Here is a 68,111-nt window from a genome sequence, read left to right on the forward strand (position 1 = left end):
TTAATTTCCTCCATCCAACATGCTGATGTGGCCGTTAACTGCCACGTGGCACTGCCACATGGTCAGAAAAGTCATGCCACGTCATAGGGGGGTAATTGACTATATTTTTTTTTTTTGAAAAAAATCTGATTTTTTTTTTGTTTTCAAAATTAACATTTGTGTCATCCACTGACCTTGCAAATACCCCCCTGAAATTTAACATTTATGTGCAAATACCCCCCTGAAATTTAAAATTTATGTGCAATTACCCCCCTGAAATTTTCTGCACAACACAGCAACGGTACCTTAACTTTCGCAATTTAATTAAAATACCAAACAATATTCATTTTGAGCAAACAAACACTCGTTGGAAAGCTTAGGGTGTCAACAATACAGATATAATTTTTGTTTTGAGATTAAATCATCCAATTGGTTCAGTTTAACAAAAGAGTAGGTATTGGTACAGAAACAAGACTGAAACTTTCCTCAAACTTGTAGGTAGCTTTTCTCCTACTATACTTAATAGAATTTAACAATTCTTGTGCCTAAACTGTAGGGAATTTTGTCTTCTTTGTAATGGTTCAAGTCCCACTCCAAAACGAATCATGTAACAGAAGTTATGACAGTTTTTCCAGCAACATGTTCATACGAATTTTAGCTCAAGAGTAAGGTGTTTAGATCACTATTTCTTCCAATTATTACCAACATTAAATTCAACTCCATATTGTCAAATTCAAGCTTAATGGAAAACTCACCTCAAGAGTAGCTTAGCTTCCATCTCATGCCAAAGTTAAAAACTCCGTCTGTTTTAAAGCTGCTTGCCATTCACTAATCCTTAAATATTGATTCCTATTAACCCAAGTCATCCACTTCAGCACCGAACACCACATACCAAAACACAACCTAACCAAAAATATAGAAATGGAATTTGGGAAAGAAGGATAGTTTTAGTTCAGCTGAAAAAGGAAATAAAGAAGGAAAAATTGAGCTTACCTTCCTTCGATTGAAATGAATTGGCATGGGTACTCACGAATTGGCTAAAATTCGTATGGACATGTTGCTGGAAAAACTGTCATAACTTCTGTTACATGATTCGTTTTGGAGTGGGACTTGAACCATTACAAAGAAGACAAAATTCCCTACAGTTTAGACACAAAAATTGTTAAATTCTATTAAGTATAGTAGGAGAAAAGCTACCTACAAGTTTGAGGAAAGTTTCAGTCTTGTTTCTGTACCAATACCTACTCTTTTGTTAAACTGGACCAATTGGATGATTTAATCTCAAAACAAAAATTATATCTGTATTGTTGACACCCTAAGCTTTCCAACGAGTGTTTGTTTGCTCAAAATGAATATTGTTTGGTATTTTAATTAAATTGAGAAAGTTAAGGTATCGTTGCTATGTTGTGCAGAAAATTTCAGGGGGGTAATTGCACATAAATGTTAAATTTCAGGGGGGTATTTGCAAGGTCAGTGGATGACACAAATGTTAATTTTGAAAACAAAAAAAAAATCAGATTTTTTTCAAAAAAAAATAAAAAATAGTCAATTACCCCCCTATGACGTGGCATGACTTTTCTGACCATGTGGCAGTGCCACGTGGCAGTTAACGGCCACATCAGCATGTTGGATGGAGGAAATTAACGGAGGGGGATAATTGACAGACGCTAGACAATTTCAAGGGGGTAATTGATGTTTCGTTAACTACACGGGGTATTTGATGAACCTTGCAATTTCGGGGGGGTTTTCGGCTATTTACTCAATAAAAAATGAAATCATTCCTTATTTTTTGGTAAAAAAAAAACGAGTTTTGTTTTCTTTGTCAAATGGACTTGGATACATGCAGAAAGAAGGGCTTCGTGCAATATAAGGCTAAATTTATAATGATATTTTCTATATAGCACACCCATGCTAAAGCCTCTCACCTCCAAATAATGGAGATTTATTTGGAGATAAATTCCTTTGAAATCTACAAATTCCTTAAATTTTGAGTTATATGTAATACTACTTTATTTTATTTTTTGCAAACAGGTAATTCAAGTTTTACAAAATGAAAATTTTTGTCTCTCTCGTGACAGCAAAATGCTTAAAGCATTTCTTTCATAATGATATATCAGGTAATAAGTCAAAAATTAAAGGTAGTTAAAAGTGAAAAATGTTACTGCTTGAAATTTTTTGAAAAAAAGTGGAAGGTACGTAAAAGTGTATGAAAATATCATTTTCAAGAATTATCTCTCAAAATCTTTAAAACACGTAATATCGTTTAAAAGAGCAAGTATCAAACTAATGCAGCAGCTGTTCTTGGTCCTGCCTAGGGCCAGCCAATAAATTGGGCAGGGTAAGCTGACCCTCTTGATCAAACATGAATCTTTTGTCAACTCAACCTCTGGCAAACCGTATTGACCAAAAAGTAAACATGACACACCATGTGTAGCAACTTGGATGTAACTCAAAGGTTGACGATTTTGTTTCTTAAAAATTCCAAAGCATTTCTCAAAGAATTTAGTGGGAAGAATCCCATCGTAACAACTAACAAGTACTAATTATTAGCTGAATAATAGTATTTCTTCGACTCCTTAGAATTTTATTACAATGCCAGGGAAAATGAGTTTTAGTGCAGTTATTGTTTTTTTCTATTGGTTGAATGGATGGATTCATTTTAATATACTTGGGTCATCAGAATTACAACTCATTTCAATTCGATATATATCTAATTTCATTATGTTTTTCATTAAAATTTTCAAGGTTTTTATGTTTTTTGGTACTTTTAATTTTATTGAGATTGAATTTTAAGCCCCTTATTTTTAAATTCGAGATTTAATTTTCATGTTTCACGAGTTTTAGATTCTTTTTTCCACAAGTGAGTCTGCGACTTATTTTTTCTGACATGTGATATTTATTATTTATTAACGATGAGAAGTTAATTTTTTTTTTTTTTTTTACAAATAGAGAAGTTACAATTTATAATGTGTCATTGCTGAGATGAACCACAAAGGAGCGAATTTTAGAAGAATAAGCTTGCATATGACCAATAAAACTGAAAATATAATATTGTAGAGTTTTTAATCCAAATTAACAATGTCACGTCATCAAATGTGATTCTACATCATTAATGAAAATTATGTCATGAAAAACAAACACCAAAACAAGTTGTGGGTAAAAATTCTGAAACTTCTGAAATTGATGACTAAAATCCCACAATAAGAGTGCAAGCGGCGTAAGAGACTCAGAAAATTGAAAATTCAGCCACAAATAATGTGTTTGAGGCGGCCAAAACCTCTCACAAGTTTTATAACCGCCAAGGCCACCATAAATTTATGGCGGTCTAAACCCTCGCAAAGCATCCATCATATTTTTTTTTTTGAAAGAAAAGCATCCATCATATTAAAAACAAAACTTTCATTTTGTGTTGGTTCAAAATATCAAAAACTACAAATTTTCAAAAAATATATAAATAAATTGCGTCGGTTTAGACCACCACAAATTATCAATTATCTGAAAAATCAATTTAAAAACATAAAATAACATAAAAAATAATTTTTTAAATAGAAAAACCAATTTAAACTAATTTAAAAAACAAAACAAAAATGTAACCAACTTTAAAATTAAAATAGAAAAATCCATTTCAAAAATTAAATAGTAGAGAGAAGGAGGAGAGAATAATAATAGAGAGAATGTAGAGAAAAGGTTTAGAGAGAAAATAGAAGTAAGAAATAAGGAAAGATAGGAAGAATCAAGTGTAACACACACATATGGAATATGAGGAGAATTTCTGGTGATCTATGCCCTTACAAATTTTTAGAGAGAAATGAAGGTAAGAAATGAGAAATGGAAATTTTCAGGGAGATTTGTAGAGGAAAAGTTTGGAGAGAAGGTAGAAGTGAGAAATAAGAGATATAAATGAAGTGTGAAGCGTAATATGTAGCGGTCTAAGCCCTCACAAATTTATGTGGTCTAAACTCTCACAAAATTTCTTCGTAACTAAATTTGTGATGGCGTAAACCCTTACAAAACCCAACAATAATTGTGGCAGAATAATCTCCCACAAAGTTTATTAGAACTTTTTTTTTTGGTTAGAAGTTTATGAGAACTCAAATTTAAATTCTGCAATTTGTGAGGGTATTTTTTACTAGTAATTTGGCAGGGTATTTTGCCGTTCACAAATATTTTTGTAGTTTGCTACAAAAGAGTGTTTTTCTTGTAGTGGAAATAAGGTACTCAAATTCAAATTTTGTTAAAATAGAAGGATGGAAAGTGCATTTACGCCAATTTTAAATTGAGGTTTTCTATTTTAAACGCTTATTATTTCTCATTTAAAATTGTAAATTATGTAAATTATTTATATAGTGTACATTCATTTGAAGTTGTGTCGGTTCTCTCTTATCTGACTAAATAGCTTGAGGGTCAATATAATTTTAATATTGATATTGACACATTAATTAAAATTAATAAAGTCGTAATATTATTAATATATTGTCATGATAAGAGGATTTTTCTTCTCCCTATATCTGCAGATAAGCAAAGACTCCAAAAAATAGCGGGTCATACGCATGCCTCTCTCTCTTAACAAATTCTACGTTGAACCAAATTGAAGAAATGTTCTTTTATGGCTGTGTTTGGTAACACAAATAAGCTAGCTTATAGCTTGTTGGACTAGCTTATAAGCTTGTTTTGATAGAATGTGATGTGTTTGGTAAAAAGCTTTTCTCACTAGCTTATAGCGTTTTTTAAAAAGCTAATCCAAGTAGCTTTTTAGCTTTTAGCTTGTAGCTTTTTATACTTTCTTCCAATTTTAACCTTTCTTGATTTTATTTTATTTTTTTATAATAAAAATAACCACCCATGTTCTCATGGGCAACCCACGTTTACCATTTTGTCGTATTTAACTTTTTTTTTTTTGACCTTGCTCATAATTTATATAATATATAATTTTAAAAAAATTTACAATAAGTAGTGAAGAAAGTTTAGTTAGATTAAAATCATAAAAATAAAATAAAAATTGTTAAATAAAAAAAGTCGATTGAATTCATAAATACATTTATCATTTTGGAGATGAAAGTAATTTGAAATATATTTAAATATTTAAAAGTAAATGCGTTAAGTAATAAAAAATTTATATATGATAATAAAAAAATTAAACAAGTATGTCCTTTTATGTCATTTTATATTTATCAGCTACTTTAACAACTAATTTTATCAAACACTTTTAATTTTAATAAGCTAACTTTTCAGCTATAAGCTATCAGTCATCAGCCACCAGCTATAAGCTAGCTTTTCAGCTATCAGCTATCAGCTAGCTTATAGCTTATTTTTACCAAACACACTCTGTCTCTCTGATCTATTTCTCTCTCACATAAATCACCTCTACCAAACACATTGTTAAGTTACTCAAATCAATGACTATTTCTTACAATCCAATATATATATATATATATAGGGTTTTGTGACAAGCCACCCTTTGGTGGTGTCTTTTAACAAGTCACACCTTAAGGTGTGATTTTCACTTTTTAGTTATAACTTTGCTAAAAGACACCTTCATAAAAGTAAGTTGGTGTCTTTTCGCAAATGCTCATAGAGTAACTTGATAAAAGACACCTTCATAAAAGGTGTCTTCTATCATAACCCATATATATATATATATATATATATATATATATATATATATATTCTTTTGAAGAATATCCAAAAAAAAAATGTATAGTCGTCATTATTAGATCACATCATTCCCTTTAAGATGAATAAGATACTCTTATTGAAAATAAGACGTGGGATTTGGTATCATGCCCGTATAATGCTAATGTCATTCGTAGTTTGTGAATTTTCAGGCATAAGAAAAAATAATATGGTTACTTTGAAAGATAAAAAACTCGCCTAGTGATAGAGCCAAACCGCAAGCGCACGGCCTATCGAAGTAATAGTAGTAAGTAGAGTATCGTTCCGCTAGGGAGTTGGTCAATTTAATTAACTTTTAATGAATGATTAGAGGAGAGAAAGTTGATTAGAAAGGGTTTGATTGCTGAAGGTAAAAACAATAATAATAATGGGGCCTTAGGATCATTGGTTCATCTTAATAACTAATCCTTCACTAGACAAAACCTAAACATCTAATTTCATGATTTACACACTAATTTCTAAAGACCGGTTTCCCTTAGCCCCTCACCTTTCCGATGAAAGTCCGGTGAGAGTTTACTTCTAGCAACCAAGCCTATTTCACTGACATGATTACTAGAAGATGCATAGAGGATTGAAACTACTCTTTGTCTCAATAGTTGCAAAGACTATTTCACTGTTTTGCAACTATTGTCTAGATTCACTTGTTCCAACATCAAAGCTCCGCTCTCGCTTTATGAATTGATGTTTGGGATGATGGATTAACGATTATCAAACCCTCCGCTTTCGCTTCCACAGTTTGATAATTGTTAATCCACGTTAAGACGGTGAATCTAGATTAGAAATTAGGGTTACATAGAAATTAGGGTTTAGACATGTTTTGTTTAGGATTGAGTCATTAGACTCCCCAATAATCCTAAGACTAAGAAGTCTACTCACTCATGTTCATCGTAGACATGGAGGAAGAAGAGAGAAATACGGTAAAATAAATTGCAAAGAAAGTAAAAGAGAAATAAAAGACTTTTATTAAAATTGCAATTGAAATAAACAAAGTAAAGCATGATTGTTTATGGTGGAGAGCTACTCTATTTATAGCTTTACATCTGACTTAGAAACTAAGCAACTAGAAGGATAAAACGGTAAAGCTGCAACAGGGTAACTTGGGCTTGAAGAAAAGCAGCAAAAGAGTATCCTGGGGACGGGCACGGCCGTGCCACATGTTGGCACGGGCCTTGCCAAGCTTCTGAGTTTGGGGGAACTTATTTTTGTCCCGTATCTTCGTATTCTTGCGCTGTATTTGCTCCAGTCCTCTTTCTTTTGTTCCAAGGCACCTTCCACCATATATTTATTCCTAAAATAAAATAAAACATAATTTGAAGTAAAATATTCTAATATAAAATAAAATGCAATAAAACTAAATCAAATCTAAAATAAAACTAAACTAAATAAGGTAATAATTAATACTATCTATGACTCATCAAACTCCCCCACACTTGAATCTTTGCTTGTCCTCAAGCAAAAGGCAGCAAACATAGTAGCAACAAAGATTGATTTATGGCAATATTAAGAACATAAGTCTCTAGAGAAAGGCCTTGCCTCAAGTACACTAATTACAATTTCAAATACTTCTCATGAACCTATTCTACCCAACATCAAGTCTCAAGTGAGTGTGTGTGTGCAGTCCAACCCTTTTCTTGCTCCTGTATAAGACAGATATTATGAGGAATAGGTTCTATCCTTAGTGCTAAAGTAACCGAGAAAAGTTCTTTCTTCATTTCATATAAGAGCGATGGGAATTCAAGTTAAAATTAAATTAGATATAACAATTAAGCACAAGGGGCTGCAGATGCTTAGGGGCTATCTATCCTCGTAGGAAGTCTTCTCGGATGTAATTGTCCTTTCCCCCTAGATTCAAAATCACTCTAAGCAGTGCTGCAAAATTATTATTTGTTTCATCTCCGCGTAGGAAGTCTTTTTGGATGTAATTGTCCTTTCCCCCTAGCATTGATGAATTTGTTTCATTTTAGGTTCAAATTAGGGAGTCACCACCACAATTAGGAAGTTAGGGATTGTCCTTTCCCCCACATGTTGGTGCCATTCTCCCGCCCCATTATAACTTTAACAATTTAGAATATAACAATAAGGCACAATTGATTAATTTTCCCACACAAACTTATACTACTTTTACTCTTAAGACTTTAAAGGGTCTAAGTTAACACTAAAGATAGAACGTGTTCCTTAAAATACCTATTCATACATTTACTCAAGGATTGCAACCGGGTGCTTTTCTCATTGGAGAATTTCACAATAAAACAAGATGTGGGTATAGCAAGAACACAAGAAACACAAGAAACTATTTTCATGTACAAGAGGCGACCTAAAGAAGAGACAAAACAAAAATTTTCATGCCATATTTACATTAAAAACAAGCTACTTAGTCATGCCTCTTGCTATAAAAACAAAACAAAAGAATAAAGTTCAAGGGAGTTTGGACACTACGACTCTAGACACTTTATTAGGCCCCCCCCCACACTTAGGGGAAGCATTGTCCTCAATGATTCAAAAGAGAAAGAAATTAAAAAGGAGGAGAAGAAGTAAGAAGAAGATGGAGTAGAAGAGGTAGAAGAAGAGGGGGAGAAAGAGTGAAGAGAAAAGAAGAGAGGGAAGAGGAAAGCTCACATTTTATTGAGGTCCGTAAGGAGGACCTTGGAGGTTGAATTGGTGCATCATCCTTCGGAGCATTTCATTGTTTTCTTCCGACAGGCGGTTGCCCCTTTGGACATCATTTCGTAGCCCCAAAAGTTCCACACCTTGCCTTTGTTGCTCGGTGCTTATTCTCTCCACCTCAGTTTGCATCCATGCCCATCTTTCATCATTATTAAGTTCTCTGGCATTATGGTCATGGTGCTCCTCCTCATGGTGCAAGTTAGCACCTTCTCCTTCATCATGTTGCTCAGGTACCTGTTCATTATCAACATACAACAAATTCTCCTCCACCGCGGTGTTAGTCCGAGATGGGTTAGGAAGCAAAAATAGAATAGGCACATTGAGTTTAAGGGCATATTGCATGGGTGGATGATGTGTGATAAATTTCATAGAGATTAATGTCTCTATGTTAAGCTTATTGTTGCCCTGAATTTCATTTATCCCCTCCTCCTCGCTCACTCCAAACTTCCTAGCAATGAACGTAATAACACCTCCCGCCACTATGTCAGCTACAAGATTAGGCTTAGTTCCTATTGATGCGAGGTAGTCAAGTATGTAAAAACAAGTATTCACGGGATTATTAGTAAGCATAGCCCAAAGCATAAAGATTTCATCCGTCCTACATGTTCCTACTTCTTTCCTACCCCAAATGGTACAAGCCATTACCCTCTGAAGGTACCTAAGGACTGGGTTGTGGATGTTACTAGCCTTGTTGGATCGTGGAACATATTGGTTTCTACCGGTGATGCGTGTCCAAAAGCTAGCAGGGTTATAGTCTTCCGGCTTTAGAGCTTGATTCCAAGAGTCATGGATGAACCCCGCATTTGCGAAGCCCATTTCATTGCAAAAGTTTTCAAGGGACATCTCGTAATCAATATTCAAAAGCCGGAAGGAGACTCTATGATCGGGGTCATCTAAATTCAACTTATCTTTCGTGAATTGTATAGAACTTAAAAACTCATAAGTAAAATTTTCATACCCTCGCATAGGACTGAGCAGCTCACCCCATCCTAATCTATTCAGCAATTCAAAAGCATTGTCCCTAATCCCTAAAGTATTCATAGTAGGAGGATGAGGGTACCTACAAGGATGCAAAGGTTTAGAGATAAGGATTTTATACCTTTCTTTTTGGTTGTTATCCTTGAAGGTGATGCCATGATTCTTTGCCGGTGCTCTTTTCTTTGACGGTGGTCCTCCGGAAGATGTTGCCGGTTCCTTGCCGCTCCTTCGTGAAGCCATTAGAACTTTGACCTTGGTTTGACTTTGGGGTTTTGGTGAAGGTTAGGGTTTTGATGAGAATTTGCGTGGAAAGGGTTAGTTTTGGAATGGGGTTGATGTTTGTGAATGAGGAAGAAGAAAGAAAAATTTGTGGGTATATGGGGTGTAGAGGTCGGGCACGGCCGTGCCACCCTTGGCACGGGCCGTGCCAACATTCTGACTTCAATGGCCTTTTTTACTTAAAAACTTGGCACGGCCGTGCCATACCTAGCACGGGCCGTGCCACCTTTCTGGACCTGGGGGCTTCAGAATTTTTCAATTTCTTGATTTTTTTTCGAATCACACTTGGACAATTACCTACAAAACAACTTAAAACAGAGAAAAACAAAACAAAAGCAATTAAATGCGTGGGTTGCCTCCCACGAAGCGCTCTTTTAATGTCAGTAGCTTGACGGTTAGAAAGAGTCCTTAGAATGGATCAAAGATATCATGTTGTGTAGATGGCGCTATAAAACGTTCTTTCACAACATGATCGTTAAGCATGCAACAAGAGTAAAGAGCGGGACCTTTCATAACGTTTTCCAACTCAAATCCTACCATCTTATCACTCACTTGAAAGACGATCCTACCAAGTTTAACATCAATGAGAGCTCCTGCAGTTGCGAGGAACGGTCTACCTAGGATTATAGGGACGTCATCGTCCTCTTCAATGTCAACGACTACAAAATCAGTGGGGATGTATATCCCCTCTATCTTAACAGGTATGTCCTCGACAAATCCTACAAGTTTCATGGTAGAACGATCAGCTATTTTTAATTCCATCTCGGTAGGTTTCAACTCTCCTATCCCTATCCTTTTAAGAAGAGACAAAGGCAGCAAACTAACACTAGCTCCTAAGTCACATAAGGCGTTGTTTATGGATTCATTCCCGATTTCACATGGTATGGCAAAGCTACCTGGATCTCTAAGCTTAGGGGTTGCTTCTTGGACGATTGCATTAGTTTCCTTAGCCAAGGCTATTGTCTCATTATGCTCTATAGCTTTTTTCTTTGAAAAAATTTCCTTTAAAAACTTGGCATATAGAGGCATCCTAGACAAAGCTTCAGCAAAGGGAAGTTTAATGCAAATCTTCTTAAGTATGTTAACAAATTTTTCAAATTTACCCTCTAATTTAAGCTTTTCGGGATTCAAGGGGGATGGAGTTTTGTTTTCTTCAAGTGGTTTAGCTTCTTCTATCACAACTTTATCACCTAAGGGCTTGACATTCTCTTTCCCAATGTTTTTAACCTTAGCAAAAGTTTCGCCTAACTTACTACCCCTAAAAGATATGACATTAACTTGGGCTTTGGGGTTGGCTTCGGTTTGACCAGGAAAGACTCCCGGTGTTTGGGAAGATGTAGCCACTTGTTGGGCTATTTGGGCGATTTGTGTTTCAAGCATTTTAGAGTGAGTAGCAATAGAATCAACCTTGGTATTGAGCTTGGAAAGAGAATCATTCAGAAATCCAGTTTGGTTTTTGAGTTCTTGAAGTTGTTTGTTTTGGTTGGCAATAGAGTTTTCCAACAAAATTTCCAAATTGGATTTTTGAGTGAATCTTTGGTTGTTTGCATAACCGGGTGGTGCTACTTGTTGTCCATAGGGATTTTGATTTTTATAAAAATTTTGATTTTGTCTCATCCCTTGGTTGTATTGAGCATAGTTCATTTGCTCAACACCGTTAGTAGCACTACCTAGTTGGCAATCAACACTAGCATGACCAGTTATACCACATATTTCACAAGAAGGAGTAGAAGCGGAATTGATAGCACTAACATTGAATTTTTCAAGTTTTTCAGTTAGTGTATCAATTTTAGAAGCAAGGTGATCATAGTTAGAGACTTCGTGTATACCTGCCTCCTTTTTGGAGGGTGAAGAACTAGAGATGGCTCTCTCGTCGGTCCATTTGTAATGATTTTGAGCCATGTCTTCAATTAGGGCATACGCCTCCGTGTAGTTTTTGTTCATAAGCGCTCCACCTGCAGCTGCATCAACAGACATCTTAGTGGTATAAGACAAGCCATTATAAAAAGTGTGGACTATAAGCCACTTCTCTAGGCCATGGTGGGGACAAAGTCTTAGCATTTCTTTGAAACGCTCCCACGCCTCATAGAGAGATTCCCCATCTTTTTGATTGAACCGTGTGATTTGGTCTCTAAGTTTAGCGGTTTTAGATGGTGGAAAGAAACGGGCAAGGAATGCTTGCCTCATCTGATCCCATGAAGTAATGGAACCGACTTCGAGGGAATGGAACCAAGCGCTAGCTCTATCCCTTAAGGAAAAGGGAAAGAGATGAAGTCTTACGGCTTCTTGGTTCTCCTTCATGGTTCCACTAATTCGTAGGAAAACAGAGATGTGAAGATTGGGATCCTCAGTGGGGGATCCCGAGAATTGGTTTTGCTGCACCAAGTTAAGTAGGGCAGGCTTGATCTCAAAGTTGTCATCCTCAACCGTTGGGTACACAATAACAGCTTGTGGCTCAGCCGTAGACGGCGTTGCATACTCTTTGAGAGTGCGATTGGCCATGGCGGTGTTATTTTGTGCTGCTCTCCTCCTCCTATGTAAGAACCTTTCGATCTCGGGTATGAATACCGCTTGATTTCTAGTTCTTCGCATACAAGGTTGAGAACCCAAGAAGTTAACGATAACAGAAAAGTAAAAAGGTAAAAATAAAAAGAAAAAGAGAAAGAAGAAGAGAGAATTCTAATTAAATTAGTTAACTCCCCGGCAACGGCGCCAAAAACTTGATAGAGCCAAACCGCAAGCGCACGGCCTATCGAAGTAATAGTAGTAAGTAGAGTATCGTTCCGCTAGGGAGTTGGTCAATTTAATTAACTTTTAATGAATGATTAGAGGAGAGAAAGTTGATTAGAAAGGGTTTGATTGCTGAAGGTAAAAACAATAATAATAATGGGGCCTTAGGATCATTGGTTCATCTTAATAACTAATCCTTCACTAGACAAAACCTAAACATCTAATTTCATGATTTACACACTAATTTCTAAAGACCGGTTTCCCTTAGCCCCTCACCTTTCCGATGAAAGTCCGGTGAGAGTTTACTTCTAGCAACCAAGCCTATTTCACTGACATGATTACTAGAAGATGCATAGAGGATTGAAACTACTCTTTGTCTCAATAGTTGCAAAGACTATTTCACTGTTTTGCAACTATTGTCTAGATTCACTTGTTCCAACATCAAAGCTCCGCTCTCGCTTTATGAATTGATGTTTGGGATGATGGATTAACGATTATCAAACCCTCCGCTTTCGCTTCCACAGTTTGATAATTGTTAATCCACGTTAAGACGGTGAATCTAGATTAGAAATTAGGGTTACATAGAAATTAGGGTTTAGACATGTTTTGTTTAGGATTGAGTCATTAGACTCCCCAATAATCCTAAGACTAAGAAGTCTACTCACTCATGTTCATCGTAGACATGGAGGAAGAAGAGAGAAATACGGTAAAATAAATTGCAAAGAAAGTAAAAGAGAAATAAAAGACTTTTATTAAAATTGCAATTGAAATAAACAAAGTAAAGCATGATTGTTTATGGTGGAGAGCTACTCTATTTATAGCTTTACATCTGACTTAGAAACTAAGCAACTAGAAGGATAAAACGGTAAAGCTGCAACAGGGTAACTTGGGCTTGAAGAAAAGCAGCAAAAGAGTATCCTGGGGACGGGCACGGCCGTGCCACATGTTGGCACGGGCCGTGCCAAGCTTCTGAGTTTGGGGGAACTTATTTTTGTCCCGTATCTTCGTATTCTTGCGCTGTATTTGCTCCAGTCCTCTTTCTTTTGTTCCAAGGCACCTTCCACCATATATTTATTCCTAAAATAAAATAAAACATAATTTGAAGTAAAATATTCTAATATAAAATAAAATGCAATAAAACTAAATCAAATCTAAAATAAAACTAAACTAAATAAGGTAATAATTAATACTATCTATGACTCATCACCTAGTAAGGAATGGTTTGAATCAACAAATTGGTGTATATTGTGGAGAAGCTTGTAGTCCGGTGGTAAAACCAACAACTACACCAACAATCCTTAGTATTGCTATTTCAAAATCATGGTGTCTACATCAATCGGATGTCAAGAATCCATTTTTACATGACAACATTAATGAAACCGTTTATATGCATCAACCTGTCGACTTTCGTGATTCTCATCATCATGATTATGTGTGTCTACTAAAGAAGTCGTTATATGTCCTTAAATAAGCCCTTCCTGCCTGGTACCAACACTTCATTGAATTTGTATCTACATTGGGCTTCTCACACAGTGCATGTGATCATTCATTGTTCATCTATCACAATGGTAATGCATACATTCTCTTAAATGTTGATGACATCATCCTTATTGCTTCATCTGATACTCTTCATCAGAGGATCATGTCTCAATTCAGTAGTGAATTTGTTATGAAAGATTTAGGTCATATCAGTTATTTTCTAGGTATCTCAGTTACTAGACATTCAAGTGGTATCTTTCTCTCTCAACATAAATATGCTGAAGAGATTATTGACAAAGATGTCATGTCATCTTGCAAACCAGTCTCTACCGTTGTGGACACTAAAGCTAAACTTTGTGGCCTCTCAGGTAATCTGTATCATAATCCATCTGAATATTGAAGTTTTGTAGGTGCATTGCAATATTTAACTTTCACCCAACCTGATATCGCATATGTCATCCAACAATTGTGTTTGTTTATGGATGATCCACACACAACACATGACTGCATTGAAGCGAATTATTAGGTACATGAAGGGTATCATTCACCATAGTTTACATCTTTCTCCTTACCTAGTTGATACCCTCACCACATATACAGAGGCTTACTTGGAAAGGGTGCCCAAATACTAGAAGATCTACGTCCGGATATTGTGTCTACCATGAAAATAATTTGATTTCTTGGTCTGTAAAACGGCAGTCAACTTTATCCCGCTCTAGTGTTGAAGCAGAGTATCGTGGTGTTGCTGAATCTTGTTGGCTTCGAAACTTATTGTTAGAACTCCAGTGTTAGATCATCAAAGTCACTCTTGTCTACTGTGACAATGTTTAGTGTTGTTTATTTTTCAGGTAATCCTATCCAACATCAACGCACAAAACACTTTGAAATATATATATCTATTTTGTGCGTGAAAAGGTTGCTAAAGGTCAAGTACGTGTTCTACATGTCCCATCTCGCTATCAAATAGCTGACATTTTCACCGTGGGTCTTCCGCTGCAATTATTTGATGATTTCAAAGATAGTCTCAGCATTCGTCAACCTCCCATTTCGACTATGGGGAAGTATTAGAATATAAAATATTCATTGTATAAATGATTAGTATATTGTATACTAGTTTTAGATAATTGAGACCCAAGACATACTTAGTGTCCAAATACTTGGTGCTCAAAGATAACATCATTATATAAATACATATTAAATCATAAGGAATCAGTCAAGGAAAACAATTCTATCACTCATTTATTTGTTAACGTACGATAATTATTTTTTCTTTTTTATAGGAATGTGTCAAAATCATTTTAAGCTCCCATTTTTACCTTGAGGATAGTATTGAATTAAATATGGTCCAAACTCTTTATGTCAAAAACGATTGCGATGTCACGTTCATGCAACCTAATCTCCTCATGGAATGAATAAAAACAAACGTTAATTATATGTAGAGATATTTGATGTTGTTGAAACGTGTTTAAACTCATAATTTTCTACTTCTTTTAAATTTCTAACTAAAAGTGTGTGATTCTCGTTGCTCGACTATTTGGAGAAGAACAAATGAAAAAGCAAATGCTAGCAAAAGTAGCATTATATCAATCGCTATTCTACACTATCCATTATTTGTCTTTATTTGTCGGTTCACAAAAATATATTTAAGCTAGTTTAATTGAGAATTAGCCCCTCACCTAATACACCTTCACAACTAGCACCTAATCTCCACCATCATCATATGTTCATCCCTAAAAACTGCATCCATTCCCTTTAATTTTCAATTACGATCGTTATTATCCGGCGACAGCGAGGATAAGGTGAAATGGTTATACTTGCTTCTTTTTTAAATATGCTTGACAAACATATCGTGTTAGTTTTGTCATCTCTAATGCGTCATCGTTCTCTAGTTTGCGGGTTAACCACGGTCAAACTGTGGCAAAACAACCGTCGTCACAAATATGAAAAATTTTATGTAAGTTTTCCAGTGTGTGGTATATTTCGGAAAATTTGGTGTCGGGGTTCGAACCCCGGCCAAAAAAAAAAAGACAATCGAAGTAAAATAATAACAAGATCATATGCAATTATGATAAAAAGTCACAAGTAAATGATTGTTCTTTTAATAGTATTTTACTTTTACTCGCATTTGTAAGTGTCACCTTCATCAAATGACTCCAACCGTTAGGACTGAGCAAGAACTGCTGACCCGCCCGAAACCCGTAAAACCCGACAGTGAATAAATAGAAACGGGCGGGTCGAAATGGTTCACGGGTTAATAATTTACATTTTTCAGTTTCACATGGGTGTCAACGGGCGGGTGCGGTTCCGGAATGTTTGATCCGCGGGAACCCATACCCGACCGAATGGTTACAAGTTGTCCAATCACTACTTTGAAAATAGCAAACATAGTTGCCTAGACCACAGCTGCAGCCTGCATGTCCCTCGAAACAAGTAAAAGCACACACATTAAACCTATAAAATTAAAAGCAATCACATTCAAATTTTGCAGAAGCTAGTTAACTTGTACACACATATAGGCTACACGTTCAACTTGAATGAAAAAGAAAAGGACACATCAACTCTTAGTATTATCATATTACTATAATAATAATTACGTACAATTAAAAATATTTTTTTTTTTTATAAAAAAAGCAAGTTGTTCAAAAATAATATAAAAATAAAAGCAAATCTTTTATATTTATGTAGATAAAAAAACAAGTCATTGGCCTTTATCTTCTTCTTCTTCAAAAGTCATGCAGAGAGTCGCTTTCATAGTCTCCACAAATGCTCTTCCCGTCACCATTGCCAATATAAATTTTATTACTCACCAACATTATTTCATCTCTTGTAATCTCAAATCTTACTCTTCTTTGTTTCGTCCTCATTTTTGCTCAATATTCACAACATTGAAATAGTGATCAACCATTTTCTTTTGTTCATAGATCTTTTTCAATTTCAAGCACCAACATATCATCTCTTAACCGATCAAACCGGCCCGATATGTCTGCCAACCGATTTATCCGCCACCCGACCAAACCGTGCAAGGAACCGGTCGGAGATGGGTGGCCTTTTTCCGTCCTCGGTTTTTTTCGGTTTTACTGTTTACGCCCCGAACCCGGCCGAACCCGACCGGTGCTCAGCCCTACCAACCGTGGAATAACATGCAACATAATCAAAGATAAACAATTACTAACAAGAAAAAATAATTAATTAATATCATTTTCTAGTATAAAACTATTTCAATAATCATTTCTCTCATTTAAAAAAAAATCATTTTTTGACTTGTGTGCCAAAACCTAAACACAGCCGATGTTTTGAGATTGAGGTTGTAATTTGATAATTTCACAATCATCACTTCTCTCATTTCTCTTTTTCCTTTTTAGTTTTTCATAAGTTCTTTCTACTTGAAATAATTGTATTTGAGACCGTCAATTAACATTAATATGTTATATGGATACCTTTTTCAGTTAAAATTCAAACCTTGGTGAAGTGTGCAAAGGATAAATTCAAACAGCCAAACCTAGAGTTTTAGGTTTCAAAATAGAGTTAAAAAAGGCATAGTTTTTTTCAATTTAGTATAGATATAAAATATTATTTCTACATATTCCCTCAGCTCAATTGATCAAGATGAAGGTATCATATTTGTCAACAAAAAAATAAAGATGAAGGTATCATATCTTCCTTGATCCAAGCACGAACTATAGACTCAACAAAACTTCGTTTTTTAATTTTATTTTACTATAAGACTTGTTCTAATTTTTTGTTATTTTAAAATGCATCACTATAAAATTTACTTTAGACTCATAAGCAGTATTGAGTTGGTCCTGTGTGGAAGTCTGACCCTCTCTTTTTTTTTTTTTTTTTTTGAGAGAATTTGTAAGTCTGACCCTCTCTGTTGGCCATAGGTTCTCTCATCTATCTGTAATTATAACTTTCAGGGTTGAAAAGTTCTCATTAACTTATATGAGCATAATAAAATTCTACATTCTATTGTAAGACATGCAGGCACATGCATGTGCTAGTTGGTTGATTAAACCCTACTATTTTTTTGCTCAAAGCACTTTATTATATAACCAATAATAAATATTGAATAAATATGTATTCATATATTTAAGATTCTCGATCATATATAAGTTTTGTACTCTACATACATTGTCGTTTATGTAACATTCATTTCATAGTACAAGTATCCATATGAGTCATGGACCTCACTAGTTCCTAGTCAATGTTACTTCTCTCTAACTTCATGGCCCCCCTACAACATGGTTACATGCACATGGTATGTTGAATTTACATTACTTGTTTTGGTCAAAAGGTTCCCAACACCTTTTTCCACTGCCTCACCTCATGGAATAATTGTGAAGAACGTAATACTCAAACAAATGAAGATTCACAAATATTATTTTATTTCTTCTTTCTAAAAAAAAAAAAAAAGGAGATTATTTTATTCATTCATTTCACTCAAGATAAAGCATATATAACCGTACGCAAAAAAAACAAAGCATATATATAAGAATCTCCCAACCAACAACAACTAGCCTGAGAAGATTATTTTGTCCATTTTGTGAAACAAATTAGTCATTTATACAAACGCAATAAATACTAACAATTTTGTTTTCATAACGTTTAATAAATTTATAAAATAAGAAGAATATTCTCCTATTATCACAGCAAAGTCAGGTCATCATCATTGGAGACAAAATCATTGGGGCACACAAATATTTTACCACAAATTTTAATTTATATAGTTAATTGTTTTATGAATTTTTATTTTTAGTACAAAGATTGTAAATAGTCTACTGTATAAATAGTATTTAAAAAATAACATAAATATTATTTATTACTAAAAAACATTTAAATAAAATTTAAAATATTTTTTTGAGAGAATAAAGTTTAAAATATTAAAATTTCTAAATATCTATCTTAAAACAATTTTTAATAAACTTAATTTTTTAAATATAAAATAAAAGAGAAACTAAAAAACTGAAGGACATAAACTTAACTCAATATCGAATGAAATATTTGTATAAAAAAGACTTAAATGCGCTATTAATCTCTCTATTTAAAAAATCTAAAATATAATCCCTCAATTTTTCAGATTTCATAAATTTTTGTGCCACTTAAATATTTTTTAAAAATTTAATTTTGTTTATGTATCAATTAAGTTGAATAATGAATTGACAAATCAGATGGTGGTGCGACAATGCATTATTGATTAATTCTTACAATTTCATTTCCAGTATCATTAAAATATTGTTTAAAAAAATAAAGCTTAATCTAAAAAAAAATTAAAACCCTAAAACATCATGTTATTCCAAAACACACACATTACCACATCATCTAATGATTTGTTAGTTCGTTATCCAATATGACGATGAATAGAGAATAAGTCGAAAATTTAATGATGTTAACATTTTATTTCTAAAATGTTAACATTTGTGAATTGTATTTTTGGATTTAAAAATAGAAAATTAAGATGTTTTTAAGTTTAGATCAGTTGATAAAAATATTGTATAATATATATAAAGTCGGGATCGAAGATAAACACTTTAATTATTCCCTTTAAAAAATAAATTTTTAACAAATACATTACTTGGTTAAATAAATTAAAAGATCAAGATCGTAAGTTGACAAAAATTGATGGACATAATGCGAATTTAAGTAAAATAAAATCAACCGAAATTCCATTTTTTTTTTTTGCGGGATCCAATAATTATCTTGAGACTTTCTTTCTCGTGTGATAAAGGAGCATGAAGTTGAAACTCGAAACTTGAAAGTATTTAGATTTCTTTTTTGCGAGTGGTGAAAAGGCACCGCCGGCACGTGTTTGCCCCCACCTTAAGGTATGTAGAGTGTGGACTATGCAGTGTATGCCTAAAAGTATATTGCTTTATATGATTCAAAGTTTTATTTTTTTTTCCTTCTTATGGGTAGTCTTTTTAATATCTTTTTAATGATGTTCCCTAATCTGAATTACGGTCCTACTTGATCATTCATTAGCAAAAAAAGAGGTGGAATTCTACAATATCTTAAAAGCAAATTTATGCATGACATAAGAGTGAGACACTTGCAAGTTGTAGAATGTGTTCTACAATATCTCAAAGCCATTTTAAGGAGAATACTCTTGTTCAAATGAGGTGGAATTCTAACTATATAGACTTACATTGATGTTGATTATGTAGGTTCTATAAGTGATATAAGATCTACTTTAGGCTATTGTACCTTCTTGTATGGTAACCTTGTTGCTTGGAGGATTAACAAATAAAGTGTAGTTGCTCAATCAAGCGCTGAAGCAGATTTAGAGCTATGACACTAGGAATTTGTGAGCTATTGTGAATGAAACAAGTGTTAAAAGACTCAAAGATACAATGTGAAGGCCTTATCAAGTTGTTGTGCAACAATAAATCAACCATTGATATTACCCATAATCATGTTTAACATGACATGACAAATCATATTGAGAACTATTGACATTTCATAAAAGAAAAGTTGGATAATAGATTAATAGCTCTAACCTACATTCCTTCTGATTATCGGCTGATAGGTATGTTAACGAAAGGGTTACCAACACAATGATTCAACCAACTTACTTAAAATGATTGATATTCGGTAACCAGTATGAGGTAGAGCATTGTAAATACTAAAATTAGAATATAAGTATTTGTTAGTATTCATAAAAAATAAAAAAAAATAAAAAAAACCTTTGTAAAAAAAATATACAAAATCTTTATTACATTGATGATAGAGTTCTCTTTATTTAAGCAAACTCTATCATCAATGTAATTATCACTTTTCACACATGACAGAAATCTTTCTCTATAGTATTTAAATTTGTTAGAGACTAATTTATCCTTTAATTTTTTACAATGCCACATTATCATATAATTAGCACAATGAGTGTCGCATAATTAACTTTAACAGTCCATGTAATTATTTAAGTGACTTTTCAATCATAAAAAATTAAGAAGGAGATGCAATAACCTCTACACTCAATTTCAAAAGCATAGTCGCAGCAATACAAACATGGTGGCATTTAGCCTGGGAATGGACAGTTATTTCCCACCATGGGAAAGTTGTCATTTCCCATGACAGGTGGCGGTGATAAACCTGTTAAGAGAAAAATAAGAAAAATAATGAAATTAGTTGTTTAATGCTTTTTTTGTCTTTTTAGTGTACCTTCTTTGTTTCATCCTTTCATCACTTCAATTATTTCCAGAACACAGGTCAAGAATAAACGCCACTGAATCTTCATCCTTTTCTTCTCTCGAGTTACCTTCTATCCTCTCCTCTTTCCATCATCATTATATTAGCACAATTTTTTTTATGATGGACTTCCAACCAAAATCAAAACAGGAAGGAAAAAAAAAGGGTCTTCATCTTTGAAAAACAGGAAAACCTTGTTGGTTTTATTAAAGAGGGAAAAAAATGAGAAATTGTTTCTAGCTTCTCAAGAATCGATTTACAGGAAACGTGAAAGCTAGAAAATCCTGCTTAACCCAATCAATTTTAGGATTCATAATTGATTTTACAGCTGAGATCCAAACATGTTCAATCTATGTTAATTCAGATGGATTCATGAAAGAAATGGATTGAAAAAACATGTTCAATCTTTGTTAAACCACATAAAAAAGGAAAGAGGTCGAAGGAGAAAGGAGAAGATGGATTGAAAAAATGGGAAGAGATGGAAGAAGAAAGGGTCCGATGCTTGATGTTAATGTTTTTTTTAAAAATAATTGTTAATTAATAAAAAATAAAAGCTGAAAAATTGACATGTTAATAAATAATGATAAATTGTTATTTAATCATTGGTGGGGTCGGTTTTTTTGATCCACAATGTGTCCATCAAAAAGTTACAACAATTACCAAGTGATAGATCTAAGCCATCCAAATAAAAAAATAATAAATCAATGGTTGTGGTTAAACTTTCCCATCATGGGAAAAAACTTTCCTTTCCCATACTAAACTCCACCTACAAACATATCTACAGATAGAATCTCTCTTTTGACAGTGAAAGAAAAAGAGAGAAAATGCAATTTCTGCATTCACCTTTTACTTTTAGGCTCTCATGTTTTTTCTTCCTCAGTGATCTTCTTTTCCATTTGACAGCGCATTTGCATGAGCTGTAAATAGTATTTTATATTTTCATTTTAATGCAATACTTATTTTTTCTTCATTTGTGTTGATTCTGTTGACTTTGAAATTTGAACTTCCACTTTGTGTTCTTCACCCCATACCACATAATAATAACAATAAAAAAAAAATGAAACCAAAAAATAAAAATATTAATAACAACAATATAATGGAGGACAAAAACTCGCATAATATCAACGCTAGTCAAGTTGACGGATAACAAGATATGTAATCATGTGGTCATGAGTTCGATCTTTAACCAATGCATATGAAAAAAAGAGACATCAATCATTTAAATAGATCTTTATATTTCAAAAGATTAATCTCTGACTTTCGGCTCCGAAATACCTCCCAGAAAAAAAGAAAAAAAAAACCTCTGAATTATTCATAGTTTGTCTATTATAGCTGTTTAATAAGGACGTGTTTGCCATAAAGACTATAACCAAACGAGGAGTTTTATTTGTCTATGCTGAAAAATGTGAGATTCACTTGCATTTGAGTTTGTCTATGTGATACCATTTTTTTCTGTCAGAGTAATAATTTCATTAGAATCTAGGTTTATTCTGACAAATTTCCAGTTTCTGAAAACCTATTTGTTTTTATTCATTTCATAATCTACATTTGTACTTTTTTCTACTCTTTGGATTATACTGTACATGCTAAATTTAGAACTACTGCAAAAAAAATTACACAACCAAAATAGAGCACAAGATTTTTAGTGAGATAATCTCATCCATTAATATATTTTTCCTCCTTCTTCCATTTTCAGAAACATCTCTATCTCTCTGAATTTATCTGCACACAAAGTTGGATAAAGAATAAAGAATTTTCTTTGATAAAAAATAAATAAATAAATCAACCTTCCAAGTTTTTAACCTTTGGTAAATTTTCCTCACATAAAATTCTAAACTTTTTTCTACATTCCATGTGATGTTGTATTTGACAATCTGTTCATTAGGATGGGGACCATTTCACAAAACTCCAGAAACCAACTCATTTTGGTCACATAAATAATTATAAGATCTTATAGATAGATATTAGTTAATTCATATTTATTTCCTCCCTCTCATGCATCTCTATAATATAATATAAAGTATATATAAACATAAACATGTCTACAAAATATTTATCTTAGTATTCTTCTGAATCAAGAGTTTATTTAACCTTTGATTAATTTGTCTCTGCAGATAATGATTGGGGGTTGAAGCCTTGAGTGGTCCTTGTGTTTCATACCATCCCAACAACTCAAAACAACCTTCATCAAACAATTCAAAAAGCATTCTTAAATTAGCTTAAAAGGCAAAGTGATTTTTCTTTGGTATGCTATGAATTCAATGACATGTGATAATATTCATTCTCATCATTGAGGAGGAATTGAGTGAGAAGAAAATGGGTTCTGTTGGAGGTGAAGAGGCTACAAAAAATCATGAAGAGAGAATTCAAGTTTCGGTTCGAATTCGTCCTCTAAATGATAAGGAAATTGCAAGAAATGATGTATCTGATTGGGAATGTATCAATGACACTACCATCATTTACAGGAATAACATTTCAGCTTCTGAAAGATCTCTCTATCCAACAGCATATTCATTTGGTATGTTCACACTACATATTTGACTATGTTTTCTTTTTTACCATAAGGTTGGAATTTAATAAATGTGTTTACTATAATTTTGTTGAGATATCATTTCATTATTCTGCTTTGGAGAAAATATTTATGTTGCATGTTACAAATCTGGTGAAATAACCAAGTGATTGAGTTCAAGTGATTAATGAACTCCGGTTAAGGATGAATTAATAGGAGAACTCAAGTTCGAATCCGGACTGAAGCAATCTTTGATTAGGCTTCACTTACTTTCCGCTTGAATTCCAAATTACTAGGGCCCACTTCCCTTTTGAACCGGATGGTTAAGATAAAAAAAAATATTCAGTGATATGAATATATGAAGTTGAAGATTGTTTAATGTGGTGTGATAAAATTTGATACCTTTTTTCTGATTTGGTTATAGACAGAGTATTTAGATCAGATTGCTCCACAAGGCAGGTGTATGAAGAAGCAGCTAAGGAAGTTGCTCTTTCTGTTGTTAGTGGAATCAATTGTGAGTTTATTTTCTTTGATTTTCTTTCCTCTTTTATCAGAATTAGTTTCCCTGGAAATTCCATGTTAATATTTTTCTTTGATTCTCCAATCAATCAGCAAGCATTTTTGCATACGGACAAACAAGCAGCGGAAAAACTTACACTATGAGTGGTATAACTGATTGTACTGTAGCAGACATTTTTAACTACATGGAAAAGGTAAATTAAAAACACACATGCGTGCACGCGCAACACTGCATTGCGGATTTGAATCCACTCCCACATTGCAGCGATACAGCAAAAAAAATTATAAATATGATAAAAATTTGCTACGTTGTTCTACTGTACGAGAGGATCCGAGTCCTTGCGTTACTTGGACTTTCCAAAACCATATTTTTCATTTGGGATTTACTTGTTTTATAGCACATGGAGCGAGAATTCATTTTGAAGTTTTCAGCAATTGAGATTTACAACGAATCTGTTAGGGATCTGCTTAGTGCAGATTATACTCCTCTTAGACTTCTTGATGATCCTGAGGTAAATAAATAACTTCTTCAACATTTTCCGAAGGGCTAGTAAATGTGCATGTACTTTTACTCATGGTTTGTGTTAATTTTGACAGCGAGGGACAGTTGTTGAGAAACTTACTGAGGAAACTATTAGAGATTGGGACCACTTTACAGAACTCATTTCTTTCTGTGAAAGTAATAAGTGTTTGAATTATTCTTGCTTCATATACTTGGATTGAACTTATTTCCTTTTGTTTTCTTTTTTGCTAATAAAATAGTTGTATTTGGATTCAAAATTTCACAGCTCAAAGGCAGATAGGAGAGACATCACTGAATGAAGCAAGCTCTAGATCTCATCAGATTCTTAGACTGGTATGATATGTTGTTATTTTTGTTAATGAACTTGGTGAATTTTTCTGGTACATCTTGTCTCACATTTGCTTAACAATGTGATCCTTCAGACAGTTGAAAGTTCAGCGCGCGAATTTCTTGGAAATGACAAGTGTAGCTCTCTTTCTGCTTCGGTGGTATGACTAATTCGCTCAATTTATGATGATATATTTGAAGTATCAAGTTTATGTTAATGAACATCTATAGGTAATAAGATGGTGATTATTTTTTTGTGGTACAGAATTTTGTTGATCTAGCTGGAAGTGAAAGGGCATCCCAAACCAATTCAGCCGGGGTAAGGTTGAAAGAAGGTTGCCATATAAATCGTAGTTTACTAACTCTAGGAACTGTTATCCGCAAACTCAGGTTAGCTTATGAACATTATGTTTCAATATTTGTGATATGCTTAAATTCAATACATAAGTATATGCCTAAAATCAAGCTATGGAAGATTTGGAGTAAGAGGTGAATATTTCTTGCACTTTTATCTAAAAGTAATGAATTTGGTTGCAGCAAGGGAAGAAATGGACATATTCCTTTCAGAGATTCAAAGCTAACGCGCATATTGCAATCATCATTAGGAGGCAATGCTAGAACTGCAATCATCTGCACCATGAGCCCTGCGCGGAGCCATGTTGAACAAACCCGAAACACTCTCTTCTTTGCAAGTTGTGCTAAAGAAGTTGAAACTAATGCACAAGTCAATGTAGTGGTATCTGATAAAGCACTAGTCAAGCAATTACAAAAGGAGGTAGCTAAACTGGAAAGTGAATTGAGAAATTCAGGACCAGCACGCCCTAAGAGTTCTGATTCTACAGCATTATTGAGAGAGAAAGACCAAGAAATTGAGATGGTAATAATAAAGCTTTTGACGCAAAAACTCTTAATTTGTGTTTTTTTGTTGGTTGTAAATACAAAATCTTTATATGCAGTTAAAGAAAGAGGTGAAGGAGCTAACCTTGCAGCGCGACCTTGCGCAAGTTCAAATCAAGGACATGCTCCAAGAGGCTGGAAATAACATGTCTAGTTTAATAGGAGTGGTGAGTTATATTTGCATGCTATATAGCATTAAAATAGTAATCATGCATTTTTTTATTTGATCTAATCTATTTTTCCTTCTAAATCTCCAGGAGAGTTTAGGTCCTCGGTATCCCAAATTACGCGTGACAAATAATTGGAACTTCGAAACTCGAAGAGAGGAACCAAATGTATTAAGTATTGACTGTGAAGAAAGTGTTAGGTCCTTTGATGCATCTCAATATTCAGATGGACATAGTATTAGTTCTGATGATAATTTGTTCCAACTCCCTGACCTTGAAAAGGATCTCATGGTTAGAAATTCTTCACCAAGGCTTACAATTACAAGCATTGATGCTGCACAGAATGATTTGGATCAGAAGAACATTGAAGATCAAGATGAACAGGAGTATTGTAAAGAAGTAAGGTGCATTGAGTTAGAAGACCCTATCACAAACCAACATACACAGTCAAACTCAGAATATTTAAGATCAAATACATATAGTGATTCTAGTGCATCATCTCCTCGCGCAAAGACAGATTTGCCAGGACTGATTGTAGTTGATGACGTGAACAAAAACGATACGGATTTTGGTTCATCCGGTTTAAAGGAAGACAAAAGAATGAACCATTTGCGTGAATATTTTGCTCTTCCGACTCCCGAAAGTAGTACTCCTTGGCTGACAGAATTTAATAGAATTAGTTCTAGTTCTAGTTCTAGACCGTCGAGGTTGAGCTTGAGCCGAAGTAGAAGTTGTAAAGCTAGTCTCATGAAGAATTTACCTTCTGATTGGTTTGAAGATGATGAAGAAATTCAGAATACACCTCCAGTAGGGAATGAAAAAGACTTTGCTGGAAGACCTGAGGGATTTCTGAAGAAGGTTCATACACTAAATTATAATGCAAATGCTGAGAGGAATTCTATGGAAAGTTCTGCTGCTGATGAAAGTAGGATCAATGGTCTTTTAACTCCAAAAACAAAGGAAACAGAAAATCTTAAGAGATTGAATTTACTGGCTGACCATGAGGTAAGCTTCTGTTTTAAGTCTTCGTCGTTGTTTTGTTTTGTTTCCACTTTTTATTGGTTCATTTGAATAACTATTCTGTTAAGATTTCAATGTAGGGGTGTGTTAACTGTTAAAGAGGCACTTGGGAACCTTACAAGCCGGTTTTGTAGGGTTGAGTTAGACTCAACCCCAACCCAAATTCTAAGATGGTCTTAGAGTCTATTGAAGATATGTTGGGCCACCTGCTATTGGGCCCCTCCAGATGTCTAGTCTTGGGCATAAGACAAATTTTAAGTTAGGCATCCCTTACCCTACAAGCCGCTTATCTAGGGTTAAGTTAGGCTAAATGTAAATTTTAAGATGATATCAAAGCTTATCAAAGATCTGATGGGCCACTCGATATTGGACCGGTCAGGACACGCTCCAGAAGTCTAATCCTGAGCATGAGACAAATTTTAACTTAGGCCTCCCCCACCTTACAAGCCAATTTTGCAGGGTTGAGTTAGGCTCCACTCAATTTTTAACAACTTCATAACCATCCTTGTTATTGAGATCAGTAGCACAAAAACATACCAAAAAAACTAGTTGTATTGAAAATTCAGTCATTGATTTCTTGAGTTTGTTTTGCATGACAGGTTCCTGGGATAGGATTGGATGCCATTATGTCCACAAAGAATGTAAAAGACATTGGTTTGGACCCAATGCAAGCTGATGGAGAAAGTCATTCAGAGTGGCCTTTGAAATTTAAGAGGCTTCAAAAGGAGATTATTGAACTATGGGATGCTTGTAATGTTTCATTGGTTCATAGGACTTACTTTTTCCTTCTCTTCAAAGGGGATCCATTAGATTCTATTTATTTAGAGGTAGAGCGCAGAAGGCTATCATATCTTAAGCAAACTTTTTCACAAGGCAATAAAACTCTACAAGATGGAAGAACCCTTACCCCTGAAACAAGGTAACATTTCAAATATAAAGGTTTTGTTAAATTACACTAAGGGTTTGAACTATATTAATTAATATTACGAGGTCAAACTCTTACCCTTAACTAATTTCTCGTAAACATACATTTTTGTGGTTAATTAATAGACAAAACCTATGTAATAAGTTCAGTTTATGTTGCTCAGCAATTATGACATGTCAGTAGATTGTATACCACTAAATATACAATCTATGTATTGAATTTAACTAAAAAAAAAATGTAAATATAGCACACAAAGAAGCACCTAGCTAGGTTTGTACTAAATTATGTTTTGTCATCAAATATTTTTTTTGTTGTATAATAATGAAACTTATAAAGTACAATGTCTTTGACTCGAAAACAGCATGAGATATCTTAGAAGAGAGAGGCAGATGTTGTGCAAGCAAATGCAGAAAAAGCTATCAAAATATGATAGAGAGGACTTATACATGAAATGGAGCATTCACTTGAATTCAAAACATAGGAGGTTGCAGTTAGCACATCATCTATGGACTGACACAAACAACATTGATCACATTAGAGAGAGTGCAGCAGTTGTTGCCAAACTGGTTGGTCCAGTAGAGCCAGAACAAGCTCTTAAGGAAATGTTTGGGCTCAATTTTGCTCCAAGGTCCACAAGTAGGAAATCTTTTAGTTGGTCTTTCACAAACAGTATGAGGCAGATTTTGTGAGTTTGGAGTTTGAATTACTTTTAGGTAGTTTGTTATGACCATGTTATAATTCTTATATATTGTGATTTTTTTGTGTATGTTTCTAACTTTGATTTGTATTTATTGTAAATGTGTTATTGTAAGGTTATAAGTTTGTTCATATACTTCAGACTCTCCAAGTATGGTTACATTATATAAAAGCTATATATGATTATTTTAGTAAAGTATGTGTTATTGACTTCTTTTGTCATTCATTCTTTAGTGGTTAATATTAGGATTGGTATGAATAGAATCACCCTTTAATAAAGGTAAACGACACAAAAACAGTACCAAATAAAGAAAATTCGATCAAAATATGGCATTGGCATAGGCCAGAATATGTGGAATGCGTACTTTATCAGGCAGAGGGAATGTGTTTCCAAAAGATAAAGGTTGGGAAGAGAAGAGCATAATAGATTGCACTAGGTTCTAATCTCTTATAAAATTTGCGAATGTTGGGTACATGTTCTTCCAAATATTAAGGAAATATTATTTTAGATTATTAAGGAAATATTGAGCAATTTGTATTTATATTCTTATTTGTTATTCCCTCCATTCTTACATATCATAGTTTGATCGTGTATATTATTCACCCTAACATACTAGAAATATATCTCAATCCATATGATTACTTCACACTTTTCTTATAAATTGTGCATAACTTTAAACAACACTTTGAGTCAAAACAAGTATACTACAAGTTGAATGTGAGTATGTTTGTTTCATTGTACTCTTTCTGCTTTAAATTATAAGTCATTTTAAAAAATAAAATAAAAAGTATTTTATGATATCAATGAAACATTATGTTATAAACAACTTTTTAACTGTTCATTAATGGAGGAAATAATATTCTAAAAGAGTCGCATTAAAACTATTCTAACAAACTAATTCCATAACAAACTAAACAATGACTTATCACAAATGATCTCTCTAGATCCTTCTAAAAAGCATGACTCATCACTTAAATATCAATGAAACATTATGTTATTTTTATCAAATAATAAATACATCATTTTTTTTATATGAAAACTTATTTGTTTTAGTTGCTTAACAACTACACACAGGACACTCTTTAGCATTTTTCATGGGTCTTGATAACCAGTGTCTCAGAGATATTTGTTAAAGAATCCATAAATATAAATTTTGTCTTGAAAATATAAATTGTTATTTTTTATCAAGTAATAATTACATCATTTTTTTAATAGAAACATATTTGTTTTAGTTGTTTAACAAATGCACATGGGGTACTCTAGCATTCTCCATTAGATTTTGAGCAAACAAACAATTAACATGAATGTCAGATCTTAACTCGAAACTAGGTATATATGAGCCCTCTAACTTTAATTGTATATAAGACTTTTTAACTCATACTTGAAACACTAACAATCTGCCCATGTGTTAGATATTCATTCATATGAGTATGTCACACTCATTTTCATCTAGATACACATGCACCTTCAAAGATACTCCATCAATATAATTGCTGTCTGCACGTACCATTGTGCAAAAGACTTTTGATAGAACAAATTGATCGAGCTATCGATTATGATACTTTTGTTTGATCATGAGGAGAGCTCAACGATCATCACATCGAACTTTTTAAAAACACAAAATGAGTTCGACAACACTTTTTTTCTTTTGAACAAGTTCGACAACACATCTTAAATTTAAACCTTAAAATATTAAATATATGAACAATCTCACTTATATATCCATCAATGTTCATTTTTATATTCCAATATACTTAACTCACTTTTAAAAAAATATAAAAAAGATCTTCGAAAATTGGATAGTTCATCTGCTCTCGTAAAATATATATGATTACTGATTTGTGTGACAAGCGTGCAACCAATATACTTGAACATTATTCCCCCACCCAGTCAAAAGAAATTGGGACACAATCCAATGGAGTACTGTACATGAGGGCCTCATGAAAGAAGTTTCTCAGAAGTAAATTTTAAAAAATGAATAAAACATTTCATGATGTAACTCAAAAGATATTTCATTGTAACTTTATTTCAATTAAAAAATTACGTAGATCAAATAATTATAGAGGACGTATCTATTGTTCTTAAAATTATTAAAAATAATAATAATGATAATTTAGTCTCTCAAATATTTTGAAATAACAATTCAGTCACCCCCCTCCAAAAAAAAACAAAACAATTTATTCATTGAATTAGAAAAATTCACTCATTTTAGTACTTCGAACAAAATATCCCTTTAGAATCACGTAAATTGCCTAGTGACTTCGCGTTCTATAAAACAGAAAAAGTTTATCCTAGATATATGAGAGAATAGGTATATTAAAATGTAATTTATGTTGATGGTTGAAAAGAAATTTTTTAGAAACTACAATTCATGTAACAAGTTTGTTCAAACAATTCCTAAAAAAAAAAAAGTTTGTACAAATAAATCATACAACAAGCTGGTCTTGTCTTGTTTATTAGCTCCTATCTTGTTCATGGTGAGAGCTCTTTCCACCTACTCAGTGTAATGTTTGAGCCACATATTTCAAATATGGACTTTGGAAGCCATCTAATGGTCTAGATGGATGGTCACGATTTTACGGTAGTTTTTAAATTTTCTTTTTTAAATAATTTTTTGTGTTAATTAACCTTCCAATTCTTAGGGGAGGAGGTCCTAATAATCTAGTGTTCTGACGCAGTACGGAAAGCAAGCGTTAAACCTAAAAGACAAACAGACAAGTTACAAGCGACAAAACTATCGAATAAGGGTTTTCGGAATCTACCAAAATTGAGAGAAAAGTCTCGAATATTTTATTAAATAAAAAAAGTTGTCTATTTGGCTACAACTCTTAAGCTTAAATAGGAAAATAACAAAACCCTAATGGGTCGAAAATCCAAAATAAAAAAAACAAACAAATAATAAAATTGGACTGAAATAATAAAATACTAAGGAAATTATAAAAATACTGTGGAAACTCTCCTACATCATGTTCGGTCAGAGATAAGTTAAGTCTAATAAAAAAAATATTTCATCCAAAAATTAAATTCGAGTTTTTTTCAAATAACGATTTTAAAATTAAGACTATGTTCGATGTTAATCAGACAAGCAAAATATCAGGGCCGACCCTACAGATTAAGAGGCCTAAAGCAAATTTTTAATGTGGCCTTTAAATGTATATATATATTTTTAACATAATATGTGTATAAAATCAATTTTGTGGAGACCAAAATTTGAATTCATGGCCAAGAGTAATTGAGGTCTTTTTAGTAATCAGTTGTGTTATGCAAATGTCTTAATTTATCTATTATATAATATACTTATAACAAAATTAATTTTTTTAGAGGGCTTTTCTTTCAACCAAAATTTTGAGGCCTAAAGGTCTTGCTTGGGTTGCTTGGCCCTTAAGCCGACCCAGCAAAATACGTGTGACTACACACAACTCAAGTCCATCAAATATACTCCCTCCGATCACTATTATAAGCAAAACTTCACTTTTTACATACATTGAATAATTAATGTATCTAGTCTATAATAAAGACTAGATACATTAATTATTCAATGTATCTAAAAAGTGAAATTTTGCTTATAATAGTGATCGGAGGGAGTACATTTTTGGTTAACTCCATCAGATAACTTAGATCGGGTTAAGATCCTCTCCATTTATAAATTTTTTCATTTGTTGCAATTTGGAGAGAGATAGACACATAAAAAATAATGATGGTGGGATCCACTTAGTGATAGGACCCACCACTTTTTTTTTGTCCATCTCTCTCCAAATTGCAACAAATGGAAAAAGTTATAAATGGAGAGGATCTTTACCCACTTAGATCGAAGTAAATAAAAGAGACTGTTCAATCTTATTAAATGGTGACAAACTAGCAATTAGTGAATGTTATAAATGAAATGTATGAGTAGAGAGTATGGGTGAGACAACGTCTTTATTAGTTACCTGATCTAGACCCTGTGCCTTCACTAATCAAATGAACTAAAACTGCTACCTATTTCCCATTCAATTGAATCACAAAGATAGACATATATATTAGGTAAAATTGAATGCCCTATACTCGCTAAACACAATACTTTCATAATGCATCTTCAAAGCTTTAAATTTAGGTATGTCCAAATTTCCATTTCTCACCCACTTCACACACACCATAGGGTCACTGCTACTCGACCCAATTAAGCAAGCAGGCTTGTGAGCAATTACTGGCATTGCTAAACCACTTATTGCTAGATGGACCATTGTTCAATTACTGCATAATTATGAAACGCAGAATCATGTGTTTTATATTGAATGGAACGAAGAATCATGTTGTTAAAGTGAAACCCTTTTTAGTTGCCATACTAGCTGCTCTCTGCACTACATTGATGGAACATGCAAATAATGACCAATATTATAAAAATTAAATTGGATGGTTAGACCTTTTTTTTTTTTTTTTGACAGAGGATGGTTAGACCTATTGAAATCTGAGTCTGTACTTTGTACAAATTAATTTATTTGAGCAATTTAATTGAAATTCTATCCAATTCCAACGGTTTAAAAATAATTAATCACCTTGAGTATAACTTAGTTGATATCGACAATGTATTATAGTATTATGTAAGAGGCAGAGTTTGAACCCTATACACACCCACTTATTCACCTTACAAGTGAATTGTCCTCGTTAAACTACTTGACTCAAAAAGGTTAGAGGTCTCCCTACTTTCCACAAATATTGATAGTATAATCAATATCAATGTGTATTTTGATTTATGTATAAATATTGATAATTTATCATTCATGTATTGTACCCAAAAAAAAATTATCGTTCACCTATATGCGTTTAATTTTGACTTCTTTATGCTATAAGACAAATTATAATTTTAATAAAATATAGTTGAAAATATATATATATATATATATATATATATATATATATATATATATATATATATATGGGTAATGCTAATGCACACCCACTTGAATTTTAGAAGGTGTGCATTAGCATCATACACCTTTTCACTTTGGACAGAAAATACCCTTTCTCTTTCTTCAATTGTCATTAAAAGCATATGCCTCTTAAAGTAATTTTGCCATTCTTGCTCATCATCTTCTCTTTCATGCTCCTAAACAATCACGTTGTAGCACAGGGAAAGAAGAAAACCTTCTTTTACACCTAAAAAAAAAAAAATTAAACCCTTCTTCTATTTTTATTTTGATTGTTTTGATTAACCAACACCAAAATTTTTATTTCCATTGTCTATGAATCACATCTGCTGTTGGCAAAAAACAAAACACCACCGTCCATGATTTTTGATAGATACCTTTGTTTCCTCTTTATTCATCAGCACAGGGTTAACAATTTGTATCAAAACTAAAGCTATTTAAATTCTAATACCAAAAGGATAAATTAATATATTCTTTTGGTAGAAGACAAACTTAACATATATAATGAAGAAATGTGATCGGAGTAGCTTGGATTCCGGCAATGAAGATGGGCGGTCATGTTTTGGAGTTATTTTTTTGGAGAGAGAACATGATGGTAAGTTCAAAGCCTCTTTACGGAAAAAATAAGAAAAAATGGGGAAATTAATTGTATGTTTTCAATAAACAAATAAAATTACTATCTTACCCTTTAATCTAAGTTGTTTAAAAAGGAAAAAATGGTTTTTAAGTCCAAAGCAAAAAGGTGTATGATGCTAATGCACACCTTCTAAAATTCAAGTGGGTGTGCATTAGCATTACCCATATATATATATATATATATATATATATATATATATATATATATGCATCTCTAAACTTAAACTTTTATTGAACAAGCCAAAGTGAGATATAACACTAACAAAGGTGTTTCATCTCGCACAAGGCGTGCAAAGAGAAACACCCAAAATACTTACAAAGTCAAGTCACCGGTGCCAATAAATGGAACACCTCAAAGAAGAAAACAGTAATAATAACAACATTACATCAAAACACTCATGCATGGTAAAGGATGTCGCCACCAGTCATGAACGCTGAAAACAAAAGATTGCATATTAGGTTTTAGGCAAAGGTAAGATTGTCTTTTAACCTTGTATGCAATACTTTGTGAATCCAAGAATTTCGATTAAAAACTCTGTTGTTCCGCTCCTTCCAGATAACCCAAACTCTAAGGAAAGAATGAGATGAACGCGGTAACCTTGCAAGATGGCCGAACTGAAGAAGATGATTCTGACCCTCATATGGAACGACGCAAGAGATACCGAGCCACTGGAACACCAAAACCCAGATGCTGCAAAATGTGTCGCAGCCAAAGAACAAGTGATTTGCAGTCTCCAGAGACTCGCAACCCCCTACGCAAACATTGTCATCAGGCTGAAGGACTCGTCGCCTCACCAAATTATCTTTTGTGAGGAGTCGATCAACAAGAAGTCTCCAAGCAAACAGAAAGACCTTGAGCGGTACCTGCCTATGCCACACATCGTCAAACAGACCTCGATCCGGAGGATCTTCCACACTCGTGAGGAAATGGTAAGTTCCTTTAACAGAGTAGCCAGCAATAGGGTCAAGAAGTCATCGCCACCTGTCATGAACATGATCCTGCAAAACAATATTATGCAACATAAACACACACTCTGTAACACTCTCCTCCTCCCAGGCAAGAAGGCGCGTCCTCCACATCTAGGCACCACCTCCTTCCCCCAGCCTCTACTAGCCATATCTGCCACCGTGATCCACCTATCTTCGGCCAAAGAGAACAACCTAGGAAAACGGACTTGAAGCAGAACTCCTCCTATCCAATTATCAATCCAAAAAAGGTAGCACTACCTCCACCGACTACCCTACGGAGATTGTCCTCAAACCAACTCCCACTCTCCATCCCAACACCTCCGCGAACATCTGAGATCGTCCACCACCACGAAGAACTATTCCTTCCCCCATCCTTCAACCTACCCCCTCCTCCCCGTATCTAGCCTTTAAGACTTGATACCACAACCCCTCCTTATCATCCAGCATCCTCCAACACTACTTTTCTAATAATGATAAATTAAATTCCCTCAACTTTCGCACACCTAACCCTTCATCCTCCTTTGGTGTACAAACAGAGTGCCACCCTACCCATGAAATTTTCTTGCAATCCTCACCACCCCCAAAAAACTTAAACTTATGTTTATTTTATAAGTCTTGCTAACTGGTGTCCCATGACATTGATTAAGAAATCCGTAAATAGAAATTTTGTTTTGAAAGCATAAGTCATTATTTGATCAATTAATGATTAAACAATTTTTTTATGAAAACTTACTTATTTGAGTTGTTTGACTAATAACTCTCGAGACACTCTTTAGTATTCTTCATTTTATTTTTGTCAAAAAGCTTATGTTTATATTTAGAGGTAAGGTCTTTTTTTTTTTATTTGAAAAGAAATTTATAAAATACTAAAGAAGGAGAGAGTAAAACATTGATAGTGACTCTTTTCTTTTCCTCTCTTTGTTTTTTTTTTAATAACTCTACGAAAAAATAAAGTTTTTTTTTTACAAAGAAAACAATAAATAGTTGTACACCATAGTCCAAATGACAGGGCATTAATTTGAAATTAATCGTCATAAAATTGGTTGTCCTCACATTGTTAAAAGGATCAACTAAAGTATCAGTGTGACTATCAGATTTGTGGTCCACCAAATTGATTGACATTAATCCAATTTGCTCCTTATGGATTTAGCTTTTGCTCATTAGCTGTACTTTCCCACAAAAACTTTGTGGCTAAATATATTCAAAAGCCTAACCAATAGTTAAATCTTGGCCCCTTTTGCTTTCAACTTCAATTGATATATTGACAATTCTATTGAAAGGGGACAAACAATGCATAAACATAGACTTTTAATGAAAAAAACACCTAACATTGAGCCAAAATCATGGGGGGTAAACATAAAGTGCCAAAACAGATATATAAAAATATGTGATGTGTCCCAGCCGTCCAAGTATGAAAAACCCAGTTTCCCCCATGTACACAATCATATCCCCCATAGGATTGATTTGGCTCACCACTTGTCAATTGCCAATTCAATAGCTCCAAGAGAAATGAAAAAATGGCTGAGGTGGACCTCACAGAAATCTCAATCCTAAAACATAAAGCAAACAAGATTACTTTCTCCGTGCCATTTTAAGGAGCAGCACTTGGGTGCCATTAATGGCACCTTGCCATTAAATCCTGGCAATTAATGGCACCCACACACACATATCACACACACATTTGGGCAATGTGTGGCCCAGATCTAATGGTATGGTGCCATTAATGGCACCAAAATATTTCCCCATTTTAAGTGAGTTTTTTTTTTTTCATTTCACATATATTAAGGAAAAATGTATTATAAGTAAGGGAAATGTTAACCGGTGCCCCCGGGGCCCTGGTTAAAGATATAAAAAAGGAAATTATATACTCCCTCCGGTCCTAAATATAAGCAAATTTCACTTTTTAGGTTCATTCAATTAATGATGTATGTGATTCATATTATGGACCACATACATCATTAATTGAATGAATGTAAAAAGTCAAATTTGCTTATATTTAGGACCGGAGGGAGTAGTAGTTAATGTATTGAAATTGTGTAATTAATTTATAATAAATTCAAAAACAGTTTCCTTTTATGGTAATAATTCCCTTTTTATGGTATGTTTAACCAGTGCCCCGGGGGCATCGGTTAGCAAGACATAGAAACATGATTTTGAGTGTTTTGTCAAGTATTGGTGCATTCCTCCTTATCATAAATGCAAAGTAGATTATCTTGAATTGCGAGTGATGAAAGTAGTATTAATTAGAGTTATAATTGGAAAAAAGTACTCCCTCCATCCCATATTAACCGAGTCATTTGCTCATTTCATACACCCTCCGGTCACTAATATAAGCAAAAAACCACTTTCTAGGTTCATTCAATAAATGATGTATGTAGCCTATAATAAAGACTACATACATCATTAATTGAATGAACCTAGAAATTGAATTTTTGCTTATATTAGTGACCGGATGGTGTACATATTAAGAAAAAGGGTCATGTTAACCAGTGCCCTCGGAGCACTGGTTAAGGAAGCCAAAAGTGAAAATTTTAAGTCAAAAAGAACACTTTTTAAGTTTTTAATGCAATGACAACACAACTTTCAATGCAATATACTACTACTATATTTAACTCCTTAATCAGTGCCCCGGGGCACTGGTTAACATTTCCCTAAGAAAAATGAATAAATAAAGGAGATAGAAAAATGGTTTTAAATATTTTTGTTATGTATTGGTGCATTCTCCACTATCATAAATGCAACGTGGGATATATTGAATTGAGAGTGATGAAAATAGTATTAATTAGAGTTATAATTAGAGAAAAAAAAAGTAATTAATACTGTATTGTATTGAAAAGTGAAATGAGTCGGTTATTTTAAGACAATATTTTTTTACAAAAGACTCAATTATTATAGGACGGATGAAGTAATTAATATTCTATTAAAAAGCGAAATGGGTCAAATTTTGTGGGACAATATTTTTTTTGCAAATGACTCGCTTATTATGGAACAGAAAGAGTACTATAAATAACAAATTTATTTATTTATTTTAATTAAACCTAAAGCTATAACTAACTATTTGATATAAAAAGAATATAATTAGCTATACAAAAAATGCTGTAAAAAAATAAATAAAAATAAGGAAATGTTGTAAAAAAAAACCGCTGAGGGGATAAAGAATGACATCATAAGGGAGAAAAGAAAGTCTAAAAGTCCAACCAAAATAAAGAAAGGGGTTGAACTTGAACCATAACAACAACAAATAGAGAAAAATTGAAAGAAGTTTATTTTAACCATATATGATTGTCATATGAGTCTATATAGATTTGAAAGGAAGATTCTCCACACTATGCCTAATTGAAGTTGTCTTTATGAAGTGAGTAGTAAAGTGGTTAAAAATTGGACTTCTAATAGTTGACACACCTTCAATTTTGAGTACAGAGAAATAATAGAATTCGTTCTTCTTTTAGAGGATATAATACTATGAAAAACTTTGAATTAACCTCACCCTCTTTCAACCAAGTAATTCTAGATTTCTGCCAATAGATACTAGTATTAAGTTAGTATCTATATGAATTGATATGACAATCAATATATATATTGAAGGATCGATATGACAATATTAACAAAATATATTAACGTCTTAGACTATTTTGATTAATGTAATGCACAATCAATGTGTGGTGCTGAACTGTGGGGTCCGACTCTAGCGGCTAAAGGTATGGCGGTAGCGCTTCCATCCATGATTAATCCTCCTTCATTGAACTTCCGGATCGTTTGTTGTTGTAAGGATCGTGGTGGTTGAGGTTGTTCGCGTCGGTGGTCGTGTAGATTTCGATTCTGCTTGTTTTGGTGTCAGACACCCTCCGGGTTCTTTGTGTGTCTGTCTTGTGAGGTGGTGGAGTCGGGTGCTTGTTGGGGTGGTTATTCTTGGAGGCAGCTTTTGTTACGCGGGTCCATGATTGTCGTCATTAGCTCTCTTTTTTGTTTTGTTGTGGGTGGTTTAGGTGTCTAGGGTGTTTGGAGGGTGCGTGTCCCATTTTGTTGAGCATTTTTTCCATTGATTTGTTTGTTGTTTTAAACTTCGCATGCCATGTCTCTCGTCTTACATATTGTATGCTGGTTTTCGGTGGGCCGGTTCATTTGGCTTCGAGATCGGGAGTCGGGGTCTAGCTGCAATCTTTGCTTGACTTGGTTTGGTTTTTCTCTGGTGTACCAGGGGCTTAGGGTGCCCTGCCAATTTAGTTCTATAGTCTGGTGGGCCGATCACTTTTGATTCGAGATCGGGAGTCAGTTCTGTCTTTGTTGGTTTTTGGGCTTTGTGTTGTGCTCTTTCGGTGGATCGGAGGTCGCGAGGTTTGAGATAGCTGCATGATCTTCGGTTAGGTGCTCTTCAATTTGTGGCTCGGCTTGGGAGTTGGGATCTGGTAGTTTTATGTTGAGGGTGATCTTTGTGGGTGAGTAGTGACGATGAGCGGTGGTGGATCCTGCGTTTACAATGGTTGTTGTTTTTTGGAGTTTGTTTTAGGTGGTGAGGTGTTTTGGTGAGTTTATCTCCAGGGGTGTTTTAAGGTGGTTATGGTGTTCCGTCTATATGCGGCACCATTTGTATCTTGATTTCGTTCACTCCTTGCGTCTTGCGGGGATGACGTTTAATAATATTTGCCGTTTCAAAAAAAAATGACTATTTTAAAATTTTGATACATTAAGAAACTAGTATGGCTATTCGTTACACATTTACGGTGAAAATGACTATTTGTCATATTCTCTCAAAAAAATGACTATTTGTCATATAAAATTCACATGGAACAAATTTAAAATTAAACTGAAAATATATTTTTTTACTAAAAAACAAACGATATTTATTCATTCAAATTGATAAAGTACATAGATACAATACAAATTCGCTAAAAACTAAAAGGATGAATTTGCAAACAAACTCACAACATCTATGTTAATAGCTTAAAATAGCAAAGTACATATGTCTAGTCGTCTACAAATATGACTATATTCAAGTATTTGGGATTCCCGTGACTCTAAATCTGCAATGTTGATGACGTCAAAGTCATTGATTAGACCTGCACTTGATCGAAGTTGATTTTACAATCGGAACCAATCAAACACCTGAACAAGATGGAAAAGACAAATAAGGCTACACAAAGACGACAAACAAATTGTTTTAAGACGGTATAATCACCAAAGAACAAACTAAATATATGTGAAAATCATTTATTTAAATAAAAGGGAAGAAAAAAACGATCAAGAGGGTAGTTTTGATGGATGAAGGAGAATAAATTAAGGTTTCAGGTGACGACTCACAAGAGAGAGAAAATAGTTTATTATCGCTCCCTTTAGATCCTCCTAATTTAGAGAAAAGCATAATGCACGTTTGATTCTCTCTCCCTCACAAGACTCCTATATTTATTTAATGACAAATGTTAACTTGTGTCCTCTAGGGCACATGTTAAGGAGCCCTTTATAGAAATATACGCCTCAAAAGTCGTGTAGTCAACTTTTAAAAAGTTAAAATATCATGTTTTCAATGTAAAGTTGCTTTTTTTGGGTTCCTTAACCTATGCCCTTAAGGCACAAGTTAACATGACCCATATTTAATCACTATCGGGCACTTGTTAAGGATTCAAAAAATGAAAAAAATTGATAACTTTTATGTGAAAAAGTTGCCTTTTTATATTTCAATGTGTTGAATATACAAATTTTAAGATAAAACTTCTATTTTAGATCAATCCATGTACACCGGTTACTATTCTATCGTTTTTTTTACATACAATTCTATCATGACAAATGTTAACTTATGCCCTCAAGGGCACATGTTAAGGAATTCATTATAGAAATATACGCATCAAAAGTCGTGCAGTTAACTTTTAAAAAAGTTAAAATATCATGTTTTCCAATACAAAGTTGCTTTTGTTGGGTTCCTTAACATATACTCTTAGGGCACAAGTTAACATGACCCTTCTATTATTTATAAATGAACAATTACAAAAAAAAATTAACTCTCTTTTCATTGTTCAACTAAATAGATCCTAATTCAATATAACTAATTCTTTTTTTTTAGAAGACCAACATAACTTTTTTCAAGTCAAAGTTCAATATATTGTTTTTAAGGAAAGAGTTCAATATAATCGTAATAATCCAAGATTAATTTTTTCAATAACTATATTTTCTAACAAGAGTTTCTTTCTGAGTCAAACTTTTTTTTTCTTTTCTTTTTTACTAAAAATAAAGTGTTTCCTTCTTAGTAAATGTTTATGTAATTTTTTTTTTATGAACATTGCATTATTATGTATGTAGATTGAGGTTCGAACCTTAAACTTCTCACTTATTCATCATAAAAACAAACTTATAGTATTTGATCAAAAAAACCTCTAAAAAAACTAATACTAAAAACTCGATTTAAATAGACTAGTTTAGTTTTTATTTATTTTAAAGGGTTGATTAAGTTTTTAGTCCTTATAAATATTCACAGTTTAGTTTTTAGTCCCTACAAAATAAAATCACACTTTTTATTCCATGTGACATTTTCCTTAAGTATTTTAGGGACAAAAAATGTTGATGGATTTTTTTTATAGGGACTAAAAATGTTGACGGAAAAATTTTACAGGGACTAAAAATGCTGATGGAAAATTTTATAGGGACTAAAAAGTGTGATTTTATTTTATAAGGACTAAAAACAAAATTCTGAATATTTACAGGGACCATTTACTTAATTAACCCTTTTTTAAATGATACTAAAGAATTTTTATATATATAGAAGGGTTAAATATGTTTTTAGTCCCTATAAATATACCAACTTTTCGTTTTAGTCACTCTAAAATTTTCCTTCAACTTTTATTCTCTAAAAAACTTTCCATCTTCACTTTTGGTCTCTCTTTTAAAGTAAACTCATATATAGAATTCATATTTTTGAATAAAATTTTGCAGAAAAATTTTTACTATTAAAAGAATCTCTTCCAAAAAAAAATTAGAATATTTTAACAAAACTTGAATTTAAGATGAATTTTTATATTTTTGACGGTTGAAAATTCATATTTAATTTATGTTTAATTAAAAAAAATCTAATTTTTTTGGGAACTTTTTTTACAATATTCTACACGTTTATGCACAATTTCATTAAAAAATACAAAAATTAACTTAAAAATAGGGACCAAAAGTAGTGATTGAAAATTTTATAGGGACTAAAAGTTGAAGGAAAATTTTAGAGGGATTAAAATAAAAAGTTGGTATATTTATAGGGACCAAAAACAAATTAAACTCTATATAAAAATAGCGGAAAATTGTACCAAAAATAAAAATAGCAGAAAAGGGAGAGTGGAGCATAGCTAATGATTCAAGTCATATCACATCATATGAGGTTAAAAAGTTTGTAGAGCTAAAGGGTCCCAGCAGAACTTCACACAGCAGTACCCCCATTTTCAAAAAAGTGTTCGTTCAAAGGGTTCCTAGTCCTACACTCCTACTTCTAGGAAATAGGGAGACACAAATAAAATAATAATACTACTCCAATAATAATAAAATAGTAAAAAGAAACAGTCACAAATGCAATTCCAAAATAGACACAGAGATAGCAGAGCCAGAGGAAGACGCTGTACAATCCATAAACAGCGTTTTCATTTTTCATGCACACACACAGAAATCATCATAAATTAGAATTCTCCATTTTCCACCTTAGTGAAAATATAAACAGAGTTTCTTCCTCTTATATTCTCTCCCTTTATTATACTACACACTATGCTAATATACGCTGCTAACCATAACATTAACACACTATCATAACAAACAAACCTTCCTCATTACTCTTCTCTCTTCACACTCTTCACAAAAACCATGCATACTCATACACTTTTCTTCATTCTCTTACTCTGCGCACCATTCTTATCCTACGCCGTAACCGTCACTGGCACCGAGATCCAAATCCTAACGTCGTTTAAGCTCAACCTCCATGATCCTCTCGGAGCACTCGACGGTTGGGATCCATCTTCACCGGAAGCACCATGCGACTGGCGCGGCGTTTCTTGCAACAACCACCGTGTCACTGAGCTTCGTCTCCCTCGTCTTCAACTCGCTGGTAGACTCAGTGAACATCTTGGCGAGTTACGCATGTTGAGGAAGTTAAGCCTCCGTTCCAATTTCTTCAATGGAACCATTCCGAGAACGCTTTCGAAATGCAAGCTCTTGAGGTTTTTGTTTTTGCAAGATAATCAATTTTCCGGTGATATTCCGCCGGAGATCGGAAACCTCACCGGTCTTATGATTCTTAACGTTGCTCAAAATCAACTCACCGGAACTGTTCCGAGTTCGCTTCCGGTTGGTCTTAAGTATCTAGACGTATCGTCGAATGCGTTCTCCGGTGAGATTCCGGTCACCGTTGGTAATTTATCTCTTCTACAACTTGTCAACCTTTCGTATAATCAATTCTCCGGTGAGATTCCGGCGAGGTTTGGTGAGCTTCAGAAACTGCAATATCTATGGCTTGATCATAACTTTCTCGGAGGAACACTACCCTCTGCACTTGCAAATTGTTCTTCTTTGGTGCATTTGAGTGCTGAAGGAAATTCACTTTCCGGCGTGATTCCATCGGCGATTTCGGCGATTCCGATGCTTCAGGTGATGTCACTTTCTCACAATAATCTTACTGGATCAATTCCTGCTTCGGTTTTTTGCAATGTTTCGGTCCACGCCCTGTCTTTGAGGATAGTTCAGCTTGGATTCAATGGTTTCACGGATTTCGTTGGAGTTGAAACCAACACGTGTTTCAGTGTTCTTCAGGTTTTGGATATTCAACACAATAGCATAACAGGCACGTTTCCCTTGTGGTTAACCAATGTAACTACTTTGTCAGTGCTTGATCTTTCGAGTAATGCACTTTCCGGCGAGATTCCGCGGCAAATAGGAAATCTCGCCTGGTTGACGGAGTTGAAGGTGGCTAATAATTCATTCACTGGTGTTATTCCATCGGAAATAATGAAATGTAGGTCCCTTAGTGTTGTTGATTTTGAAGGAAACAATTTTGCTGGTGAAGTTCCTACATTTTTCGGCAATGTGAAGGGGCTCAAGGTTTTATCACTTGGTGGAAATCAATTCATTGGTTCAGTTCCGGCGAGTTTTGGTAACCTTTCTTTACTTGAAACATTGAGTTTGAGAAGTAATAGATTAAATGGAACTATGCCTGAGATGATAATGAGTTTGAGCAATTTGACAACTTTGGATCTTAGTGATAACAAGTTTAGTGGTGAAATTTATGATAGTATTGGGAATTTGAATAGATTAATGGTTCTCAATTTGAGTGGTAATGACTTCTCTGGGAAAATTCCTTCTAGTTTGGGAAATCTTTTCAGGCTAACTACACTTGATTTGAGCAAACAGAATCTCTCTGGAGAGTTGCCATTTGAGCTCTCTGGGTTACCGAATCTGCAAGTTATTGCTCTGCAGGAGAACAAGTTATCTGGTGTAGTGCCTGAAGGGTTCAGCAGTTTGATGAGTTTGCAATATGTGAATCTCAGTTCTAATACTTTTTCTGGGCATATTCCTGAGAACTATGGTTTTCTTCGATCGTTGGTTGTTCTTTCGTTGTCTCATAATCACATTACAGGAACCGTTCCTTCAGAAATCGGAAACAGCTCTGGTATTGAAGTTCTTGAGCTTGGGTTGAATTCATTGTCAGGTCAGATTCCTACCGATCTCTCTCGCCTTGCCCGTTTGAAAGTGCTTGATTTGGGTGGTAACAAGTTAACTGGGGATGTGCCCAAGGATATCTCCAAATGTTTGTCATTGACCACATTGCTAGTAGATCACAACCAGCTTGGAGGTGTCATACCAGGGTCATTGTCAAATTTATCAAACCTAGCAATGCTAGATCTCTCTGCTAACAATTTGAGTGGTGAAATTCCTAGTAATTTTTCTATGATGCCTGATTTGGTGTATTTCAATGTGTCGGGGAACAATTTGGAAGGTGAGATACCACAAACTTTGGGATCACGGTTCAACAACCCTTCTGTATTTGCTGATAATCATGGTTTATGTGGGAAGCCATTGGAATCAAAGTGCGAAAGTACAAACAATAGGGACAAAAAGAGGTTGATTGTGTTGATTATCATCATTGCAGTAGGAGCTTTCATATTAGTTCTGTTTTGCTGTTTTTACATCATCGGCTTATGGAGATGGCGCAAGAAGCTCAAAGAAAAGGTTTCTGGGGAGAAGAAAAAGAGTCCTGCAAGAGCAAGTTCAGGTGCAAGTGGAGGCCGTGGCAGCAGTGAAAACGGTGGGCCAAAACTCGTAATGTTCAACACCAAAATCACACTTGCTGAAACAATTGAAGCCACGAGACAATTCGACGAAGAGAATGTACTCAGCAGGACAAGGTATGGATTAGTATTCAAGGCTTGCTACAATGATGGAATGGTCCTTTCCATTCGGAGGCTCCCTGATGGATCATTAGATGAGAACATGTTCAGAAAAGAAGCTGAATCACTAGGCAAAATAAAGCACAGAAATTTAACCGTTCTCAGAGGTTACTATGCAGGACCACCAGATATGAGACTCCTGGCCTACGATTACATGCCCAATGGAAACCTGGCAACACTCCTCCAAGAAGCTTCTCACCAAGATGGCCATGTTCTAAACTGGCCAATGAGACACCTCATTGCACTAGGAATCGCCCGTGGATTAGCTTTCATACATCAATCCACAATGGTCCACGGTGATGTGAAACCTCAAAACGTTCTATTCGACGCAGATTTCGAAGCACATTTATCAGATTTCGGTTTAGAAAGACTAACAGTCCCCACATCAGGAGAGACAGCCTCCACTTCAACATCAGTTGGCACTCTGGGTTATGTTTCACCAGAAGCAATCTTAACCGGTGAAATCACAAAAGAGTCTGATGTTTACAGCTTTGGCATTGTGTTATTGGAACTTCTAACAGGAAAGAGACCAGTAATGTTCACACAAGACGAAGACATTGTGAAGTGGGTGAAGAAACAACTTCAAAGGGGTCAAATAACAGAGTTACTAGAACCTGGTTTACTTGAATTAGACCCAGAATCATCAGAATGGGAAGAGTTTTTACTAGGTGTGAAAGTTGGTTTGCTTTGCACAGCACCAGATCCTCTTGATCGACCAACCATGTCCGACATTGTTTTCATGCTCGAAGGTTGTCGTGTTGGTCCTGATATACCATCCTCAGCTGATCCCACCTCTCAACATTCTCCAGCATAACCCAAATTCCACTTTTTCCCGGTTTTATTGTCATCATTTTAGATTAATGTTTTTTGAAATTCAATTTTATTAGAATTGTAACAGTAGTAACATTAGTAGCACCTTGTTATTATTATCATTATTTTCTCAACTGGAACACAACATTGCGGCTACTTTTGTTGTTCCTCCATTTTTTGGTCTTCTCCTTCAAAATGGTGGTGACAACATGTGGGCCACATGATAAAATTTCGTGAGTTTTGATGCAGTCAACGTTTTTGACAATTGTCAAGTAAGGACAAGAGTGGGACCCTTGTTTTGGTTACAATTTCTGCCAAACAGAACGGCACCAAAATGGTACTGTTTCCGTCTGCGGGACGGAGCTGGATATCTGACATAGTCATGTGAGTTTGCGCAGGTTCCGGCAACGGAGAAAGATCGACGATGTAGCCGTTAAGATTGTGGGGTACGATGTATATTTGTACTATATATATGTTGTTCCCAAGGGTAGAGTAGAACATTGCATTGGTGTTTGGTGTACTTGCCATGTGATTTTTTCTGTTGTCCTAATTTGTTTGTATTTTTGTTGTTTATTTATTGTAAGATTAGAGGCATATGTGATTTAACCTTTTTTTGGCCCAGGGCTCAACAACTCTTGAACTTTTTGTGGGTCTTCCTCATTCCTATTAATCTTATCAAGCATGCATTAATTTTTTGAATTGGATTTGTCTTATTACCATTTTTTTGCTTTTGAGATTTGGTATTGGGTCACAAAATTCAAAGAGGAGAAAAACAAAACAAAATTTCACTTGTCTGAATTTCCCCATATTTTTATATTAAAATTATAATCTGTGCTAAGAAAGAAGATTCGTATTTGTCATCAGATCAGGTTATGTGGGGATGAAATCCAATTTGAAGCCATGGTCCTCTTTTTTTGACAAATGAAGCCATGGTGTGCTTTATTCTCCTCCCTTTATCTGTAATCCAATTTGAAGTATGGGACAGTAACTTTTGTTGATACTCCTTTTCTTTTTATTCAAAAAGATATTATCCTTTTCTTTAAATCACAACACTTTATGAAATGTTATTCAAAAAAAAAAAAAAAACACTTTATGAAATATGTTACAAGGTTGGCAATTCAATTGACATTATAATTGATTTGGAAGAGTTAAGAAGTGAAGTGATAATTATGAGATCAATGCTTAAGTCCTCACCCATCATAGTATTCACAATATTCATCTTTGTCCTTTAAAAAAAAACTTGACGAGTTATTCATTCATTGCGTAGGTGGGGTGGCAATGAGCAACCCACCCACCCACCCAGATTCTCCAATCTCCACCAGTGGGATAAAGAACCATGCTTTCCTAGGCACTAGTATATTAAACTACACCAACATGTTTTGGTACGTTTGAGAGATGAGATAATGAGTCTCGTAACATGGGAAATCAAATATAGTTTATTTTTTATCATCTGAAATCTAAGATGCAAGTTGACTGGTAAAGAACACAAGCGCCAAATATAGTGCAGTGACCGTTAAGGGTCCTCCTAAATTTTATAATCGCTTAAACCATATCCAAGATCGGAGCTGGTGAGGGTTTTCTAGTAAAGGGATTTTTTTTTTTTTTTGACAAAAGTTTTCTAGTAAAGAGATGGAAAGTCAAGTTAAATAAGTACAATATTTATATCGTAAAATTAAAGAGTTCACATGCTAGCGCCAAGCATTCCATTATCTCAAAAATTTACTATTCCTTAACTAATGGATTAACTAGTTTTCTCTTATTCTACGTACCATCATTGTTTGTTTTAAACACTTGGGGGAGAAAAGGAAAGAATTGGAACCTCTCACTTTCAAAGTTAAAACACAACTATTGATGCCCGATTCAAACAAGCTAAAAAATCAAGATAAACAAGCGATGATGCAAACTTAAGATCCACTTCAACATTCTATACGTTAGTTTTCCTAGTGTGTGAATTTCAACAACATACCATCAGACTCGTGACATCATGAATTCATGATCATATATATCAATAAACTTCCTCCATGCTTTATTTGTCGCAAAATCATTGATAAGTAATCATTGATAAGTATTTATAATCAATGTTCTTTGAAAGTCATTATTCTATAAATAAAAGGAAGACTATTTAATCAGTCTTATACTATCTGATTTGATAATTGTAAGACTATTACTTTTTACATTCTTTCCATTTCTTGTGCGCTTTTTTTTTTCTTACAAAAATGTACATAAGGTTTTGGATTCTATAATATGAAATATGCTTCTATATAAACAGCAATAAGAATCTTTCATTTCCAAATGAAACTTTGGCAGCAACAACTTGAGACCGACGCGCAGGTGTTTCAAAGTGCAACTCATGTACTTGAAGAATGGCGAACAACCCAAAGAATTAGATCCAGCAGCAGTACTCAATCCATAACTCCGCAGGTTCAACCTTTGAGACAAGAGGAAGATGTTTGGAAGAAACCGGCACCTGACAGGTACAAATGCAACATTGATGCATCCTTTTCCACTTCTCTTAACATGGTTGGTTTGGGCATGTGTCTTAGGGATGATGATGGTGCTTTTGTTCTTGCAAGAACAAAATGGTTTGCTCCTCTTTGTGATATAGATGTGGGGAAGGTTGTTGGACTTCAGACAGCTTTGGATTGGCTCTCTATTCATCAGTTTGATAATGTAGATTTTGTTCTTGATTGTAAAAGGGTTGTTGATTGTGTCAATTCTAGTTTAGATGATAGTAGCGAGTTTGGATGTATTATGACTGCTTGTAAACAGCTGCTAGTCGATAGATTTCAGAACTCTCATGTTGAGTTCAGCATGAGGCAAGCAAATAGGGTAGCTCACGAGTTAGCTCAGACAGCTCTATCTAATCCTAGCTCCCAAGTTATTGATGATGTACCTACATGTATTTGACATATTTTAGCTAATGAAATGCAATGATTTCCTTCCTTCAAAAAAAAAAAAAAAAGAATCTCTCATTTCCGTAATATGAAATATGCTTCTATATTGCATGCCTTGTAAGTTGATTTGTTCGAATACTTTTACTTTCAATTTTTCCAAAGGATTGATATTAATTTTTGACTTAATTTCACTTTTGCTCCTTTTTAAAATCATACCTTTTTATTTCTCTACTATTCAATTTGCTGCAATTTTGTTCACAACCTTAACTTTTAACCCAAAAAATAGCGATTTAGTGCCCCAAAAATGTGGATTTTGACCCCAAATGGGGTATATTAAGATTTCAGATTGGGACTGGACTGTAAATAACCTTTTTTAGAACCAAATTACCTTTTTCTAAGACTAAGAACATGAGTTGGGACTAAAATTGTAAAAAATGGGGACTATTTTGTGAGTTTTATTTTTAGCTATCAAATGTACAACTAAACCTTAAAAAAAAAAAATCGTTTGACTCCTTTTATTCTTTTTGTTACTATATCCGGCAAAGAAAAATTTTTATTATGTTTTTTCTTTCTAAATAACATTTATATTTAATTTTTCTAAACATTTTTTAAAAATTATGGCGGTGATAAGTTTGGAATGTTCGATAATTTTTTTAAGGTTTGATCTTATATCCCTCAAATATTTAAGGAAAATAGGCTCTTGTAATCTAAAATTCATTTGTGTGGTAATTAAAATACAATAAGTATAAATCAAATTAAAGATCAAACTTAGACACTCATGATCAATGATTTAATTTAAAGATCAAATAGTTAACGTGAGCTTAACTCAGTTAGTTTGGGCAATGCATAAAATATGCAAGGTCCGGGGTTCAAATCCCGGCCATTACAAAAAAAAATGATTTAATTTTGAATTTAATATAAAATTTAGCTTTATTAGATAAATCATACACAATTTATTTTTCTCAATTCTCATGTATCATATATGATTTTCCTTTCAAAAAAGAATGTATCATATATGATTTTAGAAGTCATGTATACCAATCAACTACATGCATCATTTCAAAAACTACATGTATGATATCACCAATTTTATTTTTAAAGAATTAATTCTCCATAGTTTTTTTATGTATTAAATATGACTCTTAAAATCATGTATGTCTTGTGATAATGAATATTATATATGTTGAAAGTAAAAATGGTGTTAAATTCTAACCGCTATCACATTCATGCATTAAATATTTATTAAAGAAAGGGTGAAACCATGAATAATATAAGGTAAATACCTCAAATAGATCCTATAATCTAGACAATGTCTGAAAATAGCCCATGTAAATGGCTAAAAATGAAGAATCCAAAATTACAGAGGTGTAATCTATTTTTTATTTTTTTACAAATTTCACCTCTGTAAAAAAACACAGATTTTACCTTGTAATTTTAAATTATTCATATTTTAACCCTCTCACTGTTGAAAAATATTTTTTACGAAATCTGAAAATAACTCATGCATCAGGCTAAAAATGCATAATCCAAAGCTACAAGAGTGGGATTTGTGTTTTTTTACAAGGATTATTTTTATACCTCACCCAAATTATAGGGTTTACTTGAGGTATTAACCCAATAATATATTATTAATTTTAAACTAAAAATATATTTTTTGTATATTAGATAAATTATACACAATTGATTTTCCTTCATATGACTTATGAAGTTAAGCATGTCAATCACTAAGAGAACCATCAACTAACTATATGCATTACACTTCTTTAAGAAAAATGCATTACACTCATGTATTAAATATGACTCCTCAAAAGAATTCATTATCCATGGTTTTTTAAGTATTAAGTATGACTTTAGAGTCATGTATATCAAGTGATAATGAATATTATATATGTTAAAAATACAAAATGATCATAATTTTTTATTCATATTACACCCATGTATTATATATTTGTTATCTATCAAATAACATTTTTTTTTTACAAATAACAGGCTTTTTACAGATAAAATATGTTCGGTAATTCAGGTGGTTGACAAAATTAAGTCCATTACTTTTATGTGGTTGAAGGCGAGGTTTATTACTCTTCCCTTTAATTTACATGGTTGGTGGCTTAGTCCGTTCACCATGTTGGACATAGGCTAATTGTTATTTCTGTTCTAGTCTCTTATCTGTTTATATTGTAAATATTGTTTGGACCTGGTTGTTCTTCCTTAGTACACCTCGTGCTAGGAAGGACACTTTTTGTTGGTAATATATTCAATTTTAGCTTCTTCAAAAAAAACAACTTTTTTTTAGAAAACAATACTCATTATATTCTTTTTATGATATCAAACACATCCTAAATTTTACGTATCCTCGTATCTATATCGCACCGTATTACGTATTTGGGTTTTATAAATGATCATACTCCCTATTTCTCCACATTGTGGATTTTTGTAAGAATATTGATAAAAAAAAAAAAAAAATAAAGATCACATCAAAGGAAGATTTTCTTATATTGCATTGCATTCATTTCATATTTATCATGTCAAGTGACAAATCAAGACCCCTGAATCCTTCTTTCATTTCTCTCCCCACCAAATCAAAGGCCCTAAGTAGATTCAATATAATGTTGATGAAAAGAAAGAGAGGGTAGGAAAACTCACCATGTTTTTAAAAGAAAGTGACTAGTCAAGAACTTACACTTTGTTTTTTCAATATCTATAAATATCTCTTAAAAAATCTATAAATATGACGATTCAAACAGCCAATAACAAATATTTTTCATTGTTCAAGAAAACACTCTTGCTTCGTTGCAAAGTCTGCATTTATATGCGTGGAAGTATGCTGAGTATTCCCAAGTAAATTTCTCCATTTCTGTAATTGAAATTAGCCAACAATTATGAAGTGTAGAAATTTATTTTACAATGCTTTGGATGACATGTTTAGTAAAATAACTTAGTTTCTTGAAATGAACAAGCTTTACTAGACATTGAAAATGGTTGTGAATGACGGGTGATTCTTCCCGTAACTCGAATACATTTCTTTCCCTTTTACAAATGGTTTTGTTGATTTTTTTTGTGGTGTTTCTAAATGAATAAGTATTTGTTCGATTTTAATCCTTTGTCTAGTACAATTAAACTTGTCTTTTCCAAAGTTAATTTGGCATCACGATGAAGAGTACGACATTTTTTCTTGGCGTCATTTCAATCTCAGATCCATCAAAAAGATGAATAGTTATTGACAAAAACTTACAATTTTTAGTTTGACGCAAAAAAGCAACTAGTGCGTGCAAAAGAAAAGCAGGACTATTTAATCAATCTTATATTTGATAATTGTAAGACTATTATTTTTTCCTCATTATATCCATTACTCGCGCGCCCTATTTTTATTTTATATTTTTTACAAAAATGTAAATAGGGTTTCAGATTCTATAATATGAATTATGCTTATATATAAGCAACAATCAGAATCTCTCTCATTTCCCTAAAAAAACAAAATAAAAATTGATAAAATCTATCAAATAAAATAAAAAAAATAGAAAAATACCATCAAAAAATTCTAAAAATCAAATAATACTAATGCAATGTTTTTGGATTTTTTTTTTGTAAATATGAAAAAAAAAATGGGTATAAACAATTGAATTTTGGATTTTGAGGGGCGGAGTCATGTATGAAGTCCTACAATACAAGGGGAGTCTTGATCTTTGATTTTTTTTCTTTTGATTTTTTGGGAAACTTTCGGAGTAATATTATCAAGTAGCGCGAAGATCGGATTTTTGAGTGGCACATGGCGGGAACAACCAATAATGACCTAAAACACAAGCATGGGGTTAGGATTATTAGTATGGTTCTTAAGGGTATAAACAATTGAATTTTGGATTTTGAGGGGCGGAATCCTGTATGAAGTCCTACAATACAAGGGGAGTCTTGATCTTTGATTTTTTTTCTTTTGATTTTTTGGGAAACTTTCGGAGTAATATTATCAAGTAGCGCGAAGATCGGATTTTCGAGTGGGACATGGCGGGAACAACCAATAATGACCTAAAACACAAGCATGGGGTTAGGATTATTAGCATGGTTCTTAAACATGACTATCCATAATACTAATAAGCTCAATCTTTGTGTCCGAATTTTATAATTCGAAAAAAACGCCTTGGGAAACTTTCGGAGTAATATTATCAAGTAGCGCGAAGATCGGATTTTCGAGTGGGACATGGCGGGAACAACCAATAATGACCTAAAACACAAGCATGGGGTTAGGATTATTAGTATGGTTCTTAAACATGACTATCCATAATACTAATAAGCTCAATCTTTGTGTCCGGATTTTATAATTCGAAAAAAACGCCTTACTTAGTGTGTTTGTATAAACCGAATTGGTGTAAAACTATTTTTTCCACCCCAAAAATAGGGGGAAAACTCATTTTGAATTATAAAATCCGAAAAGCACATGGACATTTTTGTAAAAAAAATATATAGAGCACGTGAGAAATCGATAGGGTGAAAAAAGTAATAGTCTGAGTGTAATGGTGCGTGCCTAGAAAGCTTGACCCAATCATTTTATGGGTTGTCCAAACCGAAAGCCTATTCATTTTTTTTTTGACAAAAAATATTATTTTCAACATATAATTTATAATTAATGTCTACTTTAAATATCATTTTCAACTTATACTTATACTAGTAATTAAAAGAAATAAGAAATAAAATAAATAGTGTTATGAAAATAAAACAAATAGAGAGAATGATAGAGAGAATAAGAGGAAGAGAGAATATAGAGAAATGTTATTTTTCTCTGGTGTGTTTTACAATGTTACAAAGGAGCTCTATTTATAGGGAAATAAAATAACTTATGGACTAAGCCCAAACAATCTAGTAGTATAGCCCATTAACCAAATTGCTATTTGGACATCCACTATTAATATTTATAACACTCCCCCTTGGATGTCCATCGAGGATATGCCTCATTAAAACCTTACTAAAATAAAATCCAGTGGGAAAAAAATTATAGTGAAGGAAAAAGAGTACAATATCCTTTTGAGTGTGAACTGCCTCGTTAAAAACCTTACCAGGAAAACCCAATGGGATAAAACCATGGTGAAGGGAAAAAGAGTGCGGAACACATTTATTTCTCCCCCTCATGAAGACAAATATCTCTTAGACGACGAAGACCAATTCTTGATACAAGTTTCTCAAATACTTTACTTGGGAGTGACTTTGTAAAAACATCTGCAAGATTATCACACGAACAAATTTGTTGAATGTTGACATCACCATTCTTCTGAAGATCATGAGTGAAAAAGAATTTTGGAGAAATATGTGTTGTTCGGTCTCCTTTAATGTATCCTTCTTTCAACTGAGAAATGCATGCTGTATTATCTTCATAAATGATTGTTGCGTCCATTCTTCCAGAAGATAAACCACAATTATTTTGTATATGTTGAATCAATGACCTTAACCAAACACATTCTCTACTTGCCTCGTGGAGTGCTAAAAGTTCTGCATGATTTGATGATGTTGCTGTTATGGTCTGCTTTATAGATCTCCATGAAATGGCTGTTTCTCCACTTGTAAACAAGTAACCTCTTTGTGATCTACCATGATGAGGATCTGACAAATAACATGCATTTGCATAACCAATTAATTCTAATTTGGATACTTTGGGATAAAACAATCTCATATCCATTGTACCTCGAAGGTAACGAAGGACATGCTTGACCCCGTTCCAATGTTTTCGCGTGGGTGAAGAACTATATCTTAATAATAGATTGACAAAAATGATATATCAGGGCGTGTATTATCAATAAGATACATCAATGCTCCTATTGCACTGAGATATGGTACTTCAGGACCAAGTAGTTCTTCACCTTCTTCTCGAGGTCTGAAAAGATCATTCTCCACATCCAAGGATCTAACAACCATTGGAGTAGACAATGGATGAGATTTGTCCATGTAGAAACGCTTTAAAACTTTTGCTATGTAAGCTTCTTGATGCACAAGAATCCCACATTTTACGTGCTCAATTTGTAATCGAAGACAAAACTTTGTTTTTCCTAAGTCTTTCATCTCGAACTCTTTCTGTAAGCAATCTATGGCTTATGGAAGCTCTTCAGGAGTTCTGATAATGTTTATGTCATCAACATAGACAACAATTATAGCAAATTCTTTTACAGATCTTTTCATAACAGTACATGGACAAATGGAGTCATTTTTATATCCTTCCCTCAGCGAATATTCGCTGAGGCGATTGTACCACATGCGTCCTGATTGTTTTAGTCCATATAGAGACTTATTTAATTTTATGGAGTAGTCTTCCTGAGTTACTTAACTATTTGCTTCGGGCAAATTAAATCCTTCAGGGAGTTTCATGTAAATGTCAACTATCAAGTGAGCCATACAAATGGGCTGTAACGACATCCAACATGTGCAAATTGAGCCCTTCATGAGCTATAAGGCTAATTAGGTATCTAAAAGTAGTTGCATCAACTTACATTAACTACAGGTGAGTATGTCTCATCAAAATCAATTTCGGGTCTTTGTGAAAACCCTTGAGCAAAAGTCTTGCTTTGTATCTTGCAACTTCACCATTCTCATTGCGTTTTTGCACAAACACCCATTTATATCCAACTGGCTTCAGGCCTTTAGGTGTTCGGACAACAGGTCCAATACCTTTCTCTTATTAAGAGAGTTTAATTATGCTTCAATTGCATCTTTCCATTTTGGCCAATTTAGGCTTTGTCTACATTCTTTAATAGACCCTGGTTCTTCATCCTCGTTATCATTTATCACATTCAGCGCTATGTTGTTTGCAAAAAAATATCATCAACGTCGATTTCATGTCGGTTCCATTGGATTTCAGTAGTGACATAATTTACTGAGATCTCTTTATTTTCGGGAATTTCAGGTACCTGATCAGTTTCTTCTGGAACTGAAATATCAATTATGTCAGAACACTCTTTTAGAGTTTCTATATCCTCGATTGGGTTATCTTTCCTTTAAGCTCCTTTTCTTATTCGAGGTTTTTTTTTTATTTGGAACCGATTGGTCTACCATGCTTCAGGCACAGTTGAGACTCATTTGCAATATTAGAATATCCTACAGGGATATCTATTTTGTTTGGAGCATTAGCAGCTAATATTCAATTTGTTTAACTTTGCAAATGAGTTATATCTTGAGGATCATGATGAGACAATAATATTTCCTTTCAAATAATTATTTGAACTTCAGGTTCACATTTTTTAGCTGCTTATCATCTCCCCCTAATATTGGGAAAACTAATCCATCAATCGATAATCAACCTACTGGGTTGTAAACAAGTTGACTTAATAAAACTTATGATAGATGGAGATTCATATCAAAAATGTTTTCCCAATATTCTTTCAAGATTTATCCTAGTGTATTATATTGGAGCAATTGTGATATACACAACACATCCAAAAATTTACTAAGATGAGAAATATTAGATTGTTAACCTAAAACAAATGATGAATTAGAGGGAGGACTTACATATAGTAATAAGTTGGCTTGATGCAAATCAATATATCAACATAAAAGATTGTTGATTCCCAAAATAGAGTTTATAATGTATGGTTTCATAAGTATTAAACATACAATTAACTTTAGACGTCTAAAGAATGGATCTTCAAGTCCATTTTTTTTTCATGAGAATATGCTAGCAATTGTTCAATATCAATTTCAATTGACAAATGATACTTATCATATTTTTTCTGAAAAGTTCAGAAAATAAACTCTTTATCAAATTTGTTGATAAAATAATCTCACAAACTTCTGGTTGTGAATTGACAATAGTCATACATGTCATTTAGTTTATTCACACTTTCGATATATCGATTCACAAATATCACCAATTTTGAGAGACTCAAATTCTCAAATTTTCTACTTCCTTGAAAAATATTAAGACACAAAAGTTATTTGATTGAAGAATCTACTGGATCTTCAATACAAATCCATTAAAATTTATCTATTTTGCATCATAATAGATCCGGGATAACCCAACCGGTCTTGCCAACGACAAATTTAATATAGTATGTAAACTTCTGGTTTACATAATATGTGCTTCCATTGCACTAATATAAGCGTATTACAAATCATAGACAACATCACTTTTCCATTACGCTTATTTTCACTAGAGTATATCTCGTAATAGAGATATTTAACATATATTTTTCAATATGATATCCATTTGGATGGATATTTTATAACTCAATAAAATCATATTAGAATGCAATCTCAACTTGTAACTTTGTTACTTTATGTAACAATACATTAGCTCTTCAGGAGATTCGAGTAATCTTGTAGTTCTTCGGGAATTATATCACAAATAATCAAGAAAAACAATTTTGAGCAATCCTTCTGGAATTGTTATATATTTTTAAGAATTACCATTTGAAAGATGATTTGTAAATTTCTGGTTTACAATAATATTCGCTTCATTTGTTTTTATCCATTTGAAACGATAATAATAAACAACAACAAAATTCTACCCAAATAAAATTATATAAGGAATATTCTTAAAACCTTGATTTATCTTTTGCATAGCCATCATTTTATCAATTATAAAATAAACTAAACACGAAATTTCTTCGAAGAAGTAAAAGTTTATAAATCATAAAGCTTTTCTTTCAAGGTAATATTTAGGCAAAATAAATTGTCAATAAAATATCTTTTTCAAAAATTGTCAATAAAATATCTTTTTCAAGTTTGACATCTCCACAATGTAAATTACATGTGAGATCAAGATCAAATAAATGTATTGCATAAGAAAATATATATATCTAACATGTAATGTTTATGAGATAATAATCTTGAAGAATTTAGATGTAAATAAGATAACGTTAATTCATAGAAGATATTTTCAAGAATTATGTAGAGAAGAATTTGTGCTTACCTTGTAATTCAAACCATCTAGAAGTCTTATGCAATAAAAAAGAGGAAAACCATAACCAAACTTTGATCATGCAATAAGAAAACAATCTTGCCGGATTCAATCCATATAATAAAAATATTATCGTATTACCATAACCATGATATTAGTTACATAAAACAAATAGTATGAACCATTCACTTCTGGGAATGACGTTCAATGCGACTTTTCACTATTTTGATCAAAAACCACTCATTATTCAATTACAAATGTGAGTAACCTTTCAAAAATATTCTTCAAGATATTCACTCATTTTGCTACTTCAGGAGCATGTTCGAGTGGTATAAAAACATCTATTGTCTCATATTTTCCTCCCTTTTTTCATGATAAAATAGATCTTATAAATTTGTGTTCTATTATGATTTAAATGTGTAGTTCTTCAAGAACTCAACATCAAATTTACATAAACGGCGACCAAGAAAAATCACCGTTTTTTACGGCCCATAAGGGTGTTTATTAAAGCATTAGTTCTTCAGGAACTATGCCACAAATCTTCATGAACAATGATTGAGATAATTCATTCCTTAAGTAGTCCTTCAGGGATGCTTTCAATAATCTGTTTATTTTAGTTCTTCAAGAACTATATCACAGATGTTCATAACCAATGATCTTTGAAAATTATTCTTCAAGTAATCCTTAAAAGGAGGCATCAATATTGAATTTTTCAAGAATTCATTGAGAATAAAAATTGGCTTTTAAAATTTTCAGGAATTAGCCAACAGATTTAAACAAAATTTGAGACTTTTGAGTTCTTATGAAACTCATAGAGAATAAACTATAGACTTTTGAATTCTTGTGAAATTCATATAAAAGTTGGGTTTTAAGTTCTTCAAGAACTATATAACCAATCCAATCAGTTAATTGTAGGATCCTTCTAGGATGTATCATTACCGAATTCTTCATGAATTCATAGAAAATAAAACCGAATATTTAAGTTCTTCAAGAACTATGCAATATATTAAAACAATAAAATCAATTCTCTAACAATCTTTTAGAGATTAACACTTTTGAATTCTTCAAAAATGTATACAGAATAAATAATAACAGTAATATAAAACAATTCACATAATAATGATTTAATGCAACCATAATGACATAACGTTTAATATGGTAATTATTCATGCATATTAAAATACTATTGATTACAATATTAAAATACAATAAAATTCACATTAAAGAAAAAAATTGTTACTACTCTTACACATTTATTCATCACAATAATTAAAATAAACGCTAAAGATGATCATACTAAAACAGACCAAATTTACGATAAAAATAATCAAAATTGTGCTACTTTTGCAATCCTTCAGGGATATTAAAATACTTATTGAATTCTTTGTGAGTTCTTCCGAAACTATATAATAAATTAAATCTTGATCAAAAATATAATAACTCTAATTAATTCATTTGTACAATCCTTCAGGGATGCATCTTTGTTGAATTCATTGGGAGTTGAATTCATTAGGAATTCAGTAAAAAAATTGTCTTTTTAAGCAATCCTTCAGGGATGCAACACCTTTGAATTCATCAGGAATTCATTGAAAAACAATTTGAGATTTTAAGCAATCCTTCAGGGATGCAAAACCTTTGAATTCATCAGGAATTCATTGGAAAATAATTTGAGTTTTTAAACAATCCTTCAAGGATGCGTTCCTTTCTGAATATAGTTCTTCGGGAACTATATTATAGATGTGATCAATCTTTTATGCAATCCTTCATGGATGCATGAATGTTTAATTAAAAACAAACAAAACAATATATAATTTGTATACTAACAACAATATGTGTCTATAAGGCTTTGATTCCAAATTGATGGAATTGCAACAATAGCCTATAATCATCGATACCAAATTACAACTTATTATAATAGATTAAGAAGAACTATTCACCTTCTTAGTTGATTAGATCGTGCTGATAACGTGTTATGAAAATAAAACAAATAGAGAGAATGATAGAGAGAATAAGAGGAAGAGAGAATATAGAGAAATGTTATTCTTCTCTGGTGTGTTTTACAATGTTACAAAGGAGCTCTATTTATAGGGAAATAGAATAACTTATGGACTAAGCCCAAACAATCTAGTAGTATAGCCCATTAACCAAATTGCTATTTGGACATCCACTATTAATATTTATAACAAATAGTCAATTTTTATAATGTTCTTAGTATTAGTTTAAAGCGATAACTACTGAAATTGATAATTTTTCTAAAAAATAATGGAGACCACAAAATTTTATGTGATTATTTATTACAAACATGGCACATAGGCCCAATATTGGGCATATGCCCAACTTTTTCCGAGGTGACCACCCCGTCTTATAGCATGGTGAAATATATAAATGTGCCTCTTGCACTATCTCGTCTCAGACCCGACGAGAAGCACATGACAATACCATCTACATCGTCTCAGAACATTCATACATCTACTAGAATTCGACCCGTGCGATGCATAGTTTTTTTTTAAGTGTCATATATAAGTATTAAATTGACTGTATTTTTAGAGTGTCATAAATAAGTATCAAATTGACTATCAAATTGACTATCTTTTGGGTTCTTTGATAACATCCCTACACAAACATCATGTCTTTGATGGTATGTAACACCCATACTAGACGTATCTAGAAAGTCCAGCAAGAGCGTTAATTTAGTATTGGGTACATTAAAAATTTACAACAAATAAAACTTCGAATGAATATTATACATCAATACACGTTCGTATAAAACGATACAACACTTTTTTGACTAAAACAATAAATGTATCCTTGGAATCCATATCCATTCCTCAACGTGTACGAACGAGCACTTGATGAGATATCCACCCGGCAACTAACTTGACGTCCGACCTGTTTATCTGAAACAAAAATAGGATTGGGATGAGACATAATGTCTCAGTGAGTTCCACCTAATCCTAGGCTATAGGCAACCGAAAGGGAAACCTACGGTCACCACGTGTCTACTTTACAACCTGACGGTTGGTTATACGTGTGTGGGGACTTGCATACTTAGACGGTTGTGCATACTAGGACCGTCATAATTCCATCTTACTTGTTATAGGCTTACTATCATCATATGTGTCATGGCGGTCAAGGGAACCTAAGACCACTATGCCAAGATACGGTAAACGCATCGAGGTCTTCATATAACATGTTCATGACATCATCCTAAGCCGGACGATTAGGGAAACCTAAGAACGTCATCGGCATCACATTCTTTACTTGTCCTAGTCTTGACTTGTACTTAACATTTCATACATAAGTTCATTCGTAATCATAATCATGTCATATCATAATCGCATCTAAGTTCATTAATCATTATGTTAGCGTTGAACAAACATTCTTATCTTGATTCATTTTACGGATAGTCCCGGGTGGAGTAACCCCGAGATCAATCCCATACATGACCGATGTACGTACATCGGACTCCCTCGGTGTCGTGTGGGTCCCTTGCGGCTTAAACCGTTCCCCTTAGGTCGAGAACCTCCTGTATCCCCCTGGCGTGGATAACAAGAGACACGAGCACCTACATCTTGTTAATTTCAGTGACATGCGGGTCCCTTACGGCTTGAATCGTTCTCATATTGAGAACCCCTTGTATCCCCCTGATGTGGATAGCAAGAGACATGCCACCTACTTATAATTGTCATGGTCTTGTCGCTTATTTAGGTTAAACCTATTCATGCTTAAAGCTTACCTCGGAACCTTGATCGATCCGAATAACGATAAGTGTTCATACTTGTTCATTCATAACGTGGTGTAAAGATAACTATCTTATCCACGACTTATGCATTGCTATATCTATCTTAATCATGTGCGAAGATAACATACTTCGCTCCTAATCATTCTAGTGATTCTTACTATCATTCTAGTTCTCGACTACTATGTCGAGGCTCTAGTCCCATTCCCTTACTTGGAATATAACTTGCTACCCGATCGTGATTCAAATAACGCCCTCATAAGCCATGCTTCTCTATACTAAATGAATACTTGCTTCACTTAATTTTCCAAAGGAAACATTTTTAAAGTCCATGTCTTGGAGTCATATGTTGAGGGGTTTAATACTGTAAAAGAATGTTCGAAGAAACTGGACTGAAGTACGCCAAAAAGGGCCTGAAGCGAGCAAACAGGGTGCTGCCACCCATGTTACTCGCCACTGCGAGTTCACCTACTCGCCACTGCGAGTTACTTACTCGCCCCTGCGAGTTCATGGCGAGTAAACACCTCTTTCGGTGGTGTTTGCTTGCCATGGCGAGTAATTGCTCGCCGTTGCGAGTTATGACAGTCCAGACCTGCAAAAATGGTGTTTTTAACCCAAAAATCCTCAACACAAGCTTCCCAAGGCATGGCACACTACTAGAGATCATAAAGAACATGTAAAACCATTTTATAACAAGTATTCATTTGTATAAGGATGCATGATACAAAAAGGGGTGACTTTTCTATATAAAAACCCTAGGGAAAAATACATAGTTTTCTTGCAAGCTTAAATCACATGATCCCAAAGGTGGGAACTAACTAAGGAACTCACCTTGCAAGCTCTTAAAGCATTTCCAAGCCTCAAGCTCAAGCAAGCATCATCCTTCACTTTCCATCTTCCAAAACCCTAGCTTGATCCTCTTGTGTCCTTAGCTCTTGCTATACAATCCCCATGTTACTTCTTCCTTTATGGTTCTTGACTTCAAGGAACCCAAAACCTAACCAAGCTACCACTTAACAATTAACAAACCCTAGATTCCCAAAATAACCTCAAAGCTTCATACCAAATCATAGTTGTTCTTGCTTGCTATGTTGTTAGTAATTCATGCTTAGTTCTCTCACAATAACTTGAAAGAATTCTTGCTCCAAAGAAGAAAAGATGAAATGAACTTCATGGGAGAAAAGAAGAGATCCATCATAAAGCCAAGCTTCCACAACTTATAGTGACATGAGAGGGCAAGGGTGAATTCTTAACATGATAGGAGAAGAAGTTTGGAAGGTTTGATGGAGAAGAGAAGAGAGGGTGGCCTGGATGAAGGGAAGAGAGAAGGAAGAGAAAGTTGTTCCCAAACCTAGAGAAAGAAAAGAATAAGAAGAATGAAAATATCTTGCCCAAAAACACTTAAATATCCTTTATCCATGAAATTACCATTTTACCCCTGCCTTAAACGTGCTATACCCAACTCTGATAATTATTACGTAATGAACTGACGTAGCGTAATAAACATTTCCATTCATACTTATTTTCCATGAACTTAATTCTCTGACACAAACGACTGATAATAATCCATTACTGACAGGCGGGATATTACATGGTATCTCTTATATCAGTAAATCATGTCTTTCCAGTCCAATATAAAGTTTAACCTTGCATATTTCCCTAGTCATGGATGTTACCCAATGTGAGCATCTTTCAAAAGTGCACTGTCTACAAGAAGAATGCAAGAAAATTAATTAAAACAAAGAAAAAAAATTAGCAAAACGAAAAGCAAATACATGGTTCAAAAATAAAATAGAATAGAAAAATCTAAAAGAAAAATTAACATAAATTACTACTTCATTGCACTTATTGTTTCTTTCCTGCTCATCCTTTCTGCTCCAAGAGTTGGCATTTAAGGGAATTAGTTTTATTTAGTTATCAATTAGAATGCGATTAAATTTTTCAACAAAAAAAAACAGTAGAATACGATTAACAAAAAAGATACATAATATAGAATCCATTGACTACCTTCATTCCAATTTTGATGTTGAGTCTCTTAAATAATGGGCATTGTTATTTTGCTGTAAAAGGAAGACTGCCAAAATTGGTGTAAACATCTCAAACTAAAAACAAAAAAACGCAAAAAGGATATTCCATTTCTCAAAAAAATATGCATATCGATAAAATGCATGTTAAATTAGAATACCAGTAAAGCAGTGGTATGAGAGGAAGGTTGTAAGGTCACGTTCTTCCATTTGCAAAAATCAAAATATCAAAATATATGATTCTTCTGATATCTGTGTAATTTACCACGGTTTAGGGTTTTTTTTAAGAGGAACACGGTTTAGGGTTTGCTATATATAGCAAAGTTTGCATGAAAATTAGGGTAGCCGAGTTTGCATGGAAATTAGGGTATTCTGTTTGTAAACGTATTAAATAAGTGTACAAAATATTGTCAAAGAAAAAAGGCAACCAGATAGGTATAAAATTGGTGCGATGCATTTTTTTAGTATTAAATAAGTGTACAAAATATTGTCAAAAAAAAGGCATAAGCGTACAAAATATTGTCAAAAAAAGGAAAAAATACGGCATAAGTGTACAAAATATTGTCAAAAAAAAAAAGGCAACATGATAGCGATGCATTTTTTTAGTATTTAATAAGTGTATAAAATATTGTCAAAAAAAAAGGCATAAGTGTACAAATTATTGTCAAAAAAAAAGGCAAGAGGATATGGATGAAATTGGTGCGATGCATTTTTTTAGATGAAATTTGTTAGGTTAAATTACTGTTAATCTAATACAGCAAATGAGCGGGAAAATATTAGATTAAATTGTTGCAGACCTAACAAAATTAATAAATAAGGATACATCTAGATAAGGCAAGTACGAACATGCTTCACTGCCTCAAGTTCCTACAAACTATCACATAAATACTAAGTTGTTTCTACTAACAATGAGTTCATTCGAATCGGACACACGTTCATGTTGATCTGAGAATTAATTACTCTAAACATACCAAATTACATCTGTCATGGACTTGAACTGAAAGTTGATTTATTTAGAGGGAAAATAACATTTTAACGCTTATTTTTATACATAAACATACATCTATTATTTAGAGGAGAAATTCTTTCTTGCACACAAACATAACACATCATCCTTGGACACAACAAATAAAAATTTGACACATGTCAAAATCTTTTGAAATCAGTTCTTATAAAAACCGGCTTAAAAGAGTCCAAAACAAAATAAAATAAATAATATTTTAGAAATTTAGATAAATTATGGAAGGTCTTATAAATCCATTTGGAAAAGTAATATCACAACCATTTACATTAAATCCTAGATATAATGAAATAATTAAAGTAAAAAATCAAATTAATTGGTTACGAGAAACATCATTTTGGTTTCTAATAATTGAAGATGATTATTCTACATATTGGGAATATGAAAACATAGCAAATCTTTTAAGTCAAAAAATACAAAAGTTTACAAATGGCTAATAAAGGTGTAAGTGAAAAAATACAAGATATTTTTGAAAATCTAACAGCACTCCAGAAACAGTTAGATAAAATAGTAGAAGTTTTACTAGAAAAAGAGTTTGAAGAAAAGCTCAATGAAAAATTATCTAATCTTGAAGAAAATCAAAAATTGTTAGATGAAAAACTTTGCCTAAAAATAGATGATTTAATTGATCTATTAAAACTTTTACCTATAAGAGACAAATGTCTAACCCTAGAAGAATTACAAACTTTTGTCAAAAAAGAGGGGGGAGACATCATAGAAATTTCAGAAAAACCTGAGGAACCAAAACAAGAATTTTTCGCCCCAAAACCATAATGGACGAAACAGAAGAAGAAATAGTTAGTCAATTACAAGAATTACAAACCTTAATGGCTACTTTGGACATTAATGAAAAGGGTAAAAATATTGAAGAACCAGAAGATGAAAGTAAGTTCATCTATGATTTCGATTCAGAAAGTTCACTTGGTAGTTTTGAAGAAGATGAACCACAAGTGGGACTTGTTAAAACTGATAACCCAGAGTCGTCAGAACAAGGACGTAAAAGAGGACGTCGTGAGAATAATGAATAATTTATTGACCAACAAATCATTCAAGACAAAATGAATGATAGAAAATTTAAAAATGTACCACCTAAGTATATACCTACTATAAATCGTCACAAAGAAGATAATGTTTTAGATATCGACTGTAGTGAAGATATTAAAAAAGAGCTAAGAAGTTGGTATCATGATCACATGGTAACAATCCAATTAGATTCTACACTAAGAAGTCTAAGTCCAAAAAGTATATTTAATTATCTAAAAACAAAAACTATAGGAAATGCTTGGAGTTTCTTGTCTGAAAAATCAGACTCAGAACTTCCATCAATAACTGAAGAAGTAATAAACCACGTATATTCAATTCTAAAAAAGGAATTTGTAGGTTTTGATGAGCCAGAAGCTCTAGCAGATTTAGAAAACATTAATATTCATAGAATCTTTAACCTAAGAATCTGTGATATGTGTCAAATCGAACCATTTATATGTGAATTCAAAAAATATTACTATGCAGTACCACCACATAAAAGATTACAATATAATCTTTTAGGTCTATTTTATAATAAACTACCATCTGCGGTAGGAACAAAAATGGATAAAATATTCCAAGAGCACCTGGAGGTGATTGTAGGACTAGAAGGTACCCTAGGAGCTAGGATAACTGCTTTGCGAAGATGGGTGTCTGAACAATGTATGAACAAAATTGCTAAAAGGGAAGCAAAAATAAACCTCTGTTGCGACAAACTTCAGGATAAGGTAGGTAATTACGGTTGTAATAAACCTAGAAGAAAAAGAAAAAGGAAAATCTTTAGAAGAATTGATCGATCAGAATACAGAAGGAAAAAGAAATTTCCTAAGAAATTTAACAAACAAAAATATTTTAGGAGAAAGAAAAAATATCCTAAAAAGAATTCATGTCCCAAAGGTAAGAAAACATGCACATGTTGGCTGTGTCATGAAGAAGGACATTATGCAAATGAGTGTCCTAAGAAGAAAGATTCTAAAAAAGAAACCTTAAAATTAATTTGGGAAGTAGGTTTCGAGCCAATAGAATCAGATCTAGATTCCGATGGAAGTAGTATCTTTGAATATACTACTGAAGAGGAATTTGAAGAATGAGTAAAAAAATTTTAAAAAATGGAAATCCTAATTCAACATTTATTCAAATTATTTTGAATAAAAAGAAAATTATGGGTTACATTGATACTGGTGCAACTCTATGTTTTGGAAGAAAATATATATCCAAAGAGTGGATTAGATTAAAGAAGCTAAAAGAAATAATAATTGCTGATAAAACAAAACATAAGATATGGTTTGTTTTAAAAAATACCTTCATAAAAATCGAACATAAATATTTTTATGTAAGATCAATTTATGAACATGATTCTGGAATAGATTTGATAATAGGAAATAACTTTTTAAAGTTATATAGTCCTTTTATTCAAGAACTTGACACTATAACATTAAAATGGTTTAATGTTAACAACCCAGAAGAAAGTAAATTTGTTACAGCAAATATTGTAACAAAAAATGAAATTTTAAAGGCAATAAAAGAAAATCTTAACGTACTTAGATGTATGTGGGATAAAAGAAAGTTTTACTTAACAACTGAACAAGGTTTAGAACACCATCTGGATCAAGTGTGTTCTGAAAATCCATTAGATTCTGTAGTAAATAAGATATAGGATTTAGTTGTCATAAAACTTAAAGATCCTAAAAAAGAAGTTAAGGTTCTATACAAAATCCCTTATTCATCTGATGATAAGGAAGAATTTAAAAAAGAGATAGCAGAATTATTAGAGAAAGGTCTAATAAGAGCTTCTGTCAGTCCACATTTAGCGCCAGCTTTTTATGTCAGAAAGCACAATGAGATAAAAAGAGGTAAGGCTCGAATGGTAATCAACTATAAAAAACTTAATGATGCAACTATAGGTGATTCTTATAAGTTACCAAGAAAAGATTATATTTTCGAAAATAAGAGGATGTAATTGGTTTTCATCCCTGGATGCAAAATCCGGATATTGGCAGTTAAGGTTATCAGAAGAAACAAAACCATTAACAGCTTTCAGTTGTCCAGAAGGACATTTCGAATGGAATGTTTTACCATTTGGTTTAAAACAGGCACCATCAATATATCAAAGGTTTATGGACAATACTCTAAAAGGTCTTGATCATATTTGCTTTGTATATATCGATGATATTTTAATCTTCACTAAAGGAAGTAAAGAGCAACATGTCAAAGATGTTATGACTGTTTTAAACAGAATAAAAGATAGAGGTATTGTTCTATCCAGAA

At 33.2% G+C, this 68,111-nt stretch overlaps 3 protein-coding genes and 1 non-coding gene across 4 annotated transcripts; all 4 read left to right on the forward strand.

Moving 5' to 3' along the window:
- Positions 1-11,605: 11,605 nt before the first annotated feature.
- Positions 11,606-11,712, forward strand: LOC146920085 (small nucleolar RNA R71). Its single transcript, XR_015012928.1, has one exon. It is a non-coding gene; the product is annotated as a small nucleolar RNA R71 (small nucleolar RNA).
- An 11,215-nt stretch (positions 11,713-22,927) lies between these two features.
- On the forward strand, positions 22,928-28,743 carry LOC146920086 (kinesin-like protein KIN-7E). The gene is made up of 14 exons (XM_085713462.1): positions 22,928-22,984; positions 23,079-23,482; positions 23,898-23,987; positions 24,086-24,186; positions 24,391-24,504; positions 24,590-24,671; positions 24,781-24,848; positions 24,938-25,003; positions 25,108-25,232; positions 25,380-25,719; positions 25,799-25,906; positions 25,997-26,911; positions 27,526-27,845; positions 28,213-28,743. Exons 2-14 carry the CDS (start codon positions 23,281-23,283, stop codon positions 28,538-28,540), a joined length of 2,859 nt encoding a protein of 952 aa, XP_085569588.1. The 5' UTR covers positions 22,928-22,984; positions 23,079-23,280; the 3' UTR covers positions 28,541-28,743.
- Positions 28,744-42,606: 13,863 nt separating this feature from the next.
- LOC146920087 (Leucine-rich receptor-like protein kinase family protein) lies at positions 42,607-46,969 on the forward strand. Its single transcript, XM_085713463.1, has one exon. It carries the CDS (start codon positions 42,885-42,887, stop codon positions 46,272-46,274), a length of 3,390 nt encoding a protein of 1,129 aa, XP_085569589.1. The 5' UTR covers positions 42,607-42,884; the 3' UTR covers positions 46,275-46,969.
- Positions 46,970-48,562: 1,593 nt separating this feature from the next.
- LOC146920088 (uncharacterized) lies at positions 48,563-49,177 on the forward strand. Its single transcript, XM_085711102.1, has one exon. The coding sequence runs from the start codon at positions 48,563-48,565 to the stop codon at positions 49,175-49,177; it is 615 nt and encodes a 204-aa protein (XP_085567228.1).
- The last annotated feature ends 18,934 nt before the right edge of the window (positions 49,178-68,111 follow it).

This window comes from Medicago sativa, chromosome 5 (assembly GCF_051527215.1).
Source record: "Medicago sativa cultivar Bolivia chromosome 5, Bolivia_mono, whole genome shotgun sequence".
In the NCBI taxonomy this organism is placed as follows: Eukaryota; Viridiplantae; Streptophyta; class Magnoliopsida; order Fabales; family Fabaceae; genus Medicago; species Medicago sativa.

What these genes read in the sequence shown, in the direction of transcription:
- LOC146920087 (XM_085713463.1), top strand. Translation starts at nt 42,885, where the DNA reads ATGCATACTCATACACTTTTCTTCATTCTCTTACTCTGCGCACCATTC.
- LOC146920088 (XM_085711102.1), top strand. Translation starts at nt 48,563, where the DNA reads ATGAAACTTTGGCAGCAACAACTTGAGACCGACGCGCAGGTGTTTCAA.
- LOC146920086 (XM_085713462.1), top strand. Translation starts at nt 23,281, where the DNA reads ATGGGTTCTGTTGGAGGTGAAGAGGCTACAAAAAATCATGAAGAGAGA. An exon ending in TTTTTAACTACATGGAAAAG is followed by an intron (nt 24,187 to 24,390) that starts GTAAATTAAAAA and finishes CTTGTTTTATAG; the next exon opens with CACATGGAGCGAGAATTCAT. An exon ending in ACTGTTATCCGCAAACTCAG is followed by an intron (nt 25,233 to 25,379) that starts GTTAGCTTATGA and finishes ATTTGGTTGCAG; the next exon opens with CAAGGGAAGAAATGGACATA.